The sequence below is a fragment of the Hevea brasiliensis genome, chromosome 4, assembly GCF_030052815.1.
Source record: "Hevea brasiliensis isolate MT/VB/25A 57/8 chromosome 4, ASM3005281v1, whole genome shotgun sequence".
NCBI classification, from domain to species: Eukaryota; Viridiplantae; Streptophyta; class Magnoliopsida; order Malpighiales; family Euphorbiaceae; genus Hevea; species Hevea brasiliensis.
In genome coordinates this window covers 3179913-3242993 of record NC_079496.1, presented here as the reverse complement: position 1 = coordinate 3242993, position 63081 = coordinate 3179913, and the positions used below count along the sequence as shown (strand labels likewise).

General features: G+C 34.0%; 4 protein-coding genes, 1 non-coding gene and 1 pseudogene across 11 annotated transcripts; 3 read left to right on the top strand and 3 right to left on the bottom strand.

Annotated features, from left to right (window-relative positions):
• The first annotated feature begins 20849 nt into the window (after nucleotides 1–20849).
• Nucleotides 20850–24573, top strand: LOC110640840 (BI1-like protein). The gene is made up of 4 exons (XM_058146389.1): nucleotides 20850–21406; nucleotides 22594–22707; nucleotides 22887–23272; nucleotides 24438–24573. The coding sequence occupies exons 2-4, from the start codon at nucleotides 22665–22667 to the stop codon at nucleotides 24534–24536; spliced, it is 528 nt and encodes a 175-aa protein (XP_058002372.1). The 5' UTR covers nucleotides 20850–21406; nucleotides 22594–22664; the 3' UTR covers nucleotides 24537–24573.
• Nucleotides 24574–26315: 1742 nt separating this feature from the next.
• On the bottom strand, nucleotides 26316–27644 carry LOC110640841 (uncharacterized). The gene is made up of 4 exons (XM_058144808.1): nucleotides 27639–27644; nucleotides 27397–27590; nucleotides 26665–26828; nucleotides 26316–26623 (listed from the first exon to the last, which is right to left on the bottom strand). Exons 1-4 carry the CDS (start codon nucleotides 27642–27644, stop codon nucleotides 26316–26318), a joined length of 672 nt encoding a protein of 223 aa, XP_058000791.1.
• Nucleotides 27645–27782: 138 nt separating this feature from the next.
• On the top strand, nucleotides 27783–32435 carry LOC110664864 (BI1-like protein; annotated as a pseudogene).
• Nucleotides 32436–33589: 1154 nt separating this feature from the next.
• LOC131179125 (protein DOS2) lies at nucleotides 33590–35244 on the bottom strand. The gene has a single exon (XM_058145032.1). The coding sequence runs from the start codon at nucleotides 35042–35044 to the stop codon at nucleotides 33779–33781; it is 1266 nt and encodes a 421-aa protein (XP_058001015.1). The 5' UTR covers nucleotides 35045–35244; the 3' UTR covers nucleotides 33590–33778.
• A 5303-nt stretch (nucleotides 35245–40547) lies between these two features.
• Nucleotides 40548–45743, bottom strand: LOC110664838 (uncharacterized). Of its 5 annotated transcripts, none has more exons than XR_009148113.1 (6): nucleotides 45583–45742; nucleotides 44595–44669; nucleotides 44321–44442; nucleotides 44139–44209; nucleotides 42389–43690; nucleotides 40548–41219 (listed from the first exon to the last, which is right to left on the bottom strand). It is a non-coding gene; the product is annotated as an uncharacterized LOC110664838 (transcript). The 5 variants fall into 5 exon arrangements; XR_009148110.1 differs by having other exon boundaries at nucleotides 44321–44431; nucleotides 45583–45741; XR_009148111.1 differs by having other exon boundaries at nucleotides 44338–44431; nucleotides 45583–45741.
• A 5248-nt stretch (nucleotides 45744–50991) lies between these two features.
• LOC110664837 (F-box/LRR-repeat protein 4) lies at nucleotides 50992–56801 on the top strand. 3 transcript variants are annotated; one of them, XM_058145029.1, is made up of 8 exons: nucleotides 50992–51490; nucleotides 52569–52805; nucleotides 53098–53504; nucleotides 53839–54024; nucleotides 54298–54490; nucleotides 55135–55211; nucleotides 55429–55564; nucleotides 56213–56801. In XM_058145029.1, the coding sequence occupies exons 1-8, from the start codon at nucleotides 51224–51226 to the stop codon at nucleotides 56507–56509; spliced, it is 1800 nt and encodes a 599-aa protein (XP_058001012.1). In that variant the 5' UTR covers nucleotides 50992–51223; the 3' UTR covers nucleotides 56510–56801. The 3 variants fall into 3 exon arrangements, with proteins under 3 accessions (XP_058001012.1, XP_058001013.1, XP_058001011.1); XM_058145030.1 differs by lacking the exon at nucleotides 56213–56801 and adding an exon at nucleotides 55699–56164 and having other exon boundaries at nucleotides 55429–55579; XM_058145028.1 differs by having other exon boundaries at nucleotides 50994–51490; nucleotides 55429–55579.
• Nucleotides 56802–63081: the final 6280 nt, after the last annotated feature.

Sequence of the window (63081 nt, the reverse complement as noted above, 5' to 3'; positions counted from 1 at the left end):
AATTAAACTTAATTAGATTCATTTAAGAACTACCCATATTAAATTTAAACAAAATAAAATTTTATTTAAATTTAATTAAATTAATTTCCCCAAAATTTTATTATTATTTTTATTTTTTTCAAGATCATGCCACGGAATTAATAATTCAGCTCCATGCCTCCAATTACATCTTACAGTCATATAATTTTTCATCATCGGGTTTCCCACGGCCTCAATGTACATACTCATCACAAAATAAGGGTCTACAGTTTGCCCCCCACTTTGGCGAAAGTTGAAATCAATGCGAAGCATTGCTCAAGTTTCGTCAAAGTGAAACTCAAATTTCTAATAACTATGAAACATTGGCTATGAGGATCAAGTATATCTTGCTCGGTCGACATACTCTATGTTATGAGACTAGCTACGGTCTCATAATAGTAATAATTGTGTCACGTGAAAAACGAGTGTATCTTGCTCTGTCGATACACTCTGCATCATGAGACTAGCTACGGTCTCATAACAGTGATAACTGTGTCATGTAAAAATTGAGTGCATCTTGCTCTGTCGATACACTCTGTGTCATGAGACTAGCTACGGTCTCATAACAGTGATAACTTTGTAATGTGAAAATCGAATGCATCTTACTCTGTCGATACACTCTGCATCATGAGACTAGCTACGGTCTCATGATAATGGAAACTCTGTGTTTTGAAATGTTGTGGATTCGTATTTAGGACCGTAGTCCTAAACTACCTACGTATCTCCCTCGCTATCCTGAGGAAGAATCAGACCCACTCGTAGTTCGACACTTGAAACTGTGGTGATGCATGTTCTTCTACGCCTTACACACCTACAGGTGACATGTTGATGCGTGTTCTTCTACGCCTTACACAACTATGCCATGTGCCCTAAACAACGTCTAAGGACTTACCAAAAAACATCTATCATGAAATGTTGTGGGTTCGTATTTAGGACCACGATCCTAAACTACCTACGTATCTCCCTCGCTATCCTGAGGAAGAATCAGACCCACTCGTAGTTCGACACTTGAAACTGTGGTGATGCATGTTCTTCTACGCCTTACACACCTACAGGTGACATGTTGATGCGTGTTCTTCTACGCCTTACACAACTATGCCATGTGCCCTAAACAACGTCTAAGGACTTACCAAAAAACATCTATCATGAAATGTTGTGGGTTCGTATTTAGGACCATGATCCTAAACTACCTACGGATCTCCCTCGCTATCCTGAGGAAGAATCAGACCACTCGTAGTTCGACACTTGAAACTGTGGTGATGCATGTTCTTCTACGCCTTACACACCCACAGGTGACATGTTGATGCATGTTCTTCTATGCCTTACACAACTATGTCATGCGCCCTAAACAATGTCTAAGGACTTACCAAAAAATATCTAATTCATGATTTGAAAAAAATTAGGATGACTGGGTCTCAAAATTCTCTCTAATTTTTATGTTTCTCTCTACTTCCTATCATGGGCATGCTGATTTTGCTAGAGATTCTAAAAAAAACTTAGTCCTCTGGGGGACCTCTTTTTGCAAAAACTTTCTTATAACCTCAAATTTTTTTTGAGAAAAATGATTCACCAAAAAAGACTTCCTTTAGGTCACAATATAATTTCTCTCTGATTTTTCTTTTTCTTCTCTCTCCCCATGATTTCTGCCTTGACTCATTTCTCTTCCATGAACTTCATTCTCTGTGCCCTAAGTTTTGCCTGAAATGCCCTTTTGGGTTTTCATCTCAGCGGGCTTACTCTAACTTTTGCCTACTTTTCAGGTTTTCCACTTAGCGAGCTCTTTTTTTTTCTTTTCTTTTTCTTGTTCTTTTTCTCTTTTTTTGAAATTAGACAATCACCAAGATATTCATATCAAGCACCTATTCTATCATGCTCACAAGACAATAGATTAAATCAAAACAATGCGTTCAATTACTTAATCTTTTGATATATCCTCAAGACACAAAACATTCACAATCATAATTCAATAAAACCTATTCTGGTTAATGCAATAAACACTTCTTTATTTATTCAGTACACCATTACTCCCTCTTACATTTAGTTTTGCTAAATTTCTAACCTTCAAAGTTAGAAATAAGCTTTATAACTGCCGAATGGCCTTTTCAAAGTTTTCCATCCAGATCTTCTCTCATCTCTCCTTTTGCCTAGCCTTTTGTAGGTTTTCAATCTAGCATTTTTTCTTTTCTTTTCTTTTCTTTCTTTTTCTTTTTTTTTTCGTTCTTTTTTCTTTGAACCTTACTTTTGACTAGACCGCCTTTTGCGGGTTTTCACTTAGCGCCTGTCTCACACAAAGTACCATTTAAGCCTATCTAAATTGGATCTGGTTCTTGAAATTCATTCCCATCCAGTCCGATATTCTTACAGAGCAAGATCTTTTGACTATGTGGACCATCCCGATTTGGCTTAAACTTTCCTCTCGGATCAAAAGGGATGGGGCCGAGTTTGTTTCACAACCATATCTCCCTCTTTGATCTTTCTCGGCTTCACCTTCTTATTAAAGCCTCTAGTTATCTTCCTTTGATAAGCCTTGCATATGATACAAGGCTCGCATCCTCTTTTCATCAATCAAAGCTAGTTCTTCTTATAGGCCCACTCATTTTCTAGGATCTTAGCTTCTAGCATCACTCTTAAGGATTTGACCTCTTGCTTAATGGATAGCACTACTTTAATCCCATACACTAAAGAGAATGGGGTTGCCCTCGTGGATGTCCTTGTAATACTACGATAATCTTAAAGAACATAAGGGAGTTTTTCGTGCCAATCCGTATATGTTTCGAACATTTTTTCCCAACTAGAACATTTCCATTCATATGGGGACCACAAATTTCCTGCAAGTATTTCTTTCATTATTTGCTCAGCCTGTTTTTCTATCACACATAAGAGTTTGTAGAATTGCCCCCCAGCTAAAGTAAGTTGAGTGGCTAATCCATGAATTGTTGCTCTATCTCTTTTGTAGGCTTATTGTGAGTATTCTCTCACTTCCAGAGACCTCCTTATGTCTTCATATCATTTTCCTTCTCCCTCTAGGTCCACATGTGCTACTACTAATCCTTCATAGCATAAAATTTTACTCCTCATTAGGATAACTAACAAAGTCAACTTTTGATCACTCTTTTCCTATAGGGACACCAGCGTGGCTTAGGAATTGGCCATCTGATTTTAAGCTCGAGGCATGTGCTTCTTGGTACTTTGTTAACAAGGCTATAAATTTATCTCTTTCTTCTTGGGTTAAATCTTTAGCTCACTTAATGTCTTTAGGATTATTTGGTGTACCCAAATTAATAGAGATCGATTTTGATGCATTAACAAAAATAGACTCTAAATGATTATGAATGCCATGCATATGCCCATTAGAATAAACATCAAACAAGTAAGCGTATGACTGGAATGTTATTGATCTTTGCCTCAAATCTTTATCAAGTACATCGAATTGGAAACATCAATATCACTCTGTGAGCATTACAAAAGATAGACTCAAACATAGGGTGTAGCCTTAGGTGTTTGGTTTTCATCTGATCCTTTGATCAATGGTGCTGATTTTTGTTTTAGCTCTTTCACGTGTTGTAATCCCTAATCATATGTCAAGGTAATTGCCTCGCTTTCAAGAACTTAGAAGGCTTTGGCTCTTCTTCCTCTTCTCATAGCTCATAGCCTAAACCATGACTCGTGATCCGCCTTCATCTCAAGAAAAGTCACTGCACCATCTATACTTTCTCCTAGGCCCATGCAGGAAAAAACTTCATCCCTTTCTTCACAATAGCCACTTTCAAATCCATCTAGTTTTCATAGATCCCAACAACTTGAAAATCAGACACTAGTGGAACTAAACCATCTAGTTATAATGCAACTATCTCCTCATCAGAATCAGTCCAGACATCCAAAAAACCCTCATCATAGCTAGAATTATCACAAATCTCAATAACCATTATAGACTGAGGTCCATTGGGCTTTTGAATGGGTTGGATAGGTTCATTGGGCTTTTGGATGGGTTGGATAAAGTCAATAATTCTGTTAGGGTTATTTGGGGTGATGGAGATCATGTAGATACCTGATGTAGGTGGAAATTTTGGCTAGGCATGGGGCTTTTGGGTTGATTTTCTGGGTCAATTATCCTTTTGGCATCAATTAGGTCTTAGATATCATGCTTAAATTGAAAGCATCAATCGGTGTCATGACTGTGGGCTTAGTAGAATCGGCAACATTGGTTGATATCATAGCTAGGTGGGAGTGGATTTGGTAGTGGTCTGGGTGCTAAGAGCTACAGGAGGTCTTGAACTTTGAGAAGCTCCAAAACTTCAGATAAGGGTTGGCTGAATTGGAAAAAATCTCCTTGGGGTGAGAGACACAATTTGAACCTCAATAACTTTAATGCCACTTAATTGGCCTACCTTGGGGCCTCTTTCTAAAGTTGACCACAATTGTCTCTTCTAGCTTAAATATCTTGGCGTTCAATATTTCATCAAGCACGGCCATAGTTTCTTCCATCTTAAGTAGTGTAGGTGAAATCCTTACTAGTCTCTTCTCTTCCCTAACCCAAGTGACCTGATTGGAAGTCTCTTTGATGTGTTTTGAGGCTATGTTTGCTAAAAAAAAGATAGGATTTAAGGGTTAACCTAAGTATGCTATGTACATGAATGTAATGCATGAATGGACCATTTTTTTTTCTTTACTTTTACAAAACCAAAACCGAACCATACCAATAGAACCAAAATTGAACCCAAAACCAGACCATATAAACTGAACTAAAATCAGACCAAATACTGAATTAAAACTGAAAAAAAAAAAAAAAATCTCCAGAACTGAATCTTCGCCCCCTTATACCTTCAACTCTCACGTGCAGGGTAAGAAAAAAATTCTATCCTAGGCTACGGTACACTAGACACACCAACAGGGGGTGGTCCAGGACGACCTTTCCTCTATAAACAAATGATTTGTATCCTTAAAGTTTAACCATAAGTAAGCATCCTCTTGCTTAACATGGGTTTTAAAATGGACTTGGGCCTATACACACATTGGGTTTATGCATAGGCCTAGGTTCATCTCAACTACCACTAGAACTTATGGTTTGAACAGTAAGGATACGAATCCAGCACAACAAAAATCTATAGGGTACCTAGGGTTGAAATCTATGGCTCATGGGCTTTATTGGGTAGGAAAAGGGTCACCCATGCGAGCTTGTCCATTAAGCACACAACGGCCGAGTCGTGGCTCTTTTATATACTCGAAGGTACGGGCATGGGGTGCTAGCATTCACCAATTCGTCATAGCTCGAGTAGAACCATGGTCTCCTTGGCTAGTACTAATGGGGCTAAAAGGGGTAAGAGTGATCCGTGTGATAGTGTAGTGCAATGCAAAAGTTTAACAGAGGAATAATATTAGACTAATAGAAACATGTTGGAGTAACTATCCATTTAATCCCAGTAGTCGCCAAACCGTGGAGGTGGGGGTGAAGCGAAATATCATCCATTAGAATTATATAAAATGCACTGTAATGCCCAGAAAGATGGTGGAGTCACAATGGTCTCACTTAAGTACCACCTCCTTAGACAAAGATTTCCTAGACATGCTCTTCATACAATCCTAATAGAATCAAACCACCGTAAGTACCGTCTTCCCATAACACTACCACGGTACTAAGGATTTATGCCACAAAGGCATAGATAGACAGAGTCGCCACCGGTAATAACCGGACATATTGATGTTTCTTCCGAGGGTCATGGATGGCAACTTACTCCTTGCGAGTTTCCACAACCGCTGCGTTACCATAGCCCAATGTCTAGGTTCGGATAGTGGGTACGTAAGGGAAGGTGTTAGGCACCCTTACGCTGGTCTAACCTCGTTAATTCGAGTGCCAGTCCTCTACTAATGTTTCTAGAAGTCTTGTTTATTATTCCTTTATTAAACTTTATCCTAAAAATGCAATTCTAATCCTACACACGCAAGTAATTCACAAAAGGATTGTTGTTTACACACAATTTTCATGCACAAGTAATTCCTATCTATAGGGTTGCTAATTATTTAAATGATATTTACCAGATGACTAAAATTAATTTATTATTGAGAATTTAATTCACAAACAAATTCAATTTCAAATAACCCTACGTTTCTATTTAACATAATTAATTAATTTTCACCAAGTTACCCTAAGGATAATTAAACTAAGTTAATTATGTACATGTGTAATTTATTCTAATATCACATAAGGCCCAAACAATCACAACAATAAAGATTTCTAACATGCAAATTTATTTTACAATTACCAAGTATTAAATTAAATTTATTTACATGCCAATGTTAGTTTAATTTACAAACAAGATTAATTTTAATTTACAAAATATTTATTTAAATTAATTACATGCAAAAGTCAGTTAAATTAAAAATAAAGTTAATTTTAATTTACCAAATAAAAGTTCTATTATTACTACAATTTCATGCCAATGGTTATTCGAGAAGTTTAGAGCTACTTACATTGGTAAATGCGATTGCCATTGGGGCAAGCTACCCTTAAAAAGGGTCTTCTCTTCTAGTATGGCAATGATATCACAGCTTACTCCCGTTTAGCTCCATATAAGCTCCACGCAAATGCCCTCTTTGGTACTTACCTTAGGGCTACTTACCAATTTTGTTTGTAATAAAAAATAAAGGAACTAAAGAAAATAAAAGAAATAAAGAAAATATTAATAACAATTTACATTGGATTCTAACTCTAGTCTCCTAAAGGGTTAAGATTCCTAATTAGTTACAACTACCTAATGGTCTAAGTCTTCTAACATGATCCAAACACTTTATAACACTTCTTGAATTAAAAGAATACAGAAAATAGATCAAATATCAATTAAAACCTAAGAAAATACAAGAACATGCATAAATATACAATTTTCAAATTTTGGCAGATTAACAGTAGCAAGAAATTCGATTTTTTAAAAATAGTTAAACATGCCTAAAAATCATAAAAAAATTACAGAAGATAGCCTACATATCATACAATAACATAAAATTTATAAATCAAACAAAACCCTAGCCGAATGATCTACATAAATCGTAACTCTTCTAAGTGACAGAATCGTACTACTTTTTTGTAAAATTCATAACTCATTAACCACAAAAGATATGAATGCAAAACCAATTGGAAAAGATTCATAAGATTCTGAAGTTAATTTTAGACACTAGATTTGCACAAAAATATTAAGGAACAAGGGAGATATGGGCTCCACAAGTCGGATATCCTGCAAATCAGATTTTACAGGAACCCTAACTTCAAACAGCCATAACTTACAAAATATTAAAGCTTTTTTAGTGATTCTTGAGCCTAAAATTAATGGAATTTCGTGTAGAATATGAATATAATTTTTACAAATTTTTTACAGATTCAGAAAATAAAGAAAAATAATAAAAATACGAGAGACAGAAACTAAACATGTGCAGAGTTGTGTATCCCCTCAAATTAAACATGATTACATGATCAATATGAACGTATAAAATAAATTGAAGACAAAGAGCATAGAATTAAAATATTGTGTGGCATAGATCTTGAATCTTGAAAAGAAAACAAAAACTGACCTTCCAGAAATCTTGTATGAAAATCTTCTTGAAGAAAAGAAAAAATAAGGAAAAACTCAAAGAGTCTTGAATATCTCCAAATTTCCTGTAGCTCTGAATTTTCTCTTCCTCTTTCCTTTCATCATCCTCTTTTTTTTTTTATCTCCAGTAGGGTATTTATAGGGTTTTGGGAGAGAGGTGTGATAGGGTTTGGAGTCTTAGGATGATAAAATTTAGATGACTTAAACAACTACGATTGTAGAATTCGAATAAGACTGGGATATGGGAGAGGTGTTTCAACCAATAGGAAGACAGGAAAAAATGGAAGGCACCAATAGGGAATGAGGAAGAGGTGTGGTAGGATTTGGAGTCTTAGGGTGATAAAGTTTAGATGACTTAAACAACTGCGATTGTAGAATTCGAATAAGACTGGGATATGGGAGAGGTGTTTCAACCAATAGGAAGACAGGAAAAAATGGAAGGCACCAATAGGGAATGAGGAAGAGGTGTGGTAGGATTTGGAGTCTTAGGGTGATAAAGTTTAGATGACTTAAACAACTGCGATTGCAGAATTCGAATAAGATTGGGATATGGGTGAGGTGTTTCAACCAATAGGAAGACAGGAAAAAATGGAAGGCACCAATAGGGAGTGAGGAAGAGAGTGGGGTCAAGGAGGAGAGAGATATTTTGTTATTTTAATTTTTAGAAAATAATTAAATGGGTCCCATTTAAAATTCCTAACTAGGCTTTCTTAGGCCCATAGAGCCCAATTAAACTTAATTAGATTCATTTAAGAACTACCCATATTAAATTTAAACAAAATAAAATTTTATTTAAATTTAATTAAATTAATTTCCCCAAAATTTTATTATTATTTTTATTTTTTTCAAGATCATGCCACGGAATTAATAATTCAGCTCCATGCCTCCAATTACATCTTACAGTCATATAATTTTTCATCATCGGGTTTCCCACGGCCTCAATGTACATACTCATCACAAAATAAGGGTCTACAATACCCAAGTAAGCATGACATAATAAAAACTTATAATTTAAATTTTTGAAATTATGGGATAATTATTAACATAAGAGACCAATTAAAAAAAAAAAAAAGATGAAAAATCACTTTCTTCTTCATGTGCCGTCCCTCTCTCTCTTTTCTCTCTCTTTTTCCTTTTCTTTTCACCATTGAAGACAACTTTGAGCTTTTATAACCCTAAATTTAGCCACAAATTTCATAGCTCCCTTAATTAAAACTTGCTTTTGAGTCTTGATTAGAAGATTGGGAGCCAAAGTAGCTAGGAAAATTGAGGAGCTTGAAAGACTTGAGGTTGATCAAGTTGAGGTAAGTCTCTCTCTTAGCTTAAATTGGTTTATACTTATAAAACTAATGTTGAACAAGTGAGAATTTCTTGGAAAAGTGAAAAATTATGCATGAATAAGGGTGTAGGAATTTCGGCCAACTTTGAATAGGCTAGGGTTTGTTGTGTTTTGATGAAATTGAATGTGAAATTAAGCTTAGATAATGATAATTACATGATATGTGTATTGGAATTTGTGTGAGTGGCATGAAATTAGGAAGACAAGTATTAGGATTTTGGGTGGAAATTAGGGTTTTGAGGATTTTTGACCACTTGGTATTTATGATGCTCAATTATGGTCATTTAGAGTGGTTATAAGTGCAATTTGATGAATGGAATTGATGTAACGGTTGGGCTCCAACCACTACAGGAATTGTCCACTTTGGCCATAAGCCTAATGGTTTTATCCCATAGGTGGAATGGCCTGGAGAGTTGGAAGAACTCCAGAATTAAGCGTGCTCACTTGAAAGAAATCCTGGGATGGGTGACCTCCTGGGAAGTTCTCCATTTCGCCTATGGGACAAAACCGTGAGGCTTATGGCCAAAGCGGACAATTTCTCTAGTGGTTGGAGCCCGATCATTACAATTGGTATCAGAGCCGCTCGCGTGTCCTCTTGGGCGATGGTGGGGCAAACCTTAGCAAGGACGCTGAGTTCTGAAAGGGGAGGAAAAAGGTCACTTAGGCAAATCCCACATCGGCAAAGCACGGAGATGGTCTTGGGTTCAAAAAGTAATGATATAGAAAATGGGGGAACTAATCACTAGAGGCGCCTTTTGGTGGAATGGCCTGGAGAGTTGGAAGAACTCCAGGGTTAAGCGTGCTCGCTTAAGAGAAATACTAGGATGGGTGACCTCCTGGGAAGTTCTCCATTCCGCCTATGGGACAAAACCGTGAGGCTTACGGCTAAAGCGGACAATTTCTCTAGTTGTTGGAGCTCGATCGTTACAATTGAAATGAGTTGTGAATGTGGAATGGCTGAATTCTGGACAGCTAGACCTTTGTTCATTTAAGAGGTTTGTGCACAACATTTTAAATTCATTGTTTCTACTCAAAAGCTAATTGAATACAACTCAACTCAACTCAACTAAGCCTTTATCCCAAAAATTTGGGGTCGGCTATATGAATTCGCTTTCTCCACTCTAAACGATTTTGGGTTAAATCCTTAGAAATTTGTAATGCTTCTAGGTCATGTTGTACTACTCTCCTCCAAGTCAATTTAAGTCTACCCCTTTTTTTCTTTCTATCCTCTAACCTAATGTGCTCTCCTTGTCTAACTGGAGCCTCCGTATGTCTATGCTTCACATGACCAAACAACCTCAATCTTCCTTCTCTCAACTTATCCTCAATTGGTACCGCTCCTACCTTTTCTCTAATACTCTCATTACGGACTTTATCTAGTCTAGTATGGCCACTCATCCACCTTAACATTCTCATCTCTGCAACCCTTATCTTAGACGCATATGACTCCTTCAATGCCCAACACTCACTACTATATAACATAGCCGGTCGTATGGCTATACGGTAAAATTTTCCTTTCAACTTATTGGGAATCTTGCAATCACATAAAACTCCCGTGGCACGTCTTCACTTTAACCATCCAGCTTTAATCCTATGACTAACATCCTCCTCACATCCCCCATCTACTTGAAGGACTGAGCCGAGATATTTAAAGTGATTACTTTGGGACAATACCACTCCATCCAAACTAAATCCTTCCCTATCACCAGTTTGGCCTTCACTGAACTTGCAATGCATGTATTCTGTCTTCGTTCTACTTAACTTAAAGCCCTTTGACTCTAGAGTGCTTCTCCAAAGCTCTAGCTTTCTATTGACTCCTTCTCTTGTCTCATTTATCAGAACAATATCATCCGCAAACATCATGCACCAAGGAATACTCTCTTGTATATGTTTCGTTAATTCATTTAAAACTAATGTAAAAAGGTAAAGGCTTATAGCTGATCCTTGGTGTAATTCAATTGAGATTGAAAAATCTCTTGTGTCCCCTCCCACTGTGTGCACAATAATAGTTGCTCTTTCATACATATCTTTCAACACTTGTATGTACCTAATAGATACCCTCTTTTATTCTAACACACTCCATAGGATATCTCTTGAAACACTATCATAAGCCTTCTCCAAATCAATAAAAACCATGTGTGGATCTTTCTTCACATCTCTATATTTCTCCATCAAGCTTCTAATGAGAAAGATCGTTTCCATAGTTGAACGACCGTGCATGAAGCCAAATTGATTAAGAGAGATAGAAGTATCACGACGTAATCGATGCTCCACAACTCTCTCCCACAACTTCATAGTATGGCTCATGAGTTTAATTCCCTTATAGTTCGAGCAACTCTGTATGTCCCCCTTATTTTTAAAAATAGGTACTAAAATACTCCTCCTCCATTCATCAGGCATTTTCTTTGAGTTTAGAATCTTATTAAATAATTTAATTAACTATGTCACTCCTATATCTCCCAAACACTTCCACACTTCAATTGGTATTTCATCGGATCTACAGGCTTTACCCACTTTCATTCTCTTAAGTGCTTCCTTTACTTCTAAAGATTTAATCATTCTAGTATAATTCACATTCTTTTCTATCGTTCTATAGTCTATATTCATGCTATTACCATTTTGACTATTATTAAAGAGATTATTAAAATAATTTCTCTATCTTTCTTTAATGTCCTCATCTTTCACCAACATTTTTCCTTCTTTATCCTTAATGCACCTAATTTGATTGAGATCTTGACATTTCCTTTCTCTCCTCCTTGCTAATCTATAAATATCTTTCTCCTCTTCTTTAGTTCTAAGTTTCTCATATAACTTTTCAAAGGCCTATGCTCTTGCTTGACTAACTGCCTTTTTTGCCTCTTTCTTTGCTATCTTGTACTGTTCATATGCCTCATTATTATCACATTTAGGTAATTTCTTATACCATTCTCTTTTCCTCTTCACTGCCTTTTGTACTTTCTCATTCCACCACCATCTCTCTTTTAAGGGTGGTCCATGTCCTTTAGACTCTCCAAGTACTTTTCTAGATACTTCTCTAATTTTTTATGCCATCTGTATTCACATATCATTAGTCTCCATATTCAGCTTTCATGCTTTGGACTCGAGAAGCTCATTTTTGAACTTTACTTGTTTTACTCCTTTGAACTCCCACCACTTTGTTCGAGCTACACTATTTCTTCTGACCTTACTTGAATTGTTCCTAAACTTGACATCCAAGACCACTAACCGATTTTGACTTGTTAAAGCCTCTCCTGGAATGACCTTGCAATCCTTGCATAGAGCTCTATTTGTCTTCCTGGTTAAGAAGAAGTCGATTTGGCTTCTATGTTGCCCACTTTTGAAAGTCACTAAATGTGACTCTCTTTTTATAAAGTAGGTATTTGCTAGTATTAGGTCGTATGCCATAGCAAAATCCAGGATGCTTTTTCCCTCCTCATTTCGACTGCGAAAACCAAAACCTCCATGAACATTCTCATAGCCTTGCCTATCACTTCCTACATGTCCATTCAAATCACCACCAATGAAAATATTTTCTTCATTTGGTATGCTTTGCATTAAATCATCCATATCTTCCCAAAACCTTTATTTACTCTCACTATCTAGTCCTATTTGTGGGGCATAAGCACTAACTATATTTATTATTTTTTCTTCTAGTACTAGCTTTACTAGTATAATTCTATCTCATACTCTTTTCACAGCTATTATAGCGTCTTTCAATGTCCTGTCTATGATTATGCCCACTCCGTTCTTATTTCTCTCCTTTTCGATAAACCACAGTTTGTACCCTGAATTACCCACTTCTTTGCTTTTCTCTCCTACCTATTTAGTCTCCTGAATGCAAGCAATATTCACCCTTCTCCTTTCCAAGGTATCCACAAGCTCCATTAATTTTCCTGTAAGTGATCCAACATTCCAAGTACTAACCCTAATCCTCCTCCTATCCTGTTCCTTCTTAATTGGTCTCCTTTTATGATATCTTCTATTGTTTTCTATGTCTATCTTGTGTTCTGTTCCACTATCTGTTCTACTACCTATCCTATGGATTAACTTCTTTACCCACACCCATCCATGATGTGGGAACCCTTGCTCACTTAACACCACACCCAGGCACCGGCATGGCGCGTCACTTTCGGTGAACGCCCTACACCCTTATATATTTCTCACTATACCCGGGCTCCGATGTAGCGCGTCGTTAGTAGAGGATGCCCCAATGTTTATATCATTTAAATCCATATCATAAGGTATGATGAAATTTTTACGCTGGTTGTCACCTACCGTAACCCTTCTCCTTTATCCGGGCTTGGAACCAGCTAAGCGTAAATTACTTAGGCGGAGTTCAAAAGCTAATTGAATAAGAGTTAAAAATAATTTTTTATTGTTTTGGCCTTGGAAATTTTATTTGAAAAATAGTATGTTGCCTACTTTGTAAATGAGAATTTTGGAATAAAATATGATTTGTGATTTGTATGATATATTTGAATAATGTGATTTGAATTTGATTTTAAAATCACACTTGGCATGACAGTTCTATTATATTCTTTCAACATCTATGGAGTTGAGATTGATTATATTCCTTCCTCTCTGGCTTGCCAGTTGAGGTTGAGATCGGATGAATACTCATATAGCTAGCCACCTCCCTCATTAATTTCGGTTAGTGAGGTTGTAGATTACTTTGTCGTAGTGTACAACACAGCATTGATTGTGAAATTTTGTGTCATGACCTAAGTTGTGTAGTTATTGGCAATACTATTTACAATTGTTTTGATAAATTGTTGTTAAAAATATAGGCATTGGCTTGTGAATTATGATTATGGAAATTTTTAAATTTTATTTCCAAATAAATGATTATATTTGTTGTGACTTTAGAAATTATTGTTATGCACCACTAAGTAAAATTACTCAGTGATGGCTTTTACTTGCTATCGCAGATAAGGAGAAGGACAAAGCAACAGAGTGAGCTGCTACAATAGCAGGGGAAAACCTTTTGTGGATCTTATACGGGTATAATATTTTATACCCTTTTAAATTTCTTTTGATGTAAAATATTTGTACATATGTATTTATAGAACTGAATGAGCAGTTATAAAAATTAAATTTGTAATAATATTATTTTTGTCCTCTTTTCTTGAATTGAGAAGTTTTATGTATAAGTTGCATTGACTTCAGTGATATTGAAACTTGTTGAAATTGTGCTGTTTGAGATTGAATGGTGATGATTTTAAATGAAGTTGTGAATATATGTATATTGGGAGTGTTTTTAACAGGTTTTGAAGAACTGTTTTATCAATTTCTAGTCAGTATTCTATCAAAATTTTTGAAAAATTTTCGTAATATCAAATTAATCAAAAATTTGATTCATGACATAAACTTTAACTAAAGACTTTTAATAAGTATTCAACATTTCCTTATATTTAAAATGACTAGAATTTGGTTTAAAATCTCTTGTAGTATATTTAATGGGTTATCAATAGGCGAAGTTCGGTAATTCATTAGGTATACTACGGGATCATGTTATGCCTTACAGAGAGGTAAGGTGTGATAAGCCAACCGGCAGCACCACCAGAAGTGACAGCAAAGAGGGATGAGAGAGAAAGATGCACGATGAGAGAGAAAGATGCACGCGTGCAGGTAAAAACTTTTTGGTGCAATTCCAGCTTCAACCAACGTCCGATCAAGGCGATTCAGGTGGTGTTGGAAAAGCTTATTCCAAGAGCTTTATTTTGATACCAATTTTGCAGCATTTGTTGGTCGGATGAGTGAGATATGAATGAGATAAATTTCAAATTTTTTAAGATTTTTGATCAAATCTATGACGATCTGACCGTTGGATCGACGATCCGAAATTACAGTTGGACTTAGGGCGACGAAACCTTTGAGATGGGACTGACTCTATTCTGATCGGACATCGTTTGAAAAAGGCAATAATCAGACTGTCCAGATCGCTTGGTGAGATTCTTAACTTTTTGATACCCAAAAATTTAATATAATTTTATGCTAATTATTAACAATTTTTGGGCTTCATTTAGTTGTGATCGGATCGATGATAGCTCACCAGTGCCTAGGATTGAGTTTTTGGCCAGATCCGGCTGTCCAGTGGCCGGTCTCGGAACATAGTCAATATTACAATTGATCCTAGTGTTTTTAGATGTTTTGAATGCGTTTCAGGTGTCAGATTTGGCATAGGTAAACCCGAACTTCAAGTCGTTTATTTTCGCCTAATACCAAGTTTAGAATAAAATTCATAAAATATTTGAGAGTAGTTAGAAAATTGTTATTCTTTTTGCAACAGCCTTATAATATTGTTGAGGACTGCAGGGCGAGTTTATAGAATTTTTTTAAGTTAGTTTGGGTGGTTTTTGAAAAATATTAGTTTTAAGCCTTATAAGTGCATTGTTTGATTTTGTGAGTTTTGTCTAGTTTGGAGGGCCCAGTAGGGGCCATGTGATGTTATTGAGTTGTGAATTTGAGACTTGTGATTTTAGAAGTGTGATTTAAACTACTTTATAGGTTGGGTAGGTCCTAAGTACAGATAAAACTCTGTCTGATTTTCAGTATAAATTGAGATATTTTTTACCTCTTTAAGTTCTTGATTTAAGTTAGCACTAATAAATTTACAATATAATTATTTAGATGATCAGGGTCAGCTATCTTCCTCTACTCAACTGCCACAGTAGTCTCCGATGTACTTTGAGTAGATATTAATTTTATTTATAATTTCAATATTATTATACATACAAGGCATGTTCATGCATTCACTTATAATTATATGTATATAGCTATTATAGGCACTCTTTGTGTTGCATTATTATTTGATTAAATTGATGTGGGTGTCGCCTTTGGGTAATTTGGAGCTGTGTGCGTGTGTCAGTGTGCGTGAGATGTGGTACTAGATATGGATAGGACAGGCAGATAGGCTTGAGCTAATCTCACTTGGGGCCCACTCCTTTTTGAGATAAGTCAATATGAGTATGACTTTGAGTTGATCTCGCTGACCCCCGCATTTAGATTATTAAGAAAAAGTCCTGCTCGAATTGATCTCGCTAGTAGGTGTTAGATTAAGAGAGCTGTATAGGGGATCAACTCCATATATATATATATATATATATATTTGATTGATGTGATACACGAGTGTGTGAGTGCTCTAAATTATTCTTTGTGCGAATATTATTGAACTTGGTTGAATATGTTGGTATATGCTGCTTTTTATTCTTATGAATGTGTTAGCCTAGATAGTTATAAAAATTGTATTTAAAATCAATATCTTACTCTATGAGTCAAATGCTCACTCCTATTCACCCTATTTTTTCAGGATATAGTCGGATTTCTTTTTTTTTAGGATAACCTGCTTCCTTTCTCGCAGATTTATTAGCGACTACTCATTTGTATTATTATTTTCTTAATTTGTGATTTAAAATTTCGCATATGCTAGCAGTAGCATTGATCTTATCAGAGACTGTGTTAATTTAAGTTTTTGGTATTAATAAATGAAAATTTTTTATGATATTTAAATTGTTTATAAATGATGATATCAGGGTTTAGCTAGGCTCCCCTAGTATTAATTTCTGATGATTATCTGGTTGGGTTGACCCGAATTAAAAATATAATATTTTATTTTATTTTATTTACATGTTAGGTCTTAGTTTTTTGTCTTGGTTATGAATTTGAGAATAGTAAAACTTACTACGGGCCTCGGGGGCTTTATACCGGTCCAGGTTCTAGTATTGGTCTGGCCCGTGGGATTGGATCGTGACAAGAGTAATAAAAAAAAAAGCAACTATAATTTATGCTTTTGCATGTAATTGAAGATGTTTTAAGAATTTTAATTTTTTTAAATTTTTTTCTTTTTTTCTTTCTTCACATGACCAAACCACCTCAATCTCCCTTTTCTCAATTTATCTTCAATTGGCACCACTCCTACCTTTTATCTAATACTCTTATTACGGACTTTATCTAGTCTAGTATAGCCACTCATCCACCTTAACATTCTCATCTCTGCAACTCTTATCTTAGACGCATACGACTCTTTCAGTGCCCAACACTCATTATCATATAACATAGCCGGTCGTATAGCTGTACGGTAAAATTTTTCTTTCAACTTATTGGGAATCTTACGATCACATAAAACTCCCGTGGCACGTCTCCACTTTAACCATCCGGCTTTAATCCTATGATTAACATCCTCCTCAATAATGGATGTTATCATTACTTTAAATATCTAGGCTCAGTCCTTCAAGTAGAATCCTAGTGCCACTGCCAGTACAAAATCATAGTGTCTGTAAATGTTTAACCACTAAATTTCGCCCCTTTCATTATTTTTTTTTTTTTTTATAATTTCCTGGCATTGTTGCCTAAAGGTGTATCAATAATAATGCACAGATGCTGTCTCACATGCATCAATTACTGAAGATAACCCTCAAGTAAGTAGCTGATAACAGGCATTAATTCAACTAATAATAATTCCATAGAGAAGACTTTCTTAAATATTTTAAAGAAACAATGGAATGGCAAATTGCGTATCATTCCTTTGTAGGTGTTACAAACAAAAACTTGAAAACGCCCAATTTATTTTCTTTCCAGGATCTCGTCCAGGCATGTTTTATAACGAAGGGTATTATCCAGCCATGAATACATTAGTTGTTTAACGAATGTTGGAGAACTTATGTTTCTTGTCTTAACTTTTTTATGTTTTATCATGTAGATGTTCTTCCCTCTTGGCTCAACATCTACAGCTATCTATGGTGGAATTAGTGCTCTGGTTTTCTGTGGGTATTGTGGTGAACGTACTCTTCTACTAGTGACAAGAGTGTTGTTGATTTATACAGAATCCTAGTGACCTGCATTTACCTCAATCAATTCTGCTGTAGTAAATTGATTTGCTATTGGAATTGTTTTTAATTCATGGTTTGTTTATCTGCTTTTTTTTTTTTCCTTTTAATTCTTTTGCATGATACACCACAACATGGTGGAATGGATTGAATAGAAGATTGAGGCTGCTTTATTATTATTGACTAAAGCAAATCCTAGTAGCTGCGGAATTGCTTCCCCTGCTTTCATAGGATTGCTCACAAGCTCCATTGGTAATGTGAATAGGATGCCAATTTCGATTATTAAAAACTACGTTTCTAGCTTAACAAATCCCGCGGGAGGCCAAAAATGCAGGAGAGGAGATCAAGCCTCAGCATCTCGTCTATCTTTTATAAAAAGTCCTTGTAAATAACAAAAGTAGTGTAGGGTTAATCCTCCATTTTTCAAAAATTTAAAAAAAAAAAAAAAAGAGAAGCTCTCTGAAGCTTTCACCTGGACTGAGAGATTCTACAAGAGAAGAAAAGCCACTTTTAGGGAGAAAAAAAAGAGAATATTTAATTGAGTGTGATAAGCTAAAATTTTAATAAATAATGGAAAAATGTTTTTGTTTCGTAATATGGAGAGAAGGAAGGGAGAGAAATTTTAATTGTGAAAAAAATTAAAATTTAATAATAACAAATAAGTTACATGTATTATCATTAAAAAAAGAAATAAAAATAATTAACAAGTGTTTGGTACGAGTAATTCAACACGCTTATTCTTTAAGTGAGATCTAATATTTCATTCTCGCGGATTGAAAAGATACTCATTAGAAATACTTTTAAAAAGAAAATAAAAATAATTCTCTTTTATGATTTGAAATATTTAATATTCCAATTTAAAGTTAACTAATTTCAACTTAAACATGAATGAAGGAGAATGATACTTTTTACAATATTTAAAACAAGGTTAAAACTCTTCGATTATTCTCATCTTATTGAGTAAAATGTTAGATAGATCTTGATGATTACATCATTCATAAACTAATCAATAAATTTTTTTATGTTATTAGCCCTTTGAAGATCTTGAATAACTACAAACTTTTTAACTTAAATGATTAATGAACACATCGAAAAAGAAAAAACAGTAATCATATAGGCTACAACGACCCATTAAAGAGTTGTAGAAGATCGATCTATTATAGAGAACATTGATTAACCCCAACACACTCATCAATCCACCCATTGTATATGTCAATTGGCTCCGTCAAAGGGGTGATATATGGAGGTCGAGAAGCTTGCAGGGCAGCCGCTGTATTTGGCTTCCCCCAGGGAAAACTTCTTGTGGATGTTGCACTCCACATTGTTGGGATAGTTACAGAAAGGGAAAGTGAAGGTGGCATTAAGCTTCACCATCCAGACTTCTTGCCATGTTGATCACATAATAAACTCTCGATTGATTGAAAAAAAAAAATTGTAAAACCCTAACTTGATTTGATGAACCAATCTTCTTAATGGGCTAATAAAATTATTTGGTGTTTGCTTATATAGTGATAGATTTAGGAAGATTATAGAATACTCCCATGCATATAAAATAATGCTCCCTCAAGTGAGTCTTCCTTATAATATAGAGTGTAAATTTCACATAACCTTAAGAGATGGTATATATACACCAAGTGCAATTAATAGTCTCTTTAAATTGAGATATGGCAATGACTTGTGAACTCATCACAAATTATATGATAAAACTATGAATGACAAGCAAATAAATTTAGATACATAAATAGAAAAGTAGACCCCAAAATAAATAACTTCCAAGCAATTTTTTTTATTGTAACTGAATTCATCTACATATTAATTTGTTAATAGTTTGTCATTATATGTATGCCTCTTATGCAGAATCACCGACTTACTATATAATTACTCCACCTTTTACCATGTATTTATAATTAATGATTAATCACTTTATTAAATTTAAATGAGAATTTTTATATATTTATATTATTTTTTATTATAGGTCAACTGTAGCTTCTTCTCTTTGAAATTTTTTTCACAATATAATAATAATAATAATAATTGCTATGTTAATCCTATAAAAAATTGTAATTTGAATTTTATCACAAATTTGTATATGGGATATTACAATAATTCACTTGCTCATAATTTTAGTTATTAAGCCTATTACTCGGTCTAATTTTCAATTAAAAGTTTAATATAAAGTTTTAACAAATATAAATATCAAGATTTATGGGAGAAAATTATATATATATAAATTTAATTAAATTTGCTACTCTATTTAGGGACTTCTATGTTTATCTAAAAAATTAATAAATTAAGCTTAAAATTAAAAATTAATATATTCATTAAATTAATAGTGAATATGTTCAATATTCGTTAAAGATTGATGGTGGTTATATTCAATAATTGTACAATGAAGAGAGTAATAAAAAAAAAAAGCAACTATATAATTTATGCTTTTGCACATAATTGAAGATGTTTTAAGAATTTTAAATTTTTTAAATTAATGAGTGAAAAATTTTTTTAATAAATGATAAAATTTTCATTATTTATATTATTTTTAATAAATTTTAAAAGTTTCAAACATATTTGAGTTCAATTAACTTCTCACATAATTATACTTAATTTCTCATGATTTTTATTTCTTTTAAAATGAAAACTTTTAAAGTTAAAAAAAAAATTAAATCATTTCATTTTAAATATGAAAATTGAATTTAGAGGTTTATAAATGAAATTATTTAGAAATGAAAAATATCAAATTTAAGAAAAGGGTAGAATAGATCGTGAAAATTATAATAGAAGGAAAATAAGATGAGAAAGAGATGAGGAAGAGGGTGCTCTTCTCCTCCAAATTTGGTTTTACATAGAGAGATTCTTATAATAGAATAAATATTATGGATTACCAAACCACTTGATTATGACATATTAATGTTCATGCGTTGTGCGTGATAGAAAACTGAGATTTTAAAGGACCAAAAAAAAAGGGGCTATCCTGCTATTTGCTAACTTCTTTGAGGTCTCTTTTTGTAAAAAGACAATACCCCGACAATTACATTTCTCATACTTGTCACCCAATATGCAATCAACAGGTCTCCCATTTCTTCTCCCTACCAGGCTAGCAGAAGATCCTCTCTCCCTCTGCAAATACCGTGAACCCTGCAAGGTCACAGAAAGTAACCATGAATACCCTCCTACGCTTCTCTAATAGGTTCACCTCCGCCAACTCCTTTCCACTCCTACTATCCGCTCCATTTCCTCCTTCACCCAGCTCCGATTCAACTCTACACCATCCTACTCTTCCCAACCTTCTTCTCCTCCGCCTCTCTTGTCTCCGACCACCGCCTTCCTCACAACTTTCCCGTCCGCTTCCTCTCGCAAAAGCCTAGCCATGGGAAGTCCAAAAATCTCGATCTGTCTAAACCAAGCGACGCTCAAGGTGCACCACACCTGAAAGAAGATGAGAAAAAAACTGAGTTCGTTGATGGCAAGGCCTGTTTGGACAACCAGTTGCGATGGGGGTTTTTACAGAAAGTTTTTGGGATTCTAACGATAAAGGTTTTTGCCACTGCTGCTATTTCTTCGTTCATGATTTTAAACCACACTTGCCGTTGAGCCGTACGATCTATTTCTTTGTACGGCGGCTGGCCTATGTCTCGCCTGTCTTGTCAGTATGTAACCCTTTTATTGGCTTTTTTTTTTTTTGGATTGGTATTGATTTTATGTGATATCATTAATCATTTTTATAATTCAATTGCGTTGATTTCTTGAGTTTGAGATTTTGTGCTCTCATGTTGCTTGTTAAACCATATTTTATTTTTTTTCTTATAACATTTGATTGTTGCTTTCATTTTTGATCCTGCCATGAGTCCTTGAAATTAGCCTGTAGCACAGAAATGAGTGAGGTCTGTGGCTCAAGTCAGTAAAGGATCGAGAGAATTGTATCTAAGAGAGTTGTATAAGTAATGAGAGCTATGTGCAATAGTAATTTCAGTAGAATAAGTGTAGTGATCTGTGTGTCATTCTAATATTTATAGATAGAAGGCTTGAGAGCCGTAACTCCATAAATTTCGAATTGTGCAGTTGTGATCCCAAAATTCTCGACGAGTACTACTGTTATTATTAGTGCACTTGCCTTGCAAATCTGTCCCTTCTTTTGAGCAATCCTTATTTAACACCCGGTTGGTCATCCTTGGAATTGATAATTTAACGTCGGAGCCATCTGATGCCCAAACTTAGTCTCTCTTGACCTCTATATTGACTTTTCACTGAGCCTTCCAACCAATTGGCTTTATGACTTAAGACTTTTGATTATTTGACGCAATTTTGATTTTGGACAGGATATATCAATTTTTATTTATTGATTTCTTTGTTTAGTCTCTCAATTCGATGTACATTTTTTAGAGATTTTGTTTAATTCCAAAGATTTTGGTTAACTGTATTGTTGCTTCATGAGTTGCAGGGTATGGAATTCCTGTATTCATATCTTTATTTTGATGAAAAGATAGCAAATATGGAAAAACACTTTTCAGGTTCTAGGCGCAAGAAACCTCAATTAGTTGACGCATCTTTGTCTCCTTCTGCATTTCTTTTCAACCCAGTGTTTTTTTTTTTTTTTTAAACTCATATTGTATCACTGAACTTGGATTCGAATAAATTTCTTGATGCGATCCCAACATCTGTTTTCTACTTTATTTGCTTGCCCATGTTGACATGTGTGTTCATGGCTCAAGTAGCTCGCATTTTGTCGTAGCAAAATATATTGTTCATATTTTGGAGTTGTGTGTTATTTAGCCTATGTCTTCAATTTTTAGCATTGGAGTGCAAACAATTTCTCATCAGCTAAAAAACTGTCCAGCTGTATTCATCTCGGAGAGTTACGAGCACAAGTACCCCCAGAATCTCATTTTCCTGGGAGCTTTAACTTTGATGGAGGGTCTCCCAATTGGTGCGTTATGTGTTGTTTTTGATGGTATGTATTTCTTCCTCCATTGGTAATTTCATTTGTATTTTATTGGTGTTATGACGAGTGCTGATTCTCCAAATTTTTGAAATAAAAGCTTAGTTGAGTTGAATTGAGTTGAGTTGAGTTATGATGAGTGCTGATTATAAGTGTAACAAGTCTCTCGTTTTTTTCATTTGTTCTTGCAGGAAAGATGGTGCTTCAGGCATTAGGTCTAATTGCTACCGCCTTCAGCTTCTTAACTGGGTACACTTTTTGGGCTGCTAGGAGGGGCAAGGACTTTAGCTTACATGTGGCAATCATTTTCTTTTCCCTTGTTATCCTTGCCGCTGCAACTGTGTCGCTGGTAAATGATCAACTTTCATTTTTCCCACATCCGTTTGGCCCAGCATTACCATTCCTCGGTGGACTTTTTCCAACGTTATTGTTGGTTACTAGTACTGGCGGATTTATTAAGGAATTCCACTACGATCAGCACTTAAGAGCCGTGGAGCATGTCTTCTTATACGTGACAATTATGTTCTTTCATTTCATGTTATACAAATACATGAAAGTCATGAAAGATGTGACTGAGGTGAGCAATGAGGACTAATCTCTAAGTATATATGTTGAATAAGCAGAACTAGCCTATACTTGCCTTTTTTTTTTTTTTAAGTAATTGTGAGCTTTTAATGTTTGACGTTGAAACTTGGAATTAGTGTTAGTCTACGTTTGGCTTTGTGTGGCTATGTGAAGCTTTCTAAATCATCCATTAAAATAAAAAAAAAAAAAAAACCATAAAATTCTAATCCTAACGTATAAGAAATGTTAAAATCACAAAACTTCCAATTAAGCTAAGTATCTTAATTGGGACAGTTTTTTTTTATTCAATTTAATCGGGATTAATTTTTTTTAATGAACTAAAGTATTTTTACATTTAGTATAATTATTTTATGGTTAAATAACTAAAAGAAAGAATTTTTAAATTCTTTTAGTTTTAATCAAAATTTTTAAATTTATCAAATTGATCAAAGCCTTTCATAATATTTTTCATTTTAGCAATAAATTTAATTAAAATAATTAAATTTATCAATTATCAAAAAACAATTCAAATCTTTTCACTTATTATCAATTTTATATATTCAATCTTTTTAATTTTAACAAAGCTTACATTTATAGAACAATATTTAATAATTAAATAATATATATTGTATTATTATAATAATTCTAAAATTCTCTTAACTTGTACTTTTAGATTTTTCATATTTTTTACCATATTACCTCGTATTTAAAGCTTAATAAAACAAAACTCAACAATTTAAATTTAAAGTAAGTGTAAATTATATAATTAGAAGAAATCTAATTATAACTTTCAAAATGGTATGTATTTACAAGAAAATAAATTAGTTGTACTAATATTTTATTTGATTTAATGCAATAATATTTTTATCAATTGGAGTATAATACTAATATTGATTGAAAAAATTAATGTTTGGCTAATCTTGATAATTTAAATATAATTAAATTAATTATTAAAATTGAAACTAATGCTAAAATTTGAGCACTAAATTAATAAAATTAAAAAATTTTATTTAAAACTGAAAAAACTTATAATGGTTTAGAATTTTTTTTTTTATTCGTTCGACCTTATTTTATTTAATTAATATTGATAAAAATTAAAATTTTTATTATAAATTTCGATTCAATTTGATTAAGTTTTTCAGTCTTCATTTCATTATTAATAAATTTTGTTTATGTAGAAGGCACAAACAGAAGAGTCATCTCATAATGAATCAATTTGCATCCTTTCAAGAAACCACATTGAGGAGTTGACTTCCATGGCTGGAACAGGACTATAAGCACAGTAAATAATTTCTTTCCAACTTACGATCAACACTAGGGCTTTCTTTTTTTCCTTTTTTTTTTTTTTTTAAATTGTTGGCTTTTTATGTTTGACGTTGAAACTTGTGAATTAGGGTTAATCTATGTTTTGCTTTGTGTGATTATGTGAAGCTTTCTTAATCAACTATTTAAATAAATAAAAAATTATATAATTGTAATCCTAATGTATAAGAAATTATATCCAATCTTTTTAATTTTATTAATTTACTTAATATTTTTTAATATTTTATTAATTTTAGCAAAGTTTGTATTTATAAAACAATATTTAATAATTAAATAATATATTTAATACTGTTACCTTAATTTTTAATTTTTTTTTCTCTACTTATAATTATAAATTTACATATTTCTTGCCAATTTATCTTGAATTTAAGGCTTAATAAATGAAAAAACTCAACAATTTGAACTTAAAATAAGTGTAAATAAAATAACTAGAAGAAATCTAATTATAACTTTCAAAATGGTATGTATTTATAAAATATGCGTTTGTGTGTCTTTCTGTGTGTGTGTATGTGTATATATATATATATATATATAAAGAGGGAAAAAAATTAATTCTAATAGTATTTATTTTATTTTGTGCAATGATATTTTTATTAATTTGAGTATTAAATTGATAAAATTAAAAAATTTAGCCAAAACTGAAAAAAAAACTTGCGAAAACTTAAATTTTCTTCTACTGATGCAAAAGTTTGAGTATTAAATTGATAAAATTAAAAGATTGAAAACTGAAAAAACTTACGAAAGCTTGGATTTTCTTTTACTCATGTGACCTTATTTTATTTAATTAATATTAATAAAAATTAAAATTTTTATTATAAATTTTAAAGAAAAGTATAATTAAGTATACTGCAGTTTATGCGTTTTATTAAAAAGGGTTTAAGGTTTTTTTTTTTTGCACATAAAGGCTTATGATTTAACACCTTTAGCACTTAAGAAATAAAATAATTAACATGTTAGATATTTATTAATGTAGCAGGTAAGCGCTGACATTGACATAAATGTCATGTCAGCAATAAATCAACGCCATGTCAATAATTTTATTGTACAAAAGGCTAAAATCACATGTCCTTTAAATGTCAAAAGCTAAAAATACACGTCTCTAATTTTATTTTGTTAAAAAATAAAAAAGAAAGCTTAGGACTTGAATGCAACAAATTGGAAAGAACATGATATTTAAGTGCACTTCACCCTTTGATTTATAAATAATTTCTTATATTTTGACAAGTAAGTTTTTAAATATTATAATTATCTCTAATCTCTTTGTCCATATCTCTCTCTCTCTCTCTCTTTTTGTCTATATTTTTCGCCATCTTTCTCTCTATATTTAGGTCTTTCTCTATCTCTCTATCTCTCTATCCATCTCTATTTACTCTCTCGCTGTTAAGCTTTTCTTCTTTCTCTGTTGCTTCTCCACTAGCAATTACTAGTTAGATAATTTTATTTGTAAAATAGTTTACAGATCAACAAATTAATCTAGAAATCTTTAATTTTTAGTTAGAGTAATTTTCATAAAATTAAATTGAAATTCAATAAGTTTTATAAAAAAATTTAAGTTAAGTAATTTTTATGAAAATATTCATAAAGTTAGAACTATCCCGTGATTAACCCAATAATTGAAACTCAACGAGGAAAAACTATGAAGATTTCATAACTCTGACTCTAAACAAATTTTTTCACATTTAAATAATCATCAACCATAGAGTTGCTACTCATATATGCTTTCCATCCTTGTGTCATGGTTTACTAGGTTCGTCATCTTCATCATCCATGTCCCAACGCAGGTTCTCTGCAGCACTCAACCGCTTGCGCAAATCTAATCTACGAGTACTTGTCGAGCTCCCCATGGTTTCCCCTTTGCTTTCATCAGTATCTTCAATTTCATCCCACCCAGGGTCCTCCTCTGGCAACAATAACTGGCCTGAAACCACTGATACATCGCTATCTTTACACCACTCATCATCATCGCCCCTGACCTCCACTGCTGGTGCCTTCTCCTCAGTTTTCTCCAGCTTATCATCGCCTTTCTCCCTCAGAGCTTTCACTGTAATCACCCTTTACCAAAGCTCTCATCAGTCAACTTGCCAACGTCATTCTTCTCTGGCTTTAAACTGCCACTAGATTGACCTTCTGGCAGAGATCTATTGCTCTTATCTTCCTCCTCTTTTTCTCCATCATCAGTCCCGGGTCGAGTCCTCGTCACCAAAAATTGCTTTCTGAACAAGCATGTCTCCGGCTTCCTCAGCTTGCTTCAACTTCAGCACCTTATAGCAATCAAAATAATAAAAAAAAAAAATTGCACTCTGAAAGCTTTAACCTCGACCGAGAGATTCTAGGGAGGAGAAAGAAAAGCCATTTTAAGGGAGAAAAAAGAGAAATTATTTAATTTAATGTGTTTGATAAGTTAAAATTTTATTTTATAAATAAACAAAATGTAAAAATGTCTTCAATCAATTCAATTCAATTAAATTTTTATTCAAAAAATTTAGAACCAATTATATAGACTCACTTTCCCTTCTCTAAATAATTTTAGTATTAATTTTACGTGCTATTATTAATCATTTTTGGAATGTCAATCTAATCTACTAGTACTTGTCTAGCTATCCAATTATTCCCCTTTGCTTTCATCAATATCTTCAATTTCACCCCATCCAAGGTCCTCCTCTGGCAACAATGACTGGCTTGAAATCACTGATACATCGCTATACACGACTCACCGTTATCGCCCTTGACGTTCATTACTTCTTCCTTCTCGTCAATTTTCCCCAGCTTATCATTGCCTTTCTCCATTTCGTTTTAGAGGTTTTTATTATGAACCTCAGAGCTTTCACCGTAATCACCCTCTTGCCATTATCATTCTTCTCTGGCTTTAAACTTCCACTAGGCTGACCTTCTACCAAAGACCCATTGCTCTTATCGTCCTCCTCCTTATCATCATCATCGAAGTCGCAGGTCAAGTCCTCTTCCCCCGCCAGAAATTGCTTTCTTAACAAGCAAGGCTCTGGTTTCCTCTGCTTGCTTCAACTTGTGCACTTTATAGAAATATCTACTCCAAAAACCTTCATTATCTACTCTATCAGGCACTACCTCATTATAAATTTCCTTAACAAACCCATTTTCACTAATTAATTTCTCAATCTCCTCTTTTTTCTCTTCCAGCAGTATCGTTTAATTATTCCCAAGGGAATCCAATTCAGTAGCAGATGCATTGGCAAATCAAGGTGTTCACCTCAATGAAGCCCTTATTGCTTTCTTCCAAGTCTTGTGCTTATCCTCCTCTATGCTGGTCTATTATTCTGTGAAATTCTTATTTCTCTTTCGTTTGAACGCGGGAATCTTTTTAATTTAATTATACTTTCAGGCATTAGAGGGGCTATCCTGCTATTTTATACTTCTTGGAGGTCTCCATTGTAAAAACAACACGCCATAGTAATATCAAATACAATTTCGGCCAATTGACAAAAAAAGTGTAATAAAAAATGCAAAATACTAAAAAAGGGTGAGTTTGAGACTAATTACCAAAAAGGGGTAAATTTTGCTGAGGTGGAAAAGGTGAGTGCGGGACGCTAATTATAATAGCGTTTTCAAGGTCCGGACGCTATTTTGTATAGCGTCCGGGGGAAAAAAATTGAAAAAAGAGCTGGACGCTATTCAAAATAGCGTCCAGCTCCAATTTAAAGGTTGGACGCTACTTATAGTAGCGTCCAACCTTTTTTTTTAATTTTTAATAATTTTATTTTATATTTTAAATAAAATATAAATATTATTTTAATAAATAAAATTATAATATGTAATATTATATATTATAATATTTTTATTATAAATATTATTTTTTAATTTAAAATTAAATTAAAATTTAAATAAATAAAAAATTAAAATTAAAAAATAAATAATTAAAAAAATTTAAGAAAAGTTGGACGCTACTATAAGTAGCGTCCAACTTTTCTTTAAATTTTTAATTATTTTATTTTATATTTTAAATAAATTAAAAATATTCTTTTAATAAATAAAATTATAATAATTAATATTATATATCCTATAATATTTTTAATTATTTTATTTTATATTTTAAATAAATTAAAAAAATAAAAAATTATAATAAAAATATAAAATAAAATAATTAAAAAAATTAAACTATAAGTTGCGTCTAATTTTCTTTTTAAGCCTTTTTAATTATTTATTTTTTTAATTTTAATTTTATATTTTATTAAATTTAAATTTAAATTTAAATTAAAAAAATAATATTGATAATAAAAATATTATAATATATAATATTATAATTTTATTTATTAAAATAATATTTATATTTTATTTAAAATATAAAATAAAATTATTAAAAATTTAAAGAAAAGTTAGACCTACTTGTGTCCAACTTTTCTTAAATTTTTTTAATTATTTATTTTTTTTTTATTTTAATTTTTTATTTATTTAAATTTTAATTTAATTTTAAATTAAAAAAATAATATTGATAATAAAAATATTATAATATCTAATATTATAATTTTATTTATTAAAATAATATTTATATTTTATTTAAAATATAAAATAAAATTATTAAAAATTTAAAGAAAAGTTGGAGTAGCGTCCAACTTTTCTTAAATTTTTTTAATTATTTAATTATTTAATTTTAAATTTTTATTTATTTAAATTTTAATTTAATTTTAAATTAAAAAATAATATTGATAATAAAAATATTATAAAATATAATATTATAATTTTATTTGTTAATATAATATTTATATTTTATTTAAAATATAAAATAAAATTATTAAAAATTTAAAGAAAAGTTGGACGCTACTTATAGTAGCGTCCAACTTTTCTTAAATTTTTTTAATTATTTATTTTTTTTTATTTTAATTTTTTATTTATTTAAATTCTAATTTAATTTTAAATTAAAAAAATAATATTAATAATAAAAATATTATAATACATAATATTATAATTTTATTTATTAAAATAATATTTATATTTTATTTAAAATATAAAATAAAATTATTAAAAATTTAAAGAAAAGTTGGACGCTACTTATAGTAGCGTCCAACTTTTCTTAAATTTTTTTAATTATTTAATTTTAATTTTTTATTTATTTAAATTTTAATTTAATTTTAAATTAAAAAATAATATTTATAATAAAAATATTATAATATATAATATTATAATTTTATTTATTAATATATAATATTATAATTTTATTTATTAAAATAATATTTATATTTTATTTAAAATATAAAATAAAATTATTAAAAATTTAAAGAGAAGTTGGACGCTACTTGTAGTAGCGTCCAACTTTTCTTAAATTTTTTTAATTATTTATTTTTTAATTTTAATTTTTTATTTATTTAAATTTTAATTTAATTTTAAATAAAAAAATAATATTCATAATAAAAATATTATAATATATAATATTACATATTATAATTTTATTTATTAAAATAATATTTATATTTTATTTAAAATATAAAATAAAATTATTAAAAAAAAAAAAAGGTTGGACGCTACTATAAGTAGCGTCCAACCTTTAAATTGGAGCTCCACGCTATTTTAAATAGTGTCCAGCTTTTTTTTCAATTTTTTCATCCGGACGCTATTTTGAATAGCGTCCGGGCCTTAAAAACGCTATTATAATTAGCGTCCCGCACTCACCTTCTCCACCTCAGCAAAATTTATCCCTTTTTAGTAATTAGTTTCAAACTCACCCTTTTTTAGTATTTTACATTTTTTTATTACACTTTTTTTGTCAATTGCCCTACAATTTCTATACGCCAACTACTTTCCTCTCCCCTTCCAAATTCCACTCCCACTATCCGCTCCATTTCCTCCTTCACCCAACTCCGATTCAACTCTAATCCAACCTACTCCTCTCAACCCACCTCATTCTTCGACTCCTCCGCCTCTCTTCTCTCCGACCACCGCCTTCTCACAACTTTCCCGTCCGCTTCCTATCCCAAAAGGCTAGCCATGGAAAGCTCATAAATCTCGATCTGTCTCAACCAAGCGAAGCTCAAGGTGCACTACATCTGAAACAAGAGGAGAAAGAAACTGAATTGGTTGATGGTAAGGCCTGTTAGGAGAACCAGTTGCGATGGGCGTTTATACAGAAAGTTTATGGGGTTGTAACGACACAGGTTTTTGCTACTGCTGCTATTTCTTCGTTTATGGTGTTCAACCAACATGAGGTTAACTTTTTCGTTCAATTTCCTCATATCTTTCCTGGCCTCTGTGTCGCCGTTCTTGCCAGTATGTAACCCTTTTCTTGGCCTTTTTTTCTTTTTTCCCGGGTTGGTATTGATTTTGATTTCTTGACTTTGAGATTTTGTGCTCGCTTGTTGCTTGTTAATCCATATTATTTATTTGATTTTTGCATGTAACATTTGCTTTTTTGCTTTTCATTTTTATTTGTTGATTTCTCTCAAACGGAGTTCGGGATAGGATTTTATTAGCGGATTATGTTTGATTCCAAAGATTTTGGTTAACTGTATTGTTGCTTCATGAGTGGTAGGATATGAAACTCGAGTATCCAAATCTTTATTTTGATGCAAAGATAGCAACTACAGAGAAAGACTTCTCGGGCTCTAGCACAACAAGCGTCAATCAGTTGACACATCTTTGTCTCCTGTTGCACTTCTTTTCAACCCATTGTTCTTTTGCCTTTCTTTAAAAAACTCAACTAGTAGCATTGAAGATGGATTCCAATAAATTTCTTGATGTCATACCAACATCCGTTTGCTCTTGTTAGCTTGCACATGTTAAGTTGTGTGTGCTCATGGCTCAAGTAGCTGTCGTATCAGAAGATATTGTTCATATTTTGGAATCCTGTCTTATCTATCCTATGTCCTGAATTTTTAGCATTGAAATGCAAGCAATTTCTCATCAGCCAAAAACTTTGCAGCTCCATATACCACACGTTGGTATGAACACAAGTACCCCCAAAACCTCATTTCCCTGGGAGCTTTCACCTTGATTCAGGGTCTCACGGTTGGTTTGTGCTGTTCTGCTACTGATGGTATGTATGTCCTTCATCCATTGGTAATTTCATATGTATTTCATTGGTTTTGTAATGATGACTGCTGATTATAAGTGTAACAAGTCTCTCGGTGTTCACTGGGTTCTTGCTGGAAAGTAGTGCTTGAGGCATTAGGTCTAACTGCAGCCGCGTTCAGCTCCTTCACTGGGTACAATTTTTGGGCTGCCAGGAGATGCAAAGATTCAGCTTCCTTGGGCCAATCTTGTTCCCTTCGCTTGTTACCCTTGCCGCTGCCACTGTGCGGCAGGTAAATTCTCAAATTTTATTTTGTATCGAGTGTGGCCGTGTGGGCTTGGCTTATACACGCACAAGTGGCTGATATAGTAGTTTTTGTGCTGTCATGCAGATATTTTTCCCACTTTCCTCTGGCCCTGCATCATTAATCTTCAGTGGAGCTGGTGCAATGGCGTTCATGGATTATGTTGTTTACGACACTGACAGGCTAATCAAGTGCTTCAACTATGATCAGCGCTTAACAGCCTCGGTACATCTTTACTTGGACGTGATAAACTTGTTCCTTTATATCATGCGGACCATGGTAGAGCTGACTGTGTACATCGATGCAGACACTGTGACTGAGGAGATCGTTGGAGACTAGTATCTTGGCGTAAATGCTCAGAAGCTTTCTGGAATGCGTTGGAAGCAGAACTAGCCTATACTTGGCTTTGTTTTAAAGTTGAAACTTGGAATTAGTGTTAGCCTATGCTTGGCTTTGTATGATTATGCGAAGCTTTCTTAATGCGTCAGGGTACATGTCAAAGTTTCAAAACTGAATTTGCTGTGTATTACACAAGACTTTCGAGTAGATCCAATCATCCAACGATTACAATTAGGGTGTGCACTTGTTCAATTTGATTTAAAAAATATTCGAATTAATAGTTGATCTTTACTAATTAAATTTATTTAATCGTTAAATCAAACCAAATTACTAAATATAATATCTTGGTTAGCGTAATCCAAATTATCAGTTTTTTTTTTTAAATAATATTTACATTAAACATTAAATTATACATAAATTTGATAATTTTGTTTAATTTTGTTTTTTTTTAACTATAAAAACGAAATTAAACAAACTAAAAATTTCAAAAACCCAAGTTAAATTGACTTAAGTAAATAATTGAATTAAAAAAAATTAAAAATTAAAAATCAGTGGGCTCCTTTCTATTGGATTTCCAAGCATAAGGCCATCTAGAATAAAAAAATAAAAAATAAAAACAGTTTTTTTACATAACAAAGTTGCACTGGCAGTTGCATTTCTCAAACTTAAGAAAATCTAATTCGATCACTTTCCATACATATGTAACAAATATAATTACAAAAGTACCCCTAAATATGTAATAATATGAAGAGGGGGAGTATAGCCTGACCTTCTAAGGTTGGCTTTTTTTTTTTTTAATTTTTCGCTTGCGAACGTAAGATTCAGGCCGCCATTGGGCATCGAAGAAATTACAAATTCCAATTGCGGTGAGCTTTGCTTGCCAAGCTATATGGACAGCTTTGTTGCTTCTAAGGGATGCTTGGCAAGTGAAGCTCTAAGGGATGCTTCTTTTCTCTGTAATCCCTTAATTTCTATAACTAGAGCAGAAACTAGGAATAGATTTGCCAATATACTTATTAATCTTCACCTTTTCATCTCATCTGAATTTCCGGAAATAAATATGGAATGACCCATGGAATTTAAAATGTCCCATAAATCAGTAATCACCATTAACCTGTTGAAGACAACTCGAGACTCGAGAGAGCTTAGCATGTCCAGATCAGAGGAAATATGGGAACTAATTGCCTAGCAATCTTGGCGTTATCCACCTAAGGGGATGACCCAGGAATGGCACAAATTCCTCCTATGTGATACTAGTGGTAGTGGGATTGCACTCTCATGTGTAATTATTGTCTTTCCTTACCCCTTAGTTTTGAGTGTTTGCCCCTTTTCGTTAACTGAAGAGAGAAAGCTTAAGTAGACAGCATATGCTTGCTCTTTGCCAATAATTCCATTCAATCAATATTGACATCTATAGAAGATAAAACTGAGATAGTAACATGAATTCAATCATTGAAACTCAACGAGGAAAACTATGATGACAAAATAATTACGTAACTATGACACTAAAAAATCATTTTTCACATGTAAATAATCAACTAAAGAGTAGCAACTCGTATATACTTACCATCCTTGTGTCATGGTTTACTAGATTCGTCATCTTCATCATCTATGTCCCAACTCAAGTCCTCCTCTTCGTCTGCAGCACTCAACCGCTTGCGCAAATCTAGTCTACTAGTACTTGTCGAGCTACCCAATTTTTCCCCTTTGCTTTCATCAATATCTTCAATTTCATCCCATCCAAGGTCCTCCTCTGGCAACAATGACTGGCTTGAAATCACTGATACATCGCTATCTTTACACGACTCGCCGTTTTCGCCCTTGACATCCACTGCTGCTGCCTTCTCCTCAATTTTCTCCAGCTTATCATTGCCTTTCTCCATTTCGTCTTTGACATTTTTATTATGACCCTCAGAGCTTTCACTGTAATCACCCTTCTCTGGCTTTAAACTTCCAATAGACTGACCTTCTACCAAAGACCCATTGCTCTTATCGTCCCCCTCCTTGTCTTCACCATCAAAGTCCCAGGTCAAGTCCTCTTCCTCGCCAGAAATTGCTTTCTTAACAAGCAAGGCTCTGGTTTCCTCTGCTTGCTTCAACTTGTGCACCCTATAGAAATACCTACTCCAAAAACCTTCATTATCTACTCTATCAGGCACTACCTCATTATAAATTTCCTTAACAAACCCATTTTCACTAATTAATTTCTCAATCTCCTCTTTTTTCTCTTCCAGTGAAAAAGACCCTAATCTCCATCTATCAAACTCAACCTTATCCTCTGGTTCAGTACAGTAAGTATTTAAGTCACACTGTATTGCACGCACTTGCATATCAAAACGGCTATACCGCTTCACGCTCAAAGACTGTTGCTTACTATGACTATGATGTTTATCAGAGGAATCTGAATCTTCATGATCTGGAGCTAGAATAGAGTCCCTACCATGAGAGATTATTTGAGCAGTGGATCTCCAAACGGTGGCTCCGATGTCGTCGATGGCTTGTCCGACGGTCTCCAGCGATTCCTGGGCGACCGAAGCACCGACCTCGAAAGAAGCCGGAAGGTCCTTGACAGCACGCGAGGCTACTTCCCGGATAACCGCCGTCTCCTTTCTGAGGCCAGATCCGAATTCCTCGAAATCCTTGCGGTAGGATTCGATGACGGACTCTGATGTGGTGGTCAGGGTCTTGAAGAGCCCGCCGAAGGACCATGTGGGGTTGGCAGTAGGGCTGGGGTTGGGATTTGAGTTCTGGGATTGTGAGAGGGAGGTTGGAGTACCGGGCTGGGATGTGGGTGAATCTGGGGGAGTTGGTTCGTCTGAGAAGACGGATTTGAAGAAATTCATTGGAGCAAGGAAAGGCAACTAGAAATTGGGGGAAATTAGTGTGATTTCGATATAATTAGGGATTGGGATATATATACAGAGAGAGAGAGAGAAGGCAGCGAGTCATGGGAAGGATACTGGGCTCTGAAAGCACGCGAGGAATTTCATTTGTATTAACCGACTTACCGTGGTGGACTTCGATTGGAGCCAAAGTTCAGTGGTTTCCAAAGCCATGGCTCTATCGATTTCTAATTGGGGAAGGAGCTTGGGTGTTTTTTTTTTGACAAAAAGACTTTTTTAGCCCTAACAATTATATATAAAGTCTTATCAATTTATTTTATTATTTCAATTCTTAACGATTACTTTTTAATCAAATAATCTCTTATTAGTCTATTTAAAATCTTGATAATTATTATTATAGTTACATAAATTTTTATTAATTTAATTAATTTATTTAAATATTTAATAATTAATTTTAAATTAAAATATTAAAAATTTAGATCAAAGAAGTTTAATTTCTATCACGTAATTTATACATAATAAACAGATATTTAATTGACATTAATTTTTATTACATAACCTAAAAGCTAAATTTTTTATTATTTTCTTTCTCTCTCTCTTTCTTTACGACTTAATTTCATTAATAGAAGATAAATGATTGAAAATTATGTACCATCATTGCCATTTAGCATATCTAGTACTAAATTTAATACTTTTCTGCATGTGCCGTGCTAAATATAGAAGAGGAGCTTTATGCGTTGCACGATCTAATGGCACGGGGTATGCTAGACTCTTTAATGGAGCATAAATAACATCAAACAGGGGCTTGTAAAAGCGAATATTTGTTTCATAGAGACTTAAAAGTATTAAATAAATTGACAATTACTTATTTGATTCAAAGAGTAATTATAATGAGTTTAAGATGATAAACTAAATTGATAATAACTTATTTATGTAATACCCCAAAATTTTAAATTTTATTATTTTATGAGCATTATTGGTATTTTAATTTTATTTAAATTTTAGGAAATTTTTTGAGATTTTTTTGATTTTAAAAATCGGATTCGAATTTCCGAAAAAATAAACTTTGATGATTTTTAAAAATTAATTTAAAGACCACGTGGCAAAACTAAAAATATATTTGAAATCCATGAATTTTTCTGAGTTTTCTGAAATTTTTTCGGAATTTTTGGACCTCGTTTTCGGTCTCGAGGCAGAGTAAAAATTCAAAATTTAGTATCCTGAATCGGATCGGCCGAATCGAATTGGACCGGATCAGACCGGTCGAATCGGACCGGCCTTTTCTTTTTCTTCCTTCTTCCTCCCACGAGCGTCTGACCTCCTCCCCTTCTCTCTCTCTTTTCTCTCTCCTCCCTCCTCCCCTTACCGCGCCGCCACCTCCCCTGCCTCCCCACCTCGCCGGCGCGCCAACTCAGCCCTCCCCCACGGCCGGCCGTCGCCTGGAATGTCGGAAAACGGCTCCGGAAATGACGCGCAGCGCGCCCACGACTCCTCGACTTCCCGACCAAAATTCGGTCGATCCGGCCACCAATCGGACCGGGTCTTGTGTCTAAACTCATCTACTCGTCGAGAGCTTTGCATAGACACCAAGAACACCGAAATCCATAGAGCAGTTTGTCCAATTTTTGCCCGGGAAGTTTTAGCCCATTTTGATTTTTGGGCTAGATTTCTCACAAACCGTAAACCCCACGAGAAAACCGAGAGTACCAGAGCGCTCCACTCATCGAGAGCTTCGCGGGGATATAAATTTCAAAATTTTTCGATACCGTTTTTCGGTGGGTCCTATGGAACTTCGCAGTGTTTTTCCGAGCATTTAATGAGCTTAGAAAATTCTGAAAAATTTATGTACTAACCCCCGTGTTGTGGGCTTCGTGTAGGTATCCTCAATTCGTGAAAATTCGATAGTTGTCTGGGTCTGTGAATTTCCGGCTAGACAGACCCGTTACCGGAAAAGTCTCCGAATTGGACCAAGGTTTTGGCTACCCCCCTATTGTCAGACATCCCAAGCGCATTCCCGAAGTCGGAATCGGCAAAGGTAAACCCGAACCTTGCTTTTTCTTAATTTTCTAGTGCTTAAATAGGATTAAAAATCCATAAAATATTTTTGGTAGCTCAGAAAATTATGATTCTTTTCGCAATAGCCTAGTAATATTGTTAAGGACCGCGGAGCAAAGTTTTAGAATTTTTAGAGCTTATTTGGGCAGTTATTGCAAAAATGATCAATTATAAGGACTAAATTGAAATTTTACATATTGTGATGGATGACTAATTTGATGGGCCCAGGAGGGGCTGTGTGATGTGATTGAGTTGTGGATATATGGGTTGTGGATATAGAAGTGTGTTTTAAGCCCTTTTGCAGGTTGGGTAGGTCGTAGGTATAGGAGAGACTCTGCCGGATTTTCGGCACGACTTATGACGTATTTGATCTTTTCTTGATTTGTATTGAGTCATGTATTAAATAATTGTAATGTAATTGTCAGGTGAGCCGGGACAGCCTTCTTCCTCCGCCCAGCCGCCACAGTGACCGTTGTCAAGTCTGTGAGTAAAATATTAATTTTAATTGTAATTTCACTATTATTATATGTTCAAGCATGCCCATGCATCACTTATATGCATATATCTATGTAGATAAACTTTAAGCACGATTTATGTTGCATTCATAACTGTGAAAGTGCCATGTATGTTGTTGTGGTAATTTGGAGCAGTGTGCGTGCGTTAGTGTGCGTGTGATGTGGTGTGGACTATGGATAGGACGGGTAGTCATGGCTTGAGTTCTTCACTGGGACCCGATCCTTCGGGGGGTAGTTACGGCTTGAGTTCTTCGCTGGGACCCCCGATTTGGTTTATCAAGCGAAAGTCCGGCTTGAGTTCTTCGCTGGCACCAGGTTGGATTTAAGAGAGCTATATAGGGGATCAGCTCCCATATATTATGATTGATACTACAGGGTGTGTGAGTGCTCCAAATTACCTTTTTGATGTTATGATGTGAAAATGTTGTTGATGTTGCATTTCACTCTACAGGGTGCATTAGTTTTAGATAGTTATAGAGATTATGGTTAAAATTGATATTTTACTCTCTGAGTCGAACGCTCACTCCTGTTCAATATTTTTTCAGGCTACAGAAGGATTTTATTGTGGTTAACCTGCTTTTCTCCCTCGCAGGTTGTTTATCAATATTTGTGTAATTTTATTTACTCCTAGAATTTCCGCATGTGATAGAAATATTATTTGAATTGGGTCTGTAAACTAAATTGTTATTTTGAGCCTGTAAACATAACATTCTATGCATGATTGATGGATTGGATGAGGGAGCTGAGCTCCCATTTATTTTTATGATGATGAGTATGTGGAGGATGAGCTGAGCTCCCCAATTGATGTTATATTTTGTTTACAGGTCGGGTGCGTCAAAAACTCTCCGTTGAAAGGTCCACTTTATGGCCGGACTCCGTCCGGTTGATTTCTTGATATTGGGCCCAAATGGGCCTTAGAGTTGGGTTAATGAACAGTTAGGCTTACCATGGGCCTCGGAGGCTTTAGGCTGGCCCAGGTCCTAGTGCCGGTCCGGCCCATAGGTTTGGTCGTGACAATTTAACTCTAAAAGTAATTATCAATGACTTATAAAGGTCAACTAAATTAATAAGCACTTATTTAAGTCTAAGAGTAATTGTCAGGAATTTAAAATTATTTTTTATTTATTTTTTTATTTTTTCAAAGAGGAAAGAGCTTAACTTTTAACTAGGGCTATACATGATTTTTTAGGGTGTTAAATTATTATATTGAAATCCAAAAAGAATGTTTGAATAAAATTTAAATTGCATTCTTATTTATTATTTTGATTCAATTATGATTTTTCATTGAAAACTTATTTGACTCTAAAAATAATTATCGAGAGTTTAAAATGACTTTTTATTTTTTAATTTTTCAAAGAGGAAAGAGCTTGACTTTTAACTAGGGCTATGCAAGATTTTTTAGGGCGTTAAATTACTATATTGAAATCCAAAAAGAATCATTTGAATGAAATTTACATTGCATTCATATTTATTATTTTGATTCAATTATGATTTCTCATTGAAAACTAAATTGAAATCACATTGAACTGTATTGAATTGAAATTGAATCAAATAAGCAACTTTGTACATATATTTTATAATTTTAATATATATATATTAAGACTATAATACATATAAACATAATTTATTTTTAATTATAAATATACATAATTTAATATTATCTTTATTTTTTTAACTTTTTAAATAATTTTAATTATAAATGTATTAAATTATTTTGAAATTCTAATTATATGACTAAATCATATTTTATTCAAATAATATAAATTTTAGTTTTTAATTATATATATATATATATATATATATATTAGTTAAAGATTATATAATTAAAAAATATAAAATAATATTCTTATTAAGAAATATAAAATATAATTTTATATTAATATTATTATTTTAATATTAATATTATTATTTTTACTGACGTTTTGATATAAAAAATTTAAGATTGTTTTTATTATTTTTAAAATAACACTAAAATATTGTAATTTTAAGTGTAAAAATCAAAATTCAAACTAAAATTGAAATTAAAATTGAATTATAACTAATCTAGAATCATACTGAAATTTTATAGAACTTAACTGGAATTAAAACTTAATTATAATTCCTAAAAATTAAAGAAAACATTAGATTTTGATTCTTAAATAAAACCACACCAAAATTAAACCGAACACACACAACTGATCTATATTCAACGGGATTAGTCTGCTTAATAGACATAGGTTAGAGATTAATTTTTTATTAGAATAATATAATTTGAATAAACAATGAAATTAAATATTTTACTTTACCTTCCATTTCCTCAAAATAACCTAACTTCACCTCTCGCACTCCTCACAAACAAAATAAGGGAAAAAGAAAACCACGTAAAGTTTCAGTAACAAAACAAAAGGATGGCTTGGCCTACAATGGTGAGTACGAAGTAGCATTCACCTATGCGAGACTGCAGCTGAAAGCCAGATCAAGAGGGCATCCAAAAACATGCTACAAAGAATCAACCATTATTATTTCCATGCTCTGGCAAATATTATTTCTGCCACACTCCGCATATTTTCTCAATAACCAAAGACTATCCAGCACAAGCAAAAGCACTATTGCAAAATCATGTTCAACCAGAATACCCAGACCCACTCAATTCTCGCCCTACCACCAACCCTATTAGATTTCATCCAAACAACTCAAGCACTACTCGAGGCAATCTCCTCAGTTTCCTAATCTAAATTAAGATAATGCATGCTAATTTAATTTTCCTTGATGAGCAACAATCATAGGCAGAATCCAACAATCTGTTGAAATTATATTTCATGTATCATATGCATTTCCAATGCTAAAAACACCAGTCTTGAACTAGAGAAGGGTAAAAAAAAAAATAAAATAATAAAATAAAATAAAATCTTAAATCCCTGAGTGTTGCACAAACAAGATCAAAAGCAAGAAAAAAAGAAAAAAAAAACTCCATATATATAATGCCTTCGACCACTCAAAAACAACAATTTTTAGACTCGTTAGATCGAAGAACAATATTTACTCGTTATGACTTAGGTGAAATTACAATCACATCTCTCTCCCACTAGTGCTTGAAACTCCCTGAAAACTACTTATTGGCAAACCACAATTGCAGGTCATCGTATAGAATTAGCATGAACCGCAAGGTGATATCTCTATAAAAAATGGAAAAAACTGTTACTAAGATAAGGACCCAACTATCCAAAATTGGCTGACGTGATAGTCTCTTAATTTAACTGATTATCAGTTCTTTTTCCTCTTCAAATTGCTCACCCTCAGCACCTGAAATGGAGGATGAACACAGGAAAAATTACAAAATTTTGCACAGAACAATCATTTAATAACATTATTTCAAGGGGAGATCCATTTGCCACTTGTACATATCTGGTAGCAGTGTAGCAGGACAATATCATAATTGTACTTGCCTTTTCCAACAGAGAGATTACTAAGCAGTTCCACCAATCTTTCATTAGCTTTTGCCAAAATTACTTTTATATCTGGTGGCTTGTTAGGATTAGCAACAAAAACCTGAGTGAAGACCAAGGGATTGAAAACTCTGAATGAGATCCATGGATGACAATTTCTGCTGCAAACTATTATCCAAGCTGCAAAGATAGGAATTGTTGCTTTAAGTGGTGTGCGTTTCAGAAAGGAAGGCTAATGACAATGCCTGAGTGTACCAGAACCACTGTTTGTTTTTCTTTTTTTCACGCACAGAGGAAGGGGGGGGGGTGTTGGGGGGAGGGTGGAAAGAGAAAATAGAGAGAGTAGGACTGTGCCAATTATATGTGAACCTAAATACAATAAAACCAACTTGCATGCTAAAATGCAGTAAAAACACACAAAAAGAAAAAAAAGTTGAAACTCTCCCTTTTGTTCAGGTGGCATTTCAGGGGATAAAGGAAAAGAGATTTGTTTATAAATATATGATCCATATCAAATTACCAACAAAATACTCAACTCAACTAAGCTTTTATCCAAAAAATTTATTGGAGTCGGTTATATGGATTCTCTTTCTCTACTCTAAACGATTTTTTGTTAAATCCTAGCAAATGTATAATGCTTCTAGGTCATGTTGTACTACTCTCCTCCAAGTCAGTTTAGGTCTATCCATTCTTTTCTTTCTATTCTCTAACCCAATATGCTCTATTTGTCTAACTGGAGCCTCCATATGCCTATGATTCAGATGACCAAACCACCTCAATCTCCCTTTCTCTCAACTTATCTTCAATTAGCACCACTTCTACTTTTTTTTTTCTAATACTCTCATTACGGACCTTATCTATTCTAGTATGGCCACTCATCCACCTTAACATTCTTATCTCCGCAACTCTCGTCTTAGACACATACAGCTGCTTCATTGCCCAACACTCACTACCGTATAAGGAAGAGTAGTACATGCTTATTTTCATCTGCTAGACTGCAAGTAAAATTACCAACTAAATAAGGAAGAAAAAATTCCACATGCTAAAGCACATGCTTATTTTCATATGCTAGACTGCAAGTAAAATTGATGGCCTCCCTCCACAGTGTAGCCAAGCTGGACTTCAGGGGAAACTAAACTATTAGCCAATAATATACTTGCTCTATAAAAGAAAGGCTCTAGTTCCAATGGTATGCACCAACATGGAAGGTCTTGGGATTGAATTTTAAAACATGATCATGGGGAAGCAGCAATGTCATTGGAATGGGATAGCTCAGCATCAGAATTTTTTTGCTTGATCCCTCAAAAAATGACAGAAAAAGATAAGATCACAGAATGAGATTGCAGAACCTTGAAAATGTGGAAAGCTGAGATCTGAATTTTTTTGCTCGAGTCCTGCTCACAGCCAGAAACAAAGTAGATAAAATGGTCACACTACAAATTAGTAATTATAAATGATTCAAATATATATTCAAAAGGAAAAAAAAATCTATTATAGCTCAAGATATCCATGAGCTCACAGAAGTATCAAATACCACTTCAAGTCTGTAACACACCAAGAAGGCAAAGTGAGACAATCTTAGCATCTTATCAGACAGACAGGTAAAAAGCATGAAGCTTTGATGGCTAAACTGCATATTGGATATTTAAAAACTCAGACTGCGAGTAACCAAAACATTTTTACTTTCCTATATATAGAAATACTTCACTTCACACATTAATCCATCCCACGAGAAGCAGTGAAACCCTCCATAATTTTGTGTCCTGAGAATAGGTATAGCATCATACTCAAATCATTTAACAGCTCTCAAGCTAGTTCAGAATCAAAATTGTAATGACTTCCCATGAAAAAAGCATTCAAGAATTCTTGTGTGACGCATAGAACACAAATGGGGAGTAAACTTTTCCGCTAGAATAAACTGGAAAGCCAGCAGATAGATACGCCCAGGTGCCAATTCTGATGAGATTGTTTAGTTTCTTTATACTAAGGGATCAAATAGACATTAGAACTACTACTGTTTGTAGAACAGAACTAAAAGACATACAAACCTGATTATGGGAGAGCAAAAGATACAGAGAGTTATCCTGTTACTAAAAATTATATAATTCCAATTGCGGCCTCATGTATTTTCACATGATATTAAGGGGGTTCCACTCTCAGTAATCAAAACAAAACATTAGAATCAGAGAGGCCCCTTCTTGTTCAAGGCTTTTAGCTCTCTAATTTCATGTCTTTTTGGGCTTTTTTGAGCTCAGTCAGGATTCTAACTTTAATAGCTATCAGCTATATGGTACAATTGCTTCAAAACACCCATCTAATCCATGTACAACATATCCAATTCGTCAAACAAAAAAAATCCAAAATTAAGATGTAAGAAATAGAATGAAAATGAAAATTGCCATGCCTTCAGCAATGTCATCATGACTTTTAAGTATCGAACTTCTAAAACATAGTGCTTCATTATATGAGAATTTGGAGCCTCCAAAAGGAATTCCGAGAGAAGCTAAATCCACTACGTAGTCCTGTTAACTTACGGATCAAAACAACGGCAGTGTAGAATTTAAGAACTTATAGTAGAAACTAACCTTCAATGATTGCCTTCTTGTCACATAATTAGGAGATGTCAACAGATTTTCATACAGATAAAAGAACTGGAAAAACAATGCCTTATCATATTAGCCATCTTACACAGGCAACAAAATAAGATAAGGATAAGAAGAATAAGCCAATATAATTGAAAAGAGTTGTCTTCACTGTCCACACCATACAGTTTCCCTTATCATATTAGCTATCTTACAAACAAAATAAGATAAGAATAAGATGAATAAGCCAATATAATTGAAAAGAGTTGACTTCACTGCCCACACCATACAGGTGCACAAAATCAGTGAAAGATTCACTCTTCTACATAAGCATCAGGAGTTCAGATAAGTTGTCATCCTCCTCATTTACTTGGATACCACTAATTTATTATTCATAAACAAAAAATGATTCTTGACAAAGATACTAAGTAACTGCCACAAATAGATGGACATATTCTTAATAAACATTGAGATCTATCCAGAATCATATCATGAGAATGACTAGCAGGAAGTGTACCTCATCATAGTGTGCGGTAAGAAATTCAGCAACCACGGTGCCATGTTTAGTAAGCAAATCCTGGCAACCATCTATTTACAAACATGTAAAAAGTGCATAACTGGACGCTTAAAGACTATGTAAAGTATGGATAACTGGAGGCTTAAAAACTAACAGGTAAACATAAAGAAACTGGAACTTACAAACTCATACATCTGACCTTCAAAGTAGAGAAAGCATCACAAGCAGCATCAAAGTTTGGCAATTCCACAAATTTGAAGAACAATTCAAAGCTTGCAGACTCTAATATGTATCTGAAAAATCACTACAAATATTAACAGTGTAAAAGCTTGAAATTTGATTGCCTTAATGTTAGTAAAGTTTCTTTTACAAATGCAGTCAACGTTGACAACGTCATTAAGGACTCACAAGTTACAACAACCATATAAGAAATTGATGTAAAGGTTGATGTCTTACTTAGCAAGCGTTGGAAATTTGATGCACTCCCTTAACGTAAGTCCACAGTTCAAGGCAATTTCCTTGTTATCATAGCTGCTTCCAAAAGGCAACAGTGAGTTCCACATGATCTCACACCGTAGAATTTTTTAATAAGAAGGCAACGCAGCAACTCAAGAATTCAACTCTTTTTTCACTTTGCACAACTTTTTGCAAAAATGCAATTACTGATTTCATGAATTTGTTTTAACCATAATACTTCAGCACTTCACAAAAATATACCTGTCATATAAGGCTGCTTGAGCATAGATATTGACACTTTTGCAGTTTAAATCAGTGGAAGAGTATATTAAAATTTCATAAAATAGCTGACTGAATATTAAACGTATAAACATAGTCCATTACTGTTCCTCAAGTCCAAGTAACATAGCTTTAACTAAAAAGACAATAGTCAAAGAGAAAACTGCATGGTCAATAATAATGCACATTTCTTATGCTTAATGGTTCTTTGCCCTCATTGGAGTTAAACTACTACACTGCCTACAAGTCTACAACTCTAACATTCTCTATTTCAGCTTTGAGCTTCACTGACCATACCAGAGCCAGGTTGCCTATAAAACATAAATCCTGAAGTATGCATGGTGTGAGAATCAACAAATCCTCTCTCTTCAACTTTTTGCAAAATCAAAATTCATTTTCCAGTTTGTGATGTTCAAAATATGTCTCTGTCCTTCCGCACAGAACTTTAGACCCTTATGGCCTAGGATGCACGGAAACGGGAGGCGGGAGCGTTTCCCCGTTCTGGAAACGTTTCCTCGCCGGAAACGTTAGGACACGGCGAGGAAACGTCTCCGGGCCGTTTCCGTAATTCCTTGAAATCGGAAACGCGTTTCCTTCGCCGGACACGCGTTTCTTTAAAAAAAAAAAAATTGCGTCTCCAGGAAGAAAGGAGAAGGCAAAGAAAGAAGAAGAAAAAGAAGAAGAAGAAGAGGAGAAGGAGGAGGAGTACCTGGTGGGGCAGCGTGCCGGCGATGGGAGGTCTGGTCTCTGCTTCCTTCCCCATCCGATGCTCTGCCAAGCAGCCTCCCTTCCCCGATGGCGCTGCTCCTTCTTCAAGGCTCTGCTCCTTGCCCGAATCTCCTGTTTGAATTTTTTTTTTAATCATTATTTTTTTTTTTTTCAATTTTCACTCTATTAAAACTTCCCACCTCCATTTTCAGCATTTTAATATTAATTTTATTATTTTATATATTTATTATTTTAATTATTTATAATTATAAATATATAAATAATCTAATTAATTAATTTCATTATTTTTTTTTAATATTTAAATTTATTATAATTAAAACTTTCAAATACACGCATACATATATATATTATTTATTTATAAATATATATCTATATTTTTTATATTTACACATTTTACACACATTTTCATTTCTTATATTTTTTAAAATGTCATTTTTCAATGTCCTTTTCCACATTTTCACACGTATCCGCGTTTTCGTTTTCGTGCCACGTAGCTTATGGCCAGATATATGTTACATGCAATTATCAGGAAAGCCATGAAGGAAACCCAAGAAGAAAGAGACACAAGAAACAGAACATGCATCTCAAAAGTTCTTCAGACATATTAATAGTATTAGCAACAGAAAAAGGCAGGAGGATATTATGTAAGCTTACTACACGACAAGAAAGTCTAGTAATTCAAAATGGTTCTCTATGTATTCTACAGAGCAATATTTGGAATCAACCTTTTGCTTCAACAACATGGACCAACAATGGACTAAATCCTTTCTTGCCTGAGTTAAAAAGATATATATCACATCAATGCATGCAAATATACTCAGAATGCTTGTCAGAGTGCTAGGAATAGTTCAAACTCACTTCCCATCCCAAATTAGGGAGTTGTGAATCATAAGCACGAGAACATCCTCTTTACAAACTTCAAGCACCAGCTGTGAAACTCGATCCAGATTTGGTTCAACCTCACCATCTCCGCAGAGCATACATCTCACTGCCAGAAGATTTTTCTCAACTTCTTCCATCGCCTATGGGGAAAGGGGAGAAAAAAAAGTCAAACACCTTGTTTAAAGAAATGGCAGTACTAAAAACTTCTTCTCCTGGTTCGGCTTCCTCCCATAACAAAATTATTAATGGAGATTGGAATTTGATTGTGTTTAAATGCGAGAAGCAACATCGATCTCTGTGACCATTTCAACTGCCCTCCTTGGGCAGTGCTCTCTTCTAACATTTTAAAGCTCTTTTCCACCCACTTGCCGAGACCACTATCTAGTACATGTGCTGGGTCTTCAGCCAAGAGATTTGCAAGTTTGAAGCCTGATAGCAACCCTTCATGTAAACTGCCCATTGCCAAGCTAGCACCGAAAATATGAGGCTTCAAACACTCAAATGCCAAAATTACAGCAACTATTAATCACCAAGCAAAGGCCAACCATGATTTTCATTTCATTAGTATTATAACTAATGCCTAATTTATTGTTCTTGAAATCCACAAGCAACGTGGCTGTATTTCATTGTATCTGTAAGCAACAGTAAACAAGTCCCTAATTCTTTCCCACCTTTCCCTGGAGGATTATTTCACGATTGACCCAATCAGGCAACTAACCCGCAGAGATCAGAATCATTAAAAATTGTTGTAAAAGCATAATTGAATCATCAGTAATCTCATGGAAACAAAATAAGAAATCAGAATTTGACATCAAATCAAGCAACATTTTCGATTAAGCAGAAGCTTTAACTTCAACAACAGTTTTGTTATCAAGAGCCATGAGGCTGTCTTTCACCGCTTTTCCCACCTCTTGCAGCGTTTTAGGCCGAGATGGCTTGAAGAAGGAAAACGACATTACGTGATGATCGTCTATGAATCAATTTTTTTTTTTTTTTTGGCCAATGGTACCTGAGGATCGAACGGAGGACGTGTCCCAGGTTCTAGGTGCCCTTGCCGCTGGAACAAAGCCAGCAGGTTTGTTCTAGAGTTTCCCTCCCTCTACATGTCAATTTAGATCCTGCAAAAGCAGAAGTGGTTTTTGGCCCTGCAGGCACTAAATGATGCCACAATCCCTACCATATTTTATTTAACTAATAAAATTAAAAGTATGCTAAGCATATTTGGGTTAATAAAAAATGTTAAATTATCAATTTTAACCTGAGCATATTTATATGTATTTTTTTATATATTAAAGACACATACATATTTAATCAGGGATAAAAATAAATCACATTTTAAAATCATAATAATTTTAAATAAATTACTATTTTTATGTAATTAAAAAAAATATATAATTTATATTTAATGTGAAATTTCGAAAGACACGCTCTGCATGGGATCTCAATTAGAGTCCTAATCACATTGGTTACTCCAGAACGACGATAAAATTTACTTTTTTTTTTTTTCTTTCATGCTGCAAAGGCACACGCGCACCTGATGTGATTGTTGAGTATATTTAAAAGAATGTTCATGTATACATAAAGAAGGCGCATGTGTAATTTATGGATGCTACAGGCTACTGGGAAGGCTCGCATGGTTCACGACGACCAAGGTGTGAACTCACATTTTTCACGTATTATTTTTAGAAAAATTATTTTTTTAATATAAAAAATTTAACTGTTTTAAATTTCTAATATTAAAAGACATTTAATTTAATTTTAAACAATTGATTAATATTTTTAATTAATATAATATTTTGCTCAAAACATTGTACTAATTACTAAATACACTCTCAATATATTTAATAAATATAATTCTCTTAAGATTAATTCTCAATTAATCATTTCACTCACGCATAGTGCAATTATTTATTATTTTATTTTAATAATATAATTTAATATATATTTTATTATATATACATTATAATTTCAATTTTATATTACAAAATTTAATAATATTAAATTCTTAATTAATTATAATTTTATTTTAAAATTAATAAATAAATAAGTTAATTAATAATTTTTTTAATTAATTTTTTAGTGAATAATTATAATATATATATATATAATTTTTTTAAATAATTCATATTTTTTAATGTGATTAAATTTTTAATTAAAAATAATTTATTTTAGAGATTTAATATATTATATTATTTTTATATATTAAAATTAAAAAAATATATAAATTAAAATTATTAATAATCACGCACATTAACACGGATAACTTTTTAATTTAAAAATAAAAATAATTAAAAAAATTAATGCATGATAATTTTTAAAAATATTTATTAGTCTATGCGATAAACTCTATAATAAAAGAGATATCATATCGCAATTTTTTAATAATACCTACTAATTTACATGGCATGCCCTCATTAAGCATTTTTCAAATATATATATATATATATATATATATATATATATATATATATATATTATAATGTACTATCATGGACAAAAACTTAATTAGGCTCTTTAATTTTATGTCAAGTAAACTCGCTTATTTTAATTAGGATCAATTGAATATTTCTATTGTAAGATTTTACACATTATAACTAATCATTATATCAATGACACTCTCCTTATTTGGAATTCAAAATTTTATAAAAATTTAATTTAATTAATTTTTTATCAGTTTTGATATTTAGAAAGAAAAATTCAATTTTTTTTAATTTAAAAAAATTCATACATGATTATATAATATTTTTTAATTATTTTCTTGTAAATAATTTATTCAAAATGAACCTATTGATAGTACACACAAGTTAGTGAATAGTGAGCAATAAATTAGCTATGATCTATGTTTGATTAAAAAAAATATCAATAATAAATCAATGGTTTATATGAAATAAAAAAAAAAAGTCAAATTTTTATGTCGGTTATTGTTAATATCTCACGTTAGCTTGGAATGTGAATAATATATCTCTTATACAAAATTTGACACTTATTTTCTCTTAAACTAATTTTTGGGGTGAATTAAACTCGACTAATTTTCTTAAAATAATATTTGAGCCTCTTTGATTAATATTTAGACTTTTTATAAGTATTTTCAAGTTTCAAGTGTTACTAACTTTTGAGGTGAATTAGGTTAAATTTATTTTCTTAAAAAATATTAAATTTTAACTAAAATTTTTAATTCTATCAACTAGACCATAAACAATTCAAATTGACTGCAAATTTAACGATAAATTTAATTAAAAATAATCAAGTCCATTAATTAGCAAAAATAATCCAAATAATTTTATTAATGATATTTAAATTTTATTAATTTATTTTATATTTTTAAATATTTTTAAATTTCATATTGATGAAAAATTTACTAATTAAACATATCATAATTTTTAATTTTTTTAATATTTTATTTAATTTAATAAAACAATAATATTATTTAAAAAATAAATAAATAATAATTTCTATCAATTTGAAAATTGTAACGGACTGTGGGGACGGCGATACGTAACGCCTGCAGGTGCCGCCCGTCCCACATCGGAAATGGGAGAAGGGAATCTGGGCCATATATGTGAAATTCGGCCCTAAAGCCCAGTGTGCTTTTGGGAGCGAAACCTCCCAAGGGACAAATCCGTGAGGCCCACGCGGACAATCTTTGGCCCTGAGTCGTTACAATGTACAATTGGTATCGAGCGGTGTGGGGACGGCGTCATGCGCCTCTGGTGCACCGAATGGGCCCAATATGTAAAGGGCATTTCAAACCTTTCAGCGCTTTTGGGGCGAAACCTCCCAAGGGACAATCCGTGAGGCCCACTGCCAAAGCGGACAATCTTGGCCCGGGCTGGGTCGTTACAATTGGTATCGAGCCGGACTCCTCCGATCTGAGTGGGTGCGAGGCGCCCCAGTGAGCGGTGGGTTATAACAATTGTGGGGCAGCGTCATGTAACGCTGCAGTCTGCCGTCCCACATCGGAAATGGGAGAAGGGAATCGGGCCATATATGTGAAGTCGTCGACCTGGCAGTGCTTTTGGGAGCGAAACCTCCCAAGGGACAAATCCGTGAGGCCCACGGGCCAAAGCGGACAATACTGACTGGGCTGGGCTGGGTCGTTACAAAAATAATTACTAAAATTTATAAAATTTAAAAGAATTTGTTTTTCTTTTAAAGAATCGGAAGTCTCCAGGCGCTGTAATTGCATTAATGTCAACATTAGGATAGATTTTAATTTCCTTCTCACCTAAATTCTGATAAAGGTGGAGGCATTGAATCAAATTAATTATTAATTTTTAATAAAATTAAATTAAATTAAAACTAATTAAAAAATAAGATTAAATTTACAATTTCACAGTCGATGCCAAGACTTTGTGATTAAATTTGAATCCCTCAAACGGAAATGATCTCAATTTGGACGGAACCAACGGCCAGGGTACTTCCAGATATACGAGACCAGCAAAAAATAGCATAGAAGTTTAAATTTTATTTAATTAATTAAATAATTAAAGTTACGATTTTTAAAAAATGTGATTCAGGAGGAGGAGGGATCGCGTGTTGTTCAGCAGGGATACCAACGTGAAAAAGAACAGGGAGGGCAATACAAAACCCCAATAATTCCCCGTCGCCGACTCCACTGATTTCCCTCGAATTTCCTTCTCTCAATAAATCTGTCGCAAACCAGAATTTCAATTCCACTCTCTCGAATTCACCTGTTTTGCGTTCCAATTTCGGAATTCCTTTTTCACCTCTCCCTTAACATGCGAGGCCATGATTGGATTAACACCTGTCTCCCTGATGAGCTGATTGTTGAGATCTTCAGGCACCTCGATTCCAAGTCCACCCGTGATGCGTGCTCTCTAGTCTGCCATCGGTGGCTGGACCTCGAGCGTCTCAGCCGCACCACCCTCCGCATCGGCGCCACCGGCAATCCTGACCTCTCTGTCAAGCTCCTTGCCCGCCGCTTTCACAATGTTAAAGCCATTCACATTGATGAGAGACTCTCCATTTCAATTCCGGTCCAATTCGTAAGGCCCAAATTGGATATTTCCATTTTCGCTCTTTATCTATAAGGCGATTTGTTTGGTTACTTCAAACTATTTTGACATTATTTACTCTATTTTGATTATTATAGAAACTTGTTTCTCTAAATTCAGCCTCGAAATTGATTCTGCTTCTATATGTGCGTGTATGTGATTGTGTTTACGCTTTTTCCCCCTCGTTTCTAAAGGTTAAGTTTGGATTGTTTTATGTCAAAAAATGGTGATTAAATTTGTTAATCTTATTTGAATTGGAATTTTTGATGTGGAACATTTTTTTTTTATTTTAAAAAAAAAATGAATTTTCCAATTTGAATAGGATTGCATGTTATTCTATTTTGTGTCTTTTTATTTTGGCTAAATTACTTAAAATCCACGACTTATGAACCCTTAATATTAATGCAGTTTTAGCTAAATTAAGCATGAAATTATGCTAGTTATACAATTGTGGCCATTATGACCCAAGGAGGAGTATTCCCATCATGTCTGGCAAATTGAAACTGGGAGATACCTGGAATTTGAAATAATACTACAGCCTTTTTCACAACTACTGACAAAACTATGGTCTTTTTATTTTGTCACACTAGGGAACATATTCTTCCAATAAAAAGCTATTGCTGCATATGAATAGGTGGTTGGGATCAAATTAAGCATGTGAATATGTGGAAAATACTAATCTCACTTTGTGAAATGAAGCTATAGCTTTGGGCATAATTTGTATAATTATGGCTAAAGTATAAAAACGTTAAAATTCATGGATTTTTAGGTGATATGGTAAAGGCAGTGGCATATCATTCACTACACTTTACTAATGAGGGCAGGAACTCATGACTGCATTGGCAAGAGAACTGGTCAGGTTTAGATGGGTTAATTGATTCTGAATGAACCAATGATCATCCCCCAGGTAAAGGGAGAAGAAAAGGGTGGGGGCGTTCTGGTGTTAGTGTTTTGCTTTTAGTGAATGGGAACATAGATGGCAGTTATACAAATTGATATTCAGCGTATCTTGTTTGTTGATATATACATATAGTCATTCTGTGTGGATTTAATGTAATTTGTTCTACAGGGAAGAAGAAGGGGCAGTGATCATTCTGTACCAACTCTTAAGCTACACTCCGAGAAAGGTGTATCTGAAGATGGCCACTTTGAATCAAACAGTTTGTCTGATGCTGGGCTAAGTGCTCTTGGCGATGGCTTTCCAAGGCTTGAAAAGTTGAGCTTAATCTGGTGCTCCACTGTTTCAAGTTTAGGTTTAATGTCTCTTGCCTACAAATGCAGTTTCTTAATGTCTCTGGATTTACAGGTAAGTTTTCTGAATATCAATAAGTGTGTTGAAAGTGTAGCGAAATGTTTATGGTAATTTATCTCTAGTTTCAAATTTCAAGTCCTTTCTAGGATCTGTTCAGTGTGGCACGTACAAGTGAAGTTGCTCTATTTTTCTTATTGTCTTTTGGTGCTTCCATGTGTTAATGCATAAATTGTTCTGCTAGTGAATTTTACATTTATACAGTGTAAGCATCACTAAAGCTTTAGTTTCTTACTTTTTGTTTTTATCTTTTTCTTTCCTTTCCTCCCTCCTTCCCCATTTTCCAAAGGGTTGCTATGTTGGAGATCGGGGTTTGGCTGCTGTTGGGAAGTGTTGTAAGCAGCTTGAAGATTTGAACTTGCGTTTTTGCGAAGGTGTGACTGACACAGGCTTGGTTGAATTAGCTCAAGGCTGCGGGAAATCACTAAAGTCTCTTGGTGTTGCGGCTTGTGCAAAAATAACTCACATATCATTGGAAGCAGTGAGCTCCTATTGCAAATCACTTGAAACTTTGTCACTGGATTCAGAATGCATGCATAATGGTGGTATTCTTTCTGTGGCCCAAGGATGCCCTTCTTTAAAAGTCTTGAGACTACAATGTATTAATGTTACTGATGACGCTTTGATAGCTGTGGGAACTCATTGTTTGTCATTGGAGTTGTTGGCTTTAAACAGTTTCCAGCGATTTACTGACAAGTCAGTGCATCTTCTCTCTTTTTAAAATTAAGAGTGATCTGGCTTTGGTTGAACTGAACCACCAAAGTGTGGCATGACCCATCTGTTTTGCTGCATAATAGCCTTTCTTTCATGGAAGCTAGGTTTCAGATCAACCTCTTATTTATCTATTATCCTCTGTTGACCATTCAAAGTTATGAGAAACTTTTGAGATTAAACTTGTTCATACAATGCTTTTCTGTTATTTTCTGATTTCCTTTTTGCCTTTACTTTTTAGGGAATTTAATTTAGGTTGTTTTAAGCTTTTTATATAATTGTGATGATTCATGATGTTTGAGGTGGTTTTTCTTTTCAGGGGTTTGCGTGCCATTGGGAATGGGTGCAAGAAGTTGAAAAATCTTTCTCTAAGTGATTGCTATTTCCTGAGTGACAAGGGCTTAGAAGCAATTGCCACTGGTTGTAGAGAACTGACACATCTTGAAGTTAATGGTTGCCACAATATTGGAACGATTGGTCTGGAAGCCATTGGAAGATCTTGCCTGTATGTTCTTTCATTTTTCTTCTCTCTCTCTTCCCCTCTCTTGTTTGGCTCGCTTTTTGCTCCTCCTCATTCCTTCTTCTTGGCTTTTATTCAAAAGGGTAAATCTCACATCGCCTTTCTTTCTGCTTTATCTAAAATTTTCCCCTTTGATGTCTGTGAATTGTGTTTGTTTCTGTCATTAGCTGTGAGAAACATATCTTGTGTGGAATTTCTATTTTTGGATGGTGTCTGTGCTGTCAAAGTGTCAATGCTGAAGCTTTTGTCTATGTGCAGACGCCTCACTGAGTTGGCTTTGCTATACTGCCAAAGGATTGGCAATCATGCTCTTCTCGAAATTGGAAAGGGCTGTAAGTTTTTGCAGGCTCTTCATCTTGTGGACTGCTCTAGTATTGGTGATGATGCCATTTGCAGTATTGCTAGAGGCTGTAGGAATTTGAAGAAACTTCATATTCGCCGATGTTACGAGGTTCTCTCTTGTGCACTTTCTCACACACACACAAACATGCGTGTGCATGTGCACACATGCAAAAACTTCCTGCCCCACATTACTTAGTTTCTTTTACGAAGTGATGCTACTAAGGCAATTGAATCTGGACTGCCCCATGCATTTAATTACTTGGTTACAAATTGCTGCAATTGGATTTTTGATACAATATATGGCTGGTTTTCCCAGAATTACTTTGATTTAGAAGGACAATGGTCATGTTTATGATGGTCTTAGATTGAAAATTGCTGCAATTGCAAGGCTGCTTATCGAAATTCTTGCCTGCTATTATTTATGAGTAGATTATGAATTGAGAATCTCCTTTCCAAGATAATTTTTCATTTTCAAAACTACTAGATGAATTTGGGGAGATGAGAACCAAGGGAATTGGGACTTCTCTTCATATCTAGGTGATGATTGGTCTTTTATATGAGGTTCTTTTTCTTCTGAAGACTATTAGTTGCTTGCCTAATCATGCTTGTATGTTCTTGGACCACTTGTGTTTGTAAGTTTCATCTTTTAGCAGTATGATAAAGCTCTGTGTCTTGGTAGTAATATACATTTTTTGCTTTATCAATTACACACTGCACAATTTATATCTTGATTTTTTTTTTTTGGATTTTTAGATTGGAAACAAAGGAATAATAGCCATTGGTGAGAATTGCAAGTCTCTCACGGATCTTAGCCTTAGGTTTTGTGATAGGTAAGGCACTTATTTTACAACCCAAATTTAGATGCTTTTCTCTATCTGCTTAAATCCAGAAATGCCTTTTCAGTTATTATTTCAATCTTTTCCTTTTCATCTTTATGTTTTATTTGGGAATTTCGCTATCTGAAACATATATCATAGATTTTAATGACATTACCAACACTGCATATAATGCATAATGGATTTTATCTGCTTTTAATTTATTTACTAGGGTGGGGGATGAGGCCCTTATTGCCATCGGTCAAGGTTGCTCCTTACAACATTTGAATGTTAGTGGTTGCCACCTAATTGGTGATGCAGGAATAATAGCTATTGCAAGAGGGTGCCCTGTACTCAGCTATCTAGATGTAAGCGTACTTCAGGTGTGCCATCTCTCTTTCTCCCCTATCCCTTTTGCTTTATGTTTCTAAGTTTTTGTATACTTGCATATTTTCTACTTATGCCTTTTTTAATAAGTGTAATTTCTGTTTCAAATGCTAAGTTCTGATAGGAAACTTTTGATGCTCTAAGTGGATGAATGCAATCAAATACCGAGTAATGTGCATTAAGAGGATAGGGTCATCTTTCAAGTGGAATCTGTGGACATTGTGGGGCTTATTTTTGTAATGAGAACATACCATTGGGATATGGCAATCATATTACTAGATCAAGTTACTGATATTTTTGCGCTTGTGGAGTTCAAATTTAGAACCGGCAGTGATAGATAGGGTGGGGCAGATGAGGTGATTATTGTTATAATGCAAGTATTTGCATCCTGCAATCTGTACATGTACATTACTTGCTGCATCTTTGTTGTCGAGTAATTATTAGATAAAACTGGAGTTTACTCTGATCCTACTCTATGAATCATGTATGATGTCTTGGTTATTAGAACCATGTTTTGATTTTTCAACTGGTTAACAATTGTAACAGCTTGTTATATTTCTTCAATTGATTCTCTTCTTCTATTCCTTACAACAAACATAATATTTTTATCAATGTTACCACTTGGACAGAATTTGGGGGACATGGCAATGGCCGAATTAGGAGAAGGCTGTCCATTGCTGAAGGAGATTGTGCTGTCTCACTGCCGACAAATAACTGATGTCGGTCTAGCACACCTTGTTAAAAATTGCACAATGCTCGAGTCCTGCCATGTGGTTTATTGTCCAGGTATAACTGCAGCTGGAGTTGCCACTGTGGTGTCTAGTTGTGCAAACATAAAGAAGGTCCTGGTTGAGAAATGGAAGGTTAGCGAGAGGACCAAACGAAGAGCAGGTTCTGTTATTTCCTACCTATGTGTGGACCTTTAGATTCTACATCTATTTAAGGGCACTGGTCGCTGTTGGATTTCAGTAAAATTTGGGGTTAGGCCTTAGGATTTTAAATGTTTAAGCAAGCACTTGTTCATGAACCTGGTTATATGAATTTATTTTATTCGGGTTCTATTTATTTATTTATTTGGTACAAATGGCTGACTCTGACGTGAACTTGAGACCTTACAGCTTGGATGTTAGTTTTATTTAAATTTCTTTAGTGTACAAAGTTTTTTTTTTTTTTTTTGGAATAGTTAAAAGGTTGTAATAAAGCGTCGATTTTTTAGGATGTGTTCAGTTTTGTTATGGTTTTTGGTTTTTTATTTTTTTAAGTGTTTTTAAAAACAAAATCAGCAAGTCCTCCATTATCAGCACCACTATCTTTTTCCCATTTATTGCAGGCATCACTTGGCATCTCCACAATATCACTAACGTCTATCTCTCTCATCCATTTCACTCTTACCCATTTCATGAAATTGATAATCTCTCTCTCATTTCATGAAATGAATAATCCCTTTCTCGCATTGTTGTTGATCAGCAGTGTAAAGCTATTTACCCATATTCAATTTCATCTTCTTTCTGGAACATTTATACCAAATTCTGCCATTAGATGGCAACAAACTCTTGTATCTCTCTTATCATCATTTTCCTCCTGTTTAGATTTTTTTTTTTTTTTTTTTTTTTTTTTTTTTTTTATCTTCAAAAATTTAATGTGAAAGAAAATTTATAATTCTTTAACTTTGAGGCCAAGCTATTATCACCATGGAAAAATATATATAGATTGATTTGTGGCCATGAGCTTGGCTAATCTTAAAATCATCATCAACGCTTTCGTAAACAATTGGTAAAGAAAAATGATTATTTGATAAGATTATTCTTGATGAATCAAGTACTGGTAAGTGGGATTTAATGAAAGATCTATCTTTTTATTATAAACTGTCATCAAAATGATAGAGAAAAATAAACTGTTTATCAAAATTTAAAAATTAGAAACAAAAACCTTAAATAACAGTGTCAACGAATGCACCCTTAGTTGTAAAAAGGAAGTGCTAAAGTATCAATTAAAAAAAGAGAAGAATAGAAGAGCAAGAGTATACTTTTTTTTAACAGGTAATAAGCACTTAATAAGATCCGTGCCATTTGTCATGGTCTTGATGACTTCAACACTAATATTGTGCGGCACTTAGTCTTGAGGTGGGACTAAGTCAGCCTCTACCAAGTTAGTCCGACAGATTACAAGGGTGATAAAACTAAAATTAGGAAGGAAATTGGCCAAGGAGAATGTGGGAGAAGTGTTTAAGGCAAAGAGAGTATTATTTACACTTAAAGAATGCTTTGTACAAAGCTAAGTACAAGAAGTATGCTATGCTTCTAATGTGTATGCAAATGAATGCTTATGTACCTATTTATAGTCTCCCCCACCTCCTCAATGTGTCGGGGAGAGGCTGCCTAAAGTGTGTGGTTGGAAATGTGCCTCCAATGGACGACTGGGATTGACCCTCTTTCACCTCCTCAAGTTGAACTGCTGGGATTGATTCTCTCCTAAAAATATGGTGTTAATGATGCTGGATATTTTGGTGGAGAATTCCAGACTTGTTTAGTCAACACACAAGTCCCTCCTTCTAGTAAGCTTCCTTCGTTGCACAATGTGGAGAAGCCTAGAGCCTTTTGCCACCTTCCTTGCCTAGACTTGTTTAGGCAACACACAAGTCTCTCTTTCTAGTAAGCTTCCTTGGTTGCACAATGTGGAGAAGCTTAGAGCCTTCTGCCACCTTCCTTGCCTAAGTTGTCCCCTAATGCTCGGAACCTTCTAGAGCTCTCCAGTTCCTGTCACAAATCTCTACCAAGCGCTAGCACTCGCTCGCCCATTCTAGAGTGCTCACCCCTTAGCTACTCGCCCATTAGGCCTAGCAGGTGTTAGGCAGCTCCAACGCCTTCTAGAGAGTTTAGTACGTCTCCAACTCACCCCAGTAGCTTCTGGACTCTCCCTTGCCTCCTGGCTGCGCTCTTAGGCTATCTTACTCACCCTACAGCCTTGCTCGCCCTATGTAGCTCGGCCCACAACCTTGCTCGCCCAATGCAACTCGGCCCGTAACCTTACTCGCCCATGGTTGCTCGTCCTACTTTTCTAGTTGAGGGTCCTAACCTCGCTAGCTGCAAAACTTACCTTAACTAGCACAGAAAATTTTAGAATTTGCAAGAGCTCTTCATAGGGGTGTGACATCCTCCCCCACTCAATTTGGCGATCCCCTTGTTGCATCTTCCCAACAAGCTTATACCTTGTTTTCATATTGCCACAAGAAGAGTTTGTGCTCCCAACTTGTCTTATCAACTGGCAAGCCTTTCCACTAAATTAAGTACTCCTTATGGCTTGCATGGCTTCCCCTTTTTGGCACTATCCGATGTGCAAGAATTTTTTCAACTTCATTTTCATGGGTAGTTGTCACAATTGTAGAAGTTCTCTTGGACTTATTGCTGTTTGGATCCTCCTTGTCCTCATGGAATGGCTTAAGGAAGCTCACATGAAAAATTGGATGGCATTCCAAATGATGTGGCAATTTGACTTGGTAAGCAAGCTTGCTAACCCTTTTTTCTATTGGGAATCGCCCCTCGTAGCACCTTAGTAGCCCCTTGTGAGTCTTGGCATAGTTCCTTATTATTTTTGGAAGCAACTTTAATAAGACAAGATTGCCCTCCTCAAACTCAAGGTGCCTTCTCTTTGTATCCTCCCACTTTTTCATTCTCTTGGCAGCTTTGGCTAAGGATGCCTTGGCTAACTCAAATTTCTCCTTCCAATTCTTTGCAATTCAAAAGGCACTGGGACTCTTTCCCACATACTTGACAACCATAGTGTGAGGTGTCATCGGCTATTGCCCAATAGCGAGTTCAAGTGGGCTAGCTCCTGTTGATTCACTTTTCTGCAAATCATATGAGAAATGGGCTACATCTAGCAATTGCACCTAATTTCGCTGGTTGGCACTAATAAAGTGCCTCAGATATAGCTCCAAGAGTGCATTCACTATTTTGGTTTGGCCGTCCATTTATGGGTGAAAGCTGGTAGAAAAATTGAGCATTGTCCCCATTAGCTTGAATAGCTTGGTCCAAAATTTGCCAGTAAATCGATCCCTATCACTGATGATGGACTCTGGGAGACCCTAATATGTCACCACGTACCGAAAGAATAGGCGAGCTGCATCCTTAGGATCAAACCTCATCGGAACAGGTATAAACATCCCATACTTACTAAACTTGTCCACTACTACCATGATGTTGCCGCATCAATCTACCTTCGGTAACTTGATAATAAAGTCCATAGAAATGCTCTCCCATGGTCATTCGGGGATGCGCAACGGCTCTAATAACCCTACTGGCCATTGTTGCTCATATTTGTCTTGTTGACACACAAGACATATCTGAACATATAGCTCAATATCCTCCCACATCTTTGGCCAATAGTAGCCCTATTCTACCAAAGCTTGTGTCTGGTGGACTCCCGGATATCCAGCCTATAATGAATCATGGCACTTTCGGATGATCTCTTTGCATAAGCTCCCCCACCTTGGCACTTACAAGTGCCAATTCTTGGTGTGGATTAGCCCCTCATCAATCCAAAACCACTAAGTCTTGCCTTGCTTGGCTAACTCCAGCAAAAACTTAGCTTGTACTTCATGCTCCAGACCCTATTTGATGCGCCCCACCAATAGAAATTGGGGCTGGGTGGTGGTAGCCAATTCTGCCTTTCTACTCAAGGCGTCCGCAACCAAATTGGCTTGTATTCCATCACAAAGTCAAACTCGGCTAGGAATGCTTGCCAACAGGCCTACTTTGGTGAGAGCTTGCATTAGGTAAGGAAGTAGCTCGTGGCCACGTTATCTGTCTTGACCACAAACTTGGAACCAAGTAGATAATGCCTCCAAGTTCACAAGCAATGCACAACTACTGTCATCTCTTTCTGCTGGACGGTGTACCTTTTCTCCGTATCATTTAGCATGTGACTTTCATATGCCACTAGATGCCCATCTTACATAAGTATCCCTCTAATGGCAAAGTCAGAAGCATTAGTGTGCACCTCAAATGACTTGAAGTGGCCCGGTAGCACAAGAACTAGTTCCTCCATGACTTGTAATGCCCTCATTTTAGGTAGTCCGTGCATTCTACTATTCCGAAGACTAATGTCTGCTCGGACAGTCAAGATTTCTGGAACTACACTCAAACTAGAGTGAGAAAACATAAATTGACTGAATACAGACTAAGTAAAATTAAAGAAAAGTAAAAGAAGCAAAGTACGACCCGGTTAAACGAGCTGGAGTCACAGCGATAGGTGACCATACGAGGAGGTGACTGTAAAGACAGTTGCTAACCCCAGACCCGTGAGGAACCCTAGGAAATAATTTTTGAGACTTAATTAAAGGTTTATTGAGGACTAAATGATATTAAAAATGTCAAAGAAAATTCAAGAAAATTAGTTAATTAGTACAGACCAAAAATAACCGATGAGCCTAGTGAAGGGCATTTTGGTCATTTCAAACCCAGAGTTGAATTTTGACCTAAATGTCAATTAAAATAAGAGAGATTAAAACACATAAAATAAATTAAATCATGAAATTATGCTTAGAAATGAGGAAAGAAAAGAAAAAAAAAGAAATAAAATATATTGCATGAGCATGATGTCATAATGACATCATAAAAAGTGGTAACCAATGGGAGCTTAACAAATAACTAATAAGGGATAAGAAAGAGTAGTAAATGAGATAAAAACTCAATAAAAGCCTATCTTCTTCTTCCTCTTGCTCCCATGGCCGTCCACACTCCTCCATAGCTCTTTCTCCATTTTCCTTTTTCAAGCTTAATTTTCCTAAGCTTTTCCACCTCAAAACCCTAGTTTACCTTCACTAAAATTTATCCCCACATAAGCAGCCACAAGGAGAAGAAATTTCAAAGATTTAGTAAGCTCAAGAATTGATCAAAGAGGTTAGTGCACTAAACAAGTTCTTTTCCTTCTTTAATCTTTGTAAGCATGCTAAATCATGTAGAAATTATAAGAAATTAAAAGAAAACCATGAGTAAATAGAACCTCTAAATTTTGGCAGCCATGAGAAAGTTTGAGAATTGTTGGTTTTTGGTGAAATTAAGTGGTTTATTTATGTTATATTGATGAGTATAGATGATGGATAAAGTGATTAGTATGAGTTTGGTATGTGTATGCCATGAATTGAAAATTTGAAGTTAGAGTTTTGATGAAAATTTGAAAATTTTGTGTTGTTAGTAGTATACCCTAGAGCATATCATTTAGTATGTATCTTGTACATCTTTTATTAATAAAAAGCATTTTCACTTTTTCGTTTACATAATCTATTTATGTGTAATAGAAAAGGTCCATTGATATTTTGTTAGAAATTCTATTATTAAGTTGTTAAGAATATGAGTGACAGTATTTCTAGCACAAAGTATCATAAATAGGTTCACAATCAATGATACTTCACAATAAGGACATGACTTATCCAGTAAGATTGTATTCATGTTTGTTCCCAAGTTATTTATATAAGATATAAATAAGATGGAATAGTGAGTCTCATGCCATATAACAAACATGATAGGCACTTATACATGATACGTAGGCCGAACCAGTGACACTTATGACAAGTATATGGAGTTTACTCTTGTCAATGTATTGTCATAAATTATATCAGTGCATATAATCTTTAGACCTGAGATAGCACAGTTATCTTGTATATAGGTGGTTTGAGTTTGATACTACTTTCGTACTTGTACTGTGTATGGGTATATGGGCATGTGTTGGCTTCTACTAGTTATATATGGAGGTAGGTGTTGATCAAGATGGAATCTGTTCCTCTAAGTAAATAGGAATAAAATACTATGTTCATTTCATTGTTCTTGATGTTTCAAGTTCCTGGCCAGGACAGATAAATTTAATCAGAAAAGAGTTTCTGATGAGAAAATCTTTTAATCAAGAACTGTAATTAAAAGAGAACATAATATTCATAGCAAATGGGGTTTGACATAAACCATGTCTTCAGCTTGAATTGAGATTTTGTAACAGAGAGATTCTAGTATATGGTAACATATGATTATAGGTTCATTTAAGGTAAACCTTATTACTAATTGGGTGGCCATGGCATGCTATGCTAGGTGTTAACCATGGTCTATGAGGTGCATAAAATGATTTAGAGAAATTATTTATGGTAAGAAAGAGTTCTAATGATATTAAGAGTTGATATCATGTCTCATTGCCAATTAGTGATGAGCCTAGTAAGTCACACACATACACAAGTAATCACCAAATTAAATATGATTTAATTAATTAATTAAAGAGTTTAATTGATTAATTAAATAGGTTTGGTTTGCAATTAGATTGCAAAGTCCCTAGCATGGCTTGAAACGAAATCTAGGTTATTGGATGTATAGTATAAGTTAAATTTATATTTAAAGTGTTTAAATATGAATTTAATTAATAAGAAATTAATTAATAGAGATTAATTAATTAATTTATATTTGATATAAATTGATTAGAAGAAGAGAAATAATTATTTTGGATTGAGAACTCAAAA

Excerpts from the sequence above, each read along its gene's own strand:
- LOC110640840 (XM_058146389.1), top strand. The coding sequence starts at position 22,665 with ATGGAGGGTCTCCCAATTGGTGCGTTATGTGTTGTTTTTGATG. Across the intron at positions 22,708-22,886 it reads GTTATGTGTTGTTTTTGATG|GAAAGATGGTGCTTCAGGCA; the intron begins GTATGTATTTCT and ends TTGTTCTTGCAG. Across the intron at positions 23,273-24,437 it reads TCATGAAAGATGTGACTGAG|AAGGCACAAACAGAAGAGTC; the intron begins GTGAGCAATGAG and ends TTGTTTATGTAG.
- LOC110640841 (XM_058144808.1), bottom strand. Across the intron at positions 26,829-27,396 it reads ATTACGGTGAAAGCTCTGAG|CAAGCTGAGGAAGCCGGAGA; the intron begins GTTCATAATAAA and ends CTGAAGTTGAAG. Across the intron at positions 26,624-26,664 it reads GCCAGAGAAGAATGACGTTG|TGAAAGCTCTGAGGGAGAAA; the intron begins GCAAGTTGACTG and ends GGGTGATTACAG.
- LOC131179125 (XM_058145032.1), bottom strand. The coding sequence starts at position 35,044 with ATGAATTTCTTCAAATCCGTCTTCTCAGACGAACCAACTCCCCCAGAT.
- LOC110664837 (XM_058145028.1), top strand. The coding sequence starts at position 51,224 with ATGCGAGGCCATGATTGGATTAACACCTGTCTCCCTGATGAGCTGATT. Across the intron at positions 52,806-53,097 it reads TAATGTCTCTGGATTTACAG|GGTTGCTATGTTGGAGATCG; the intron begins GTAAGTTTTCTG and ends CATTTTCCAAAG. Across the intron at positions 53,505-53,838 it reads TTCCAGCGATTTACTGACAA|GGGTTTGCGTGCCATTGGGA; the intron begins GTCAGTGCATCT and ends TTTTCTTTTCAG.